At 32.9% G+C, this 72,089-nt stretch overlaps 2 protein-coding genes across 2 annotated transcripts; both read right to left on the bottom strand.

The window, feature by feature from the left end:
• Positions 1-31,726: 31,726 nt before the first annotated feature.
• LOC107849862 lies at positions 31,727-34,181 on the bottom strand. The gene is made up of 2 exons (XM_047400967.1): positions 33,786-34,181; positions 31,727-32,328 (listed from the first exon to the last, which is right to left on the bottom strand). The coding sequence occupies exon 2, from the start codon at positions 32,320-32,322 to the stop codon at positions 31,873-31,875; it is 450 nt and encodes a 149-aa protein (XP_047256923.1). The 5' UTR covers positions 32,323-32,328; positions 33,786-34,181; the 3' UTR covers positions 31,727-31,872.
• Positions 34,182-49,400: 15,219 nt separating this feature from the next.
• On the bottom strand, positions 49,401-50,622 carry LOC107849816 (uncharacterized protein At5g65660). The gene is made up of 2 exons (XM_016694372.2): positions 50,161-50,622; positions 49,401-49,552 (listed from the first exon to the last, which is right to left on the bottom strand). The coding sequence occupies exons 1-2, from the start codon at positions 50,404-50,406 to the stop codon at positions 49,433-49,435; spliced, it is 366 nt and encodes a 121-aa protein (XP_016549858.2). The 5' UTR covers positions 50,407-50,622; the 3' UTR covers positions 49,401-49,432.
• Between the last annotated feature and the right edge of the window lie 21,467 nt (positions 50,623-72,089).

Here is a 72,089-nt window from a genome sequence, read left to right as displayed (position 1 = left end):
ATTTTCTAGAAGAAGTTCGATTACTATTTGAAAAGTGAAATTGCAAAAATAGGCAGGAGGCTTCATATACATTCACAACCCTCATTGAAAAATTTAATGACATACTCAAAGAGAATGAGGCTTTGTATACTCGTATGACGGTATGATCTTTTAGATTTATGGCATTTATACTTACGAAAATATAATTAACAGAATTTGTTGCATTCAGTTCTAAATTAATGAAAACCTATACAACATAAAATAAAATAACATTAAAAAATAAATTATGTATACTGCATATGTATTTTCTTATTGAAAAATCTTAACACTGCATATGTATTTAGAATCTCAATAAATATGATGTATTCTGCATATGTATTTTTAGTTCAGAATCAGTACATTTACATATTTTTTCTTATTGAAAAATCTTAACACTACATATCTATTTAGAATCTCAATAAATATGATGTATTCTGCATATGTATTTTTAATGCAGAATCAGTACATTTACATATTTCTTTTTGTTCTTTTTGATTTTAGGTTGTACCAGCCACAAAATATGTGTACACGGTTCATGACAAACAAAAGCACTTCATCGTTTGCCTCAAGAAAAGAATGTGTTCATGTAATGCATTTCAACTCAATGAAATACCGCGTGCACATGCTTGTGTGGTGTTGGACAACAAGAATTTTCAGAAGGGGTCATATTATTGTGATTTGTATAAGCCAAAAACTATGTTGAAGACATATGATGTTTCAATCTATCCTTTACCACACAAAGATGAATGGATAATTCCAGTTAGTATACTTGGTGAAATAGTACTGCCTCCGAAGTACAAACGTCCTCCAGGAAGACCTGCAAAAAAGAATCGTGAAAAATTAGATCGGGATATGTTTGGAAAGAAGAACATCAACTCATGCAGTGGTTGTGGGGCTAAGGGTCACAATAGATGCTTTTGTAGAAAATATTAAAAATGATACATTTGTTCTTCTGTATTATTTCTTAAAACTTTCTTTTATTTTTTTATAAGAATGAACACATTTTTTGGGGTTAAGACATTTATGCATCAGTTGATTTCTGAACTCTGTTAAATCTGAATACTGTATTTGTATATGTTACAAAATCTGAACACTATATATGTGTTTTGAAGCTACAATTCATATGTATTTTTAACACTGTATATATATTTTTATATATGTACTTTTAACACTCATATGTATTTTTTACCCATTACAATTCAAAATCATATCTGATTTTTATTAAATCTGAATACTATAATTGTATATATTACAAAATCTGAACACTATACATATGATGTACACTTTATCTGTATTTTTAATTCAATGTATGAACTCTGCATATGTATTTTTTAGTTAAATACATATGTTTTATATTGTATTTATATTTTTTATTGAAAAATCTGAACAACTCAAATTTACTTTGATAGTAAATGAGCAAGGATTAGATACATATTACATTTATTGCACGTTATATAAATTGCATTTGAATTAAATATCTTAATGTTTGTTTTTTGAATGTTAATAAATAAGCATTAAAATACATATATGTATGTATGTTGCATAATGTTAACACTGCATATTTATTTTTAAGCTAAATATATATGATATATACTACATATATATTTTTATAGCAAAATCTGAACACTGCATATGTATTTTTGAGTTAAACACATATGATTGTAACTGTATATGTATTTTTAAGCTAAACACATATGATTGTAACTGCATATATATATTTTAATGCAAAATATCAACACTGAATTGCTCAATATATATTGCATATGAATTATATATTTTAGTGTTTGTTTTTAGAAGGTAAATAAATAAACATTAAAATACATATGATGTATGTATTTTGCAAAATGTTAACACTGCGTATGTATTCTTGCATGCACGTATAATAAGGAACAAGACCTTGCTGGCTATTCCTTATTCTTGAACATATGAAGTATATTGCATATGTATTTTTATAGCAAAATCTAAGCACTGCATATGTATTTTAAAACTAAATCCCACATTAAAATTTGAACACTGCATATGTATTTTTAATGCAAAATGTCAAAAATGCATAATATTTTGCAGGTAAATCTCAATGCAACAAATAAAACTGAACACTATAATAAAAGATTTAGTACAAAATTATTGAAAACAAATTAAAAATAAACAAGTAAATGAATTACTTTCATGCAGTTCAAAAATATGTATGTCTGAAACACTTCAAAATAGAAAGTTAGTTTTTACAATTTGAACCTACATCCATACACCACTTTGTCAACTATCCAATGTTATAAATCCATCAACCATCATACATCAAAAACTTCAGTTACACTAGTTATTCTGTTTTGCCTAAGAAGCCTCAAGGGTGCTTCGAAGTCATTATGAGCATTTGCTTCTTGTTTTCGCATACCATAGTCCCACAAAAGTGCAACATATCTTGTACAGAGAGTGTTGGGGTTGAACTCAATCGAAGAAACTCTTTGACCATATGAAAGGCACTCTGCGTATGTAACTATGTACAACCCACAGTCCCTAAAAAAATATTGATTAATAACTAAAATATATTCTGTACAAACTTACATTTTTGATATATGTATATTAAAATACTTACAAGCTTCCACTTGGTTGTTGAGGCAAATTATTTTCAAATATCACATCAAAAAGATCTGAGGAATCTTTATCTTTGTATCTCGGGTGCTTTCAAAGATCAATATCTTTTTTTTCATAGAAATTATAAGCTTGGAGACACAAAGGGATAATCTCAGCTATTGTTTTGATCTCAGCAAGAACAGTCGCATAATGACAACTTGATTCATATGAATCATATAAGAATATGCGCATTTCTGAGAAGGACAAAACTGCGAGAACCCAATGATATTTTTTTCTTTATATTCACTGAAATATAAATGTCTTCTACTTTATGTCATGGCACTGCAGCATGCATACGGAGCCCATTGATGTATTTGTTAAAATGGGCCTCCTGTCCTCCCGTATTCAGGTTTGGATCATCCACAGAGTAAACATCCATCACAGACCTAATTATATTCATAAAGTTGCAATCTACTGTGCTATATTTGTAAGAGCTGCTGGGCTCATACTTCGACTTCTTCCTCAAGTAGTAGAAGCAAACATCAATTGCTACAGTAATTAACACCACAAATTTTAAAACATTCAAATAATTTGTATACGAAATTAGCATGTGTATGTAATATAAAATGCATATGCAATTTTTAGTTTAATGTCTAAGATTTGCATATGTATAATTTCATTTGTAAACTACACTTATATACAAATAATGTAAGAAAAAAGTATATTCAATAGTATGTGATTAAATAAAACTTTCATATGTATATTAATAAGTTATATATGTATTTTTAACACAATATTTTTAAATTAGTAAAAACATATGTATTTACAGATAACATGATATGTATTTTAAATAGTGTTACAACTATAAATAAAAAATTATCAAAATAATATACTAACCGAATTTGTCCATGACTGATCAGAGAACCCCACAGTGTAGCACCAATTTTTATCTTCAACAATCTCAACTCCGAAATGCATAATTTGAATGGATGATTTGCCCTTTTTGTAATGATCCACTTTATTCTTCCTGTTTTTTTTCATTACATGGTAAATCATGAAAACATAATGAAAATTACAAAAAATAAGTTGAAACAATTCAAAAGAAATACCTTTTAGCATGACCTTTTAGAAGGACGACAGAAATTCAATCCATGAACTTCTTGACAATCTTCGTATCCACTATCCCATTAATTGGGTGATAAACAAATGAATGTTTCTGTGAGAATATGCGTATGTTCCCTGCTGAGCTCCCTATATATTTATAGAATACAAAAATATAATTAATAAAAATGTATTTGCAAACATATTACGTTAAAAAATATATATCTTAGTGTATTTACCGGTTGCTGAACCAAACTTACTCATGAATGGCAACTCCTTGAATTTGGATGACCGCTTAATCCTTAACTTTTGTATGGGAGTTTGAAATTCACGATTAGCAGAGGAATGGACAATGATGCTTTTACTACTATAGACATTCAGACTAGAAAGCAGCTCATCGGGGATTGTGTTTTGTGAATCAGGCCAATCTGGTTCATTCCTTTGTTCATCAGTGGTTAGTTCTTGTATTTGAGGAGTTGTCATAATTTGCTTCTCTATACCAAGATCAACCTCTCCTTGCAGCTCTGATTTTGAACTCAATCCAACATTCTCTTTGTTGTCTTAAAAAAATGAAAAAAAAAGTTAGTTTGTTCTGTTCAAAATAACCCGCATAACCTCAAAAATATGTTCATTATACATACTTGACAATCATCTTAAACAACAAACTCAGACTTTTTATCATTCAAATTTTCATCAGTAGGTTCTTCTGCATGGATTTTCGATGAATGTGTGGTGATGCTTTCTCTCCGGAAGGCATGTAGACTCGATAACATCTCATCTGGAATCGTAAATTGCGAATCAGATAAATTTGTTTCATCCATTTTCTCATCACTGATCTGCATAAAAATGAAAGAAAAAAGATAATTGTCCTCTGGATTATTAAATCACATAAAGTCAAAGTTGAATTCATTATACATACTCGACCGTCATGTTGAACAACTTTCTCAGAATGTATATAATTCAAATTTATACTTCGAAGAAGCTCATCAGGGATTAAATATTGAGAATCAGTTTCAACGTTTATTTTATCTGGTTGCAAATCAGTGCACCCCTTGAAAACAAGTAAAAGAAATTAAAACAATATCAAACCAAAATTCAATTGTATATATTTATATAGATATATATAAAATAACATATAACTGCTAAATACAAAATTACATATGTGCACTCAAATGAATAAACATATATTAGTTAATTATTTACCTTTGTACCATCCAAATTTTCACCTAAATTCTGATCAACATTCAGACTAAATCATTGTGGTGATGTTTTAGCACCAACATAATCAATATGTAAGAGATCAGAATCTTTATCTTCATATTGTTGCTACAAATATAAATACAAGTTTAATAAATGATTAATACTTGAGTTCACTGGATATTTATATAATTTTTTTCAAATTGAATATGTATATACAACCCACTAAAAATACATATTGCTATAAACAACATTCTCAAAATACATACTAATATACAATACTAAAAATAAACTATTTTACATATTATAATGTTTGCAATCAGCCTAAAAATACAAATTCTTATAATAGAATTCTCAAAAATACATATGTGCTATACATATGAAGTATAAAGCATTTGTATTTTTTATTGTAAAATGAAAACACTGCATATGTATTTTTCAACTAAATATAACACAAAAAATAAAAAAATGCATAAAATATAAAATGAATCTTTTATTCTATTCAAAATTTGAAAGTTTGATTTACCTCATATGTATTTTGATAGTAAATGAACATAGATTATGAAGTTTAACTACATGATTTTTTTCAAGTAAATGTTCAACTAACACTGTATATACTCATATATATATATATATATATATATATATACATACATATTAACATGAAAAGCAAAACAATCATAATGAAACAACATTAAAAAGTGCTTGTAAATACATATTTGAAAGTTTAATATTTACCTTTGTACCGTCAAACATATTATTCAAAGTCTAAACAACATTAGGACTGAAGTGTTGTCTAGATTTGTCTAAACCAACATCATCAACATATTGTTGTTCAGCTTCTTTATCTGTAAACTGTTCCTACAAGTATATAACGAACTATTTGGCAAATGTGCTTTATTTATATAATTCAATCCACTAAGAATACATATTAAAAATTAGATAAATTTTTTAAAAAATATTATAATAATAAAATTTTTACCTTGCTTTATTCAATTGCTTTGAGCACCAGATTGAACTTTTTTTTCACTAGTCTACGAATTTCTTCAAATTCTTGACGAACCTGTTTTAATACAAAATCAATAAATAATTTTTTTAATGTAAAATAAGTATTTGACTAAAAACTTACCTGATCACGGCATGCATCAAAAATTTTCTTAAAAATAAAGGCTTCTTCCTCTACAGGACTCTCTGACTTTGACACTGCTTCTTCCTCTATAGGACTCTCTAGCTTTGACTATTCTGGAGGAAAAATAACCCTAGTTATTTGCTTCACTTTCTTCTTTTTTTGAAGGAGTTGCCTTTTGTGTTTGAATTGGTTTGAAAACTGATGTCTTGACTCCAGCAACCTTTGCAGCACGAGGAACTGGTGTCATCTTTTGGGTATGCTTGTTAATAATGTTATGTGACTTTTTCCTTAACGATTTCTTCACTGCTGGGGTTGATGAATCAACCTTTTGTTTCTTTTTTGAATGTTCATTGATCTGTTTTGGTGGTGGATCCTGAAAGTCATCATCCGAATCAACTGAACGTTCATCTTCAAGTACATCCTTCTCTAGTATTTGAAACTTTGCCAATTCCTTTTGAGTTGACTCTATGTTCTTTAATACAACCTGGGAATATAGATAAACGATGCTAAAGTATCTGTTAAACAATCATAAATCAAATGTATATATGTAGACTATAAAATACATATTAATACATATGTATTTATTAATGAAAAATCTTGCCATTGTCACTAAACATAGCATCCATCAAATACTCAAAACGTGATCGAGGTGTATTTGTATTTCAATTTAATAATCAAAAAATTTGATTATCAACCTTCATTGCAATCTTTCGTGGGGCATTTGAACAACACTCGTAAAGCCACACGTGAATAGCCAGTGACATTTTCTGTATCAAATAAATTTTTTCACCTACTTTCAACCTGTTATTCAAACTTCTCGCTAGATCCTCAAATCATAAAGTACCCCATGGAAAATTCTTATATCTTCCACTGTCCATCAAATCAAAATAAAGTCGGGGAATAACCACAGTATCAACATTAGATAACACAAAAGAATGTAAGAAATACAGAATTGCAAACTTCTTAGCATCCTCATCATTCTCCCCCCAAACTTTCTCCGTGAATGCTAGAAATAGTTGTCTTTTCTGTATAAATTCTGCACCATTGAAATACTTCTCTACAATCCTATTTGGTATATCCTCGTCCAAAACAAAGTCACACCTATTAGAGACACAATTCAATCCAGTAAAGATAGCAAATTCCCTATGAGTAAAATTAAGAATGGTGCCATTAGCCCGAATGACTATCGCAGAGGAAGAACTACCCTTTATCTCGAGCGACATAACACATCTGCACAACTGTGCTTGAACTACACAGTGCTTTTTTTTCATGAAATAACCAAAAATGATATTGTCGCAAAACTTTTTATACTGTTCCCCTTTTGCGGAGAAATTTTGACTTTTTGAGAAGAGTCGCCACTTAATTTTAAAAAGGAATTAAGAAACCTTTATAAAGTAATTCAAACAATTCAAAATAGCAAAATCGTTTGAGTTAAGAAATTCTATGTAAGCGATTACTATTAACGTTTTAGGAAGGTGTTAGGCACCTAAAACGTCCGCTAACTTGCGATTCTCCGGACTGTTTGAAAACGTCTTTGATTAACATTCTAAAATTTGATTTATCGAAAAATGGTTGACTTTCAGAAATACTTTGAAATTTTGCAAAAGTTAATTTTTAGCGAATTCGTTAGGGGATTTGACTAGGTTCATAAAAAAGGCATGCAAAACAAATAATCAAAAGAAAGGGGAAGGGAGGAGAATTAGTGATTTAGGCTTTGAAGCCCAAATCGCTAAACCTGTCCTAATCTAGTTGGTTTTTCAACCTATTTCTCCTTTCACCTGCCCTATTTCTATATTTTCGGGCCCTTTGGCTCGAGTTTTTGCTTCACCTGTATTAAGTATAACTTTGGCTTCATGGCCCGAATAAATGAAAAAATAAATAAAATAAGCAATAAATAATAAAAAGACACTAATTAAACAAAACAAAATAGTAAATGAGACTTTTGTCTCTTAGCCGCTCCAAACGTAGGCCTTTAATCGCCTCTTAACCGCTCCAAACACAGGCCTTTAATCTATTGTCATTCCCTAACTCCACGTGTTCATGTGCCAAGGGATCACTTTTGAGCTTAGAACCTCGGGCTTGGCCCTGAGATGGGCCTCACTGGCCCCATTAAGGAATGCAAAGGAAGAGGGTCCGTTTGAACTCCAGGCGAATTCATGCGGAGGAAAGAAAAATATATATGAGTTAATAGCGTTCAAATATTTAGATAACAAAGAAAATTAAGAAAATTTAAAGATATCCAGAGTCACTACTTCTATCATCAAGTATGAAGGAGAAACTGGCTACAAGATTAATGAACTTACAACATGTAACTAATTTTGGACCTTTAATATAGGAATCAAAGAGAGCACAATATATCACACCCTAGTAATTTTGCATAGAAATGTGCATATACGTGAAACAATTCCAGTGAAGGGCTTCAGTTTTCCTAACCTAATGTAATGATCATTAAGTGAAAACGTTGGATATATAAAAAAAAAAGTTTCACTTGTCACAGTATAAAGATGTTACAACATTTGTTTAGGGACCGTGCATTAATAGTAAGTCGCAATCGATGCTTTTTGTGACTAACTAATAGGTTCAGGTTCTTACTAATGATAAGGAATACACAGAAAACTAAGAAAATTTTAACAACTGGCAATCAAAACACTCACCTGAAATACAAAACTGAAGGGCAGAAGGTAATTCCTCAAAATAGATACTTAAATTTATGCAACAGATGAATCAAAGTACGTTCGTTTCAACTCTTTCCCTATATGTTGGACAATATACAAGCCAATCCAACTAACGAAAACAAGGAAGGTCTCACTCAAATCAAGAACACTATCCATTTTCGATACGAAAAATCAAAATGCAGTGAAGCGCTTCGAATAAACCAATTTATACCAAACTATATGATACTCTTATCTTATTAGGGGCAGGAAAACATGGTTTGCGATCTGTTTTGGGAACTTTGTACCTAAAACGTAAGCACGCGATTTAAGAAATTGATTGAAACGCATAAAAGAAACAAAATTGACCTATGAATCTAATTTCCACTGTCAATAGATATTCACAGGGATATACGATAGTGACGCTCTATTTCCATAAGGAAAAAACAAAATTAGATCATTCCTTTAAATAGGCATACTAAGATACCCCAACTATTGCATTCATCTCCCTAACCCAACCACACACCGATAACAAACTCAAAAGACAAGGAAGGATAAAAAGAATTCAAATCCACACACGGAACACACAATAGATAAAGTTAAAAGGGAGGGTGGCAGGGTGCTACTATCAACCTCACTCTCTTTTGACAAACCCAAACGAGTTTTAACAGTCAAAATAGCTATCGAGGAAACATAGGATTTTTTAGCCTATTGTAGGATGTTTCTTCATTCTTCTTTTGGAATTTGAGAAGCCGAAGGATCTCAAGAGCTGATCCTATCGAGATCGATGGTTATGACGGCATCCCAACAATAACAATAGATAAGAAAAAATGTCTTACATCAACTTCGAACGAGACAAAACATCATGATGCGCTATTAAACAAGAATCAAGACATGAATTTTGACCATGAAACCAGAGATTCAAGACACAAAGAGTACACAATATAAGGATCCATATCAAAAAGTACTTGATAATGTTGAGATTATTAGACAGACTACAAAATCGAGACGAGAACGACAGAAACCACACATAAAAGATTCAAACAGGAAACAACCTAACATAACAACTCCACTAAACATTCTTCCTTACTAAAGAGGAACCTATGCCCCATTGCAGCCTCTACAGCAAACAACCCAGCCTCATTCATCGACTAACAGATAACTAGCTACGAAGAAAGAGGGATGGAGCAGGAAATACTAAAAATGAAGCAGAAAAAAGGACGAGGGTGCGTTTACGTTTTTGGAGCATCAAAGTGAGACTCGAGCTCAGAATCTACCACCACTAAAAGAAATATTATTTGGGGCAGCAAACGGGACGATGAACTATTAGTAAAATCGTCGCTACCGGAGTCTCGCAACGTCGACCACCAACGGAGCTTAGTGTTATCAACTCGATATCATCTAATCAGCTAACTCTCAGTGGAAGATAGAAAAGAAAATTCGTTTTCTAAAAAGAAACGTTAATGTTGATTCTCTTCTCGAATTCTCGAACCTAATTCTCGAACCTTAAATTTTCACCTCCCGATTTTGAATCCCCTTCAAATGTTAATAAAGATTTCTTCTTTAGTTTCTCAAAACCCTAGAACCTAAAACAAATCCCCGTCTTCAGCCTCCTAAAATATCCTTTTATAGAGAATAGGCTAGGGTTCGTTTATGGGGGTAAGTTAGGAAAAAAACAAAAAGGAAATTTTTCCAAAATTTTGATAGGGTATGTTGTCTATCCGCTTGTACAACCCGGTGAATTTTGAAATAAGGCCAACCAATCCAAATTGGAGAAAGGGGAATCATCTTCAAGAACCAATTAGAAATTTCCACCAATGTACGGATTCGTACAAGTTATCCCGAAAATCACAAAATTTGGACGTTAGGGCGAGCCAACTCACCCATTTCTAGAAGCTTCGAGGTCCTTCCTCGTCGTACTATCACGTGGAATGCGTGGAGAATACCACAAATAGGTTGAGGTCGGGTTTTTTTGTTGGACGCGGGTTGAAGATGGGTTTGGGTTATCGGGGCTGGTGGATTCGCGTGATGTTGCTGTTGGTGTTTAAGACTGAGGTTGGAGTGTTCTTGTTTTAGAGAAGAAGGGGAATGTAAGGGGTATGATGGGTCGAAACCCGGCTGGGCTGGTTACTAAAGGGATATTGGGCTAGTTGGGCCAACTTTAAATGTTGTTGTTGCTGAATGTTAATGGGTCCAATTTAAAATAAAAAGGTGTAGAAATTTGGTAATTTAAAAATGGCCAAACAAAATTAATTTTTAGCCAATTTTACTTAAATCTTAACCAAATCGGATATCAATTTGATCAATTTCATTACAATTTTGATCAACTTGATTTCAATTATGGTCTAATTTAATAAATTGACTAAATTTAATCGAGATTCGATACGAATTAATACCTTGTTTAATCTTGAGCTTCTAGATTTGATAAAATTAAACAAATATTTGTCCAAATAAATTATTTTCGAGAGCAAATCATATTTAAAATAAAGACTTTATCCATTTGTATTTATCTTCAAAATAATCCTTGATTAAAATCCGATATTCCGTAAAATAGTTATTTAGGTAAAAAAATTACATAATTTTGTATAATTGAATACGATAATGTATAATCGTCACTTAAGATGACAAACTTGCCTAGATGCATATTTTTTTTTTTGAGAAATTTCTATTCATACAAAATAAATATTTCGATTTTATCAAAAACCGAGGAAGCTCAAAATTAAACTAGGTTATAGAGGGCAAAAATTAGGTGTCAACAACTGCCCCCGCCCTTTGTGTAGGATGGATTCAAGTAATCCTGGGCAAAGGGAGGTTGACGTTCCTAATTTTTGTCCGACCACAAATTCATATCTAAGAGAGGTCGGTTTTCCGCACGAGTTTCGTGGAGTCATGGCCAAATTTCGGTATCAGGTTTCCTACATATCTCAGGTTTCATGAGAATTCAGGCCACTTGTAGTTCGTAAAGCTTGATTTTAAGCACGATTTTCAAGAAAACTTACCAACTATCACGGTTTTAGAGTGCTTCGGTTAAATCGAGAAGCTGAGGAATAAAGGGATTTGGGGGGAAGGCTGGAATGCAGTTGAGTTTTCTACATAGATCTCAGCCTACATATCCCCAAGATTTTAGGGAATTAGACTACTTGTAGTTTGACTCAATCGGTAGAAAAGATAGTTTTTTATTTTAGACGATCTTTAGCTCGGGATAAGTGACAAGTTAATCGAGTTGCAGAAAAGAGGCTTGTAACCTCTTAACCATGAAGTAGAGCTCTTCATATCCATAGGTAAGAACTTACCCGGATATAATTTCCAAAACTCGAAGTGTGTTGCCACCCGAATTTGAAAGAAAAAGAAAGTTTCCCTCAGTATGAGTTAACAAACATCCTAGAGGTAAAGGTGAGACCAGAATATTCAAAAAAATACCCACATGCCTTCTAATAGAGGTGTGGTTAAATGGTGGTGGTGATCATCATTTAGCTCGCGTCTAGAGAGTTTGACATCTCTCTCCAGACTATGTCCCGTTTTGCTGCTGAGAAAGAGTTCCACATTGTGTTGCATCCTTTTTGGAGTCGTCCGCACCTGTGGTTTTGATTTGAGATTTTCATCCTCTCGGATGCTCTCGACAATGCTTCAGGCAAAAAGTGTTAGTATTAAACATAATTCATGAAAGAGGTAAGTAATCTTTTACCATATCTCCACGTGAGTTGTGACCTGAAAAGCGAAGTCATCCTTTATTATACCTGTTTGATGGGAAATAACTCGCAATAACAGACACAAAAACCTCCTTGGTTGTTGTATAATTAGCTCATCTGTCGAGCGAATATGTTTTCAAAGTGGGGTAGCCCTTTTGGTTACTTATATCACTTGTTGTATGTGGCATGATGACCTCGCCGGTTGTAGCCGATGATCGATTTATAAATTTTCCTTAAATTATCAATCTTCAGATAATCTTGCACATTATTTAATGTTGGATACGAGGCGACTTACAGATATCCTTTGAATTTCTAGCTTTTAGGTAATCCTGTACATTATCCGACTTTGGATAAGAGATGACTGACAGATATCCCTCCAATCGCAAGCTTTCAGGTGTTCCTGCACATCATCCGACCTTGGATACAATATGACTTATAGATAATCCCTCAAATTGATCGTCTTTGGGTAATCCTGCACATAATCGATCTTGAATATGACGCGGCTTATAAAGAACACTTAGACGTATCAATTTGATAATCTTGCATATCCTCCGGTAAGGATTTAGTTGCGACTTATGGATAACCTTTGAACTATCAACTTTTGGGCGATCTTGAACACTATTCGATTAGGATGTTATTGTGGCTTACGGATGACCTACAGGCTATCAACTCATAGGTGATCTTGCACACTATCCATGACTTATAGGTGACCTTCAAATTGTCAATTGCTAGGAAATCTTATGTATCATTCATCCTTAGATAGCGACCTGAATGCATCCCTCAGAATCATGTGCTCCTAATGTATTCAGATGCTGATTCATGAAAAGATGATGATATCCTCGACGCCAGCATTGTGTCTTGCGTGTCAACAGATATATTAAATGCTGATGATATCCTCGATACCAACGTTATGTCTAGCGTGTCGACAGATATATTGAATGCTGATGATATCCTTGATGCCAGCGTTGTGTCTAGCGCATCAACAAATATTGAATGCTGATGATATCCTCGACGCCAATGTTGTGTATAGCGTGTCGACAGATATATTGGATGCTGATGATATCCTCTATGCCAGCATTGTGTCTAGCGTGTCGACAGATATTGAATGATGATGATATCCTTGATTCCAGTGTTGTGTCTAGCGCGTCAACAGATATTGAATGTTGATGATATCCTCGATGCCAGCATTGTGTCTAGCGCGTCAACAAATATGTAATGGACTTTGCGGCAATGATATGTGATGGCCTTTGCGGCAATGATATGCAATGGCCATTGTGGCAGTGATAAAATGATTTTACCTGGCTTCATTAGTCAGTGTCCTGCTTTCTACATTTACCTGTACTCAAGGTAGATGATTAGTAGACACAAACTCACTTTTACTAGCGACTATTTTTAGGAAACTTCTAAATACGATACGTGTAAAGAAGACAACGTGCTTTTGTTTGTCGCCTACGATCTTAAGAAATGAGATGAACAAATCAAAAGGTCCTCAATAAATGGGCATTAAACCTATTTTTAGGGCTGCCCTAAAATACCGTTCTTGGGCATTAATGATCTGTTGTGGCTCCCAATTTGCTCGGGGATTTTTGAAAGAGACTCTCATTTTGCGTATTGATCCCTGCATCCATAGAAAAATGATTAGTTGAATGAAATTACTCCGTGTTGACCTTCTTCGATCTTTGATTTGCTCCTTGCCATCTCTTGGGCATTCCACCATATTAAGACTTCCACCCTGACACTCTATCCCAAATGATGTCCAGGCAAGTACTAAGTAAGTGAGTCGTAAGATTTTTGAAAATAGTCTTAAATTTTTTAAAATAATTTTGAAAACTTCTATAAAATTTTAGAAAATTTTTGCCAGTCATGTCATGTACTAGCTCAATGAACGTCTTCCTCGCGGTTCTGACTATATCCGATGGATGATTTCCAAAACTCATGATTATTGTTGGAGGGTTTCTTCAAGTAGTTCTATCATAGCCAAAAATTGAGTCTACCCAGACTTTGTTACAGTTGGTGGTTTCCAAAGCTTTAACATCTGGTGCTGGGGAATTTGGAATATGTTCCAGCATTTGGTGGAAATTTTGAGGTCTTCCTCAAAATTTCTGCCTCAGTTTAAACTTGTTTGAGATAATACCAATCTGAGTGGATCTGAAGTCTTTGCTGATCTTCATTCTCTTTGTTGGATGTCGATCTTCTCTTATGAATTTTTGAGATTCCTTCTCGAAAATTCTACCCCAGTTTTCATTTCCTAGGATTATATGACCGAGCCGTTGGGGCGCTTACGCATCCCATTGAAGTAGGAATCAGGTCAAACGTAGTTTCGGCCTACACTAGGAATATATATAGAAAAATCTAATGCGTTGACTGAAGCCGACATAGGCTGCCTACGTATCCTTTTTGTTGGGAAATCAGGTCATCATGTAGTTCATACATAAAGAGAAACGATAAATTATCCTAAGGGGTTAACCGAAGCCGACATAGGCCGCCTACATATCCCTTTCTTGGGAATTCAGGTCAAACGTAGTTCGTACATAAAGGGAAAGGATTCTAGGCAGTTACATACCAGCAAACAACATTATTACAAAGGTGATTACAAATAAACTAAGAAAACACAAAAACTAGAACATCATTCAAACATAATATCTCTTTATCACATCAGAATTGATTGGTTTGGTCCACTCTATGCCATCCATCTCAGACAAAATCAGAGCTCCTCCAGATAGCACCTTACGAACTATGTATGGCCCTTGCCAGTTTGGAGCGAACTTGCCCTTGTACTCTTCTGTGTGAGGGAATATTCGTTTGAGAACTAGTTTCCCCACTTCAAATGCTTGAGTTCTTACCTTCTTCTTAAAGGCACGAACCATCCTGTGTTGATATAGCTGACCATGGCATACATCGGCCATTCTCTTTTCATCAATTAACAAGAATTTTTCATAGCGAGCACGGATCCATTCTTCGTTACTCAGTCCAGCTTCCTGAATAATCCTTAGGGAAGGTATTTTGACCTCAGCAGGTATCACAGCTTCATTCCCGTAAACTAGTAAATAGGGAGTTGCTCCTGTGGAGGTTCGAACTGTTGTTTGATACCCTATCAAGGCATAAGGTAACATATCGTGCCATGATCTATCATTTTCAACCATCTTTCTCAAGATCTTCTTGATATTCTTGTTAGCAGCTTCTACGGCTCCATTCATTTGGGGACGGTACGCTGTCGAATTGTGATGCACAATCTTGAACTGATCACAAATTTCTTTCATCAAGTGACTGTTCAGGTTTGCCCCATTATCAGTAATAATTGATTCTGGCACTCCAAATCGGTAAATCAAGTTATTCCTGACGAAATCTGCAACCACTTTCTTAGTGACGGCTCTGTACGAAGCAGCTTCGACCCACTTAGTGAAATAATCAATGGCAACCAAAATAAATCTATGCCCATTCGATGCTAGTGGCTCTATTGGTTCGATGACATCCATGCCCCAAGCTACAAAAGGCCTAGAAGAATTCATTGCGTGAAGCTCGTGTGGAGGCATTCGAATCAGATCTCTGTGTATTTGACATTTTGGACATCTCTACACAAACTTACTACAATCATTTTCCATAGTCATCCAGAAGTAACCGGTTCTCAGGATCTCTCTGGAAAGGACAAACCTATTCGTGTGGGGCCCACAAACTCCAACGTGTACCTCGTTTATCAACTTATTGGCTTCCGCCGCATCGACACATCTTAGGAATCCCAAATCAGGAGTCTTCCTAAAAAGAATTTCTCCACTTGGAAAGTAATTCTTTGCCAAACGCCGGATTGTCTTCTTTTGGTTGTTACTATCCTCTTCAAGATATATACCAGATTCCAAATACCTCTTAATGTCATAGTACCAAGGCCTTCTATCAGGCTCTTCTTCTACGTGTATGCAATGCGCGAGTTGCTCCTTCAGGATTATTTCCAAAGGATCGATGTAACTCTGATCTGGGTGCTGAATCATGGAAGATATCATGGCCAAAGCGTCAGCAAACTCGTTTTGTGTTCATGGGATATGTCTGAAATCAACATCCTTGAATCTTCCGCATAATTCTTGCACCAGCTCCACATAAGGAGTAATCTTGGAGTTTTTTACCACTCATTTTTCCCGTACCTGGTGAATCAGAAAATCTAAATCTCTGATGGCTAGCAATTCACGAACACTCATATCAAATGCCAATTTGATCCCCAGGATGCAAACTTCATATTCAGCCATGTTGTTGGTGCATGAAAAACATAACTTAGCAGTTATCGGATAATGTTGGCCCGTTTCTAACACCAAAACTGCTCCAATTCCTAAACCTTTGAAGTTGACCACCCCATCAAATAATAGTCTCCATCCGGGGTAGATTTTTGTGATATCTTCTCCTACGAACAAAACTTCCTCGTCTGGAAAGTATGTCTGAAGTGGCTCGTATTCCTCATCAACTGGGTTTTCAGCCAAATGATCTGCTAAGTCTTTCCCCTTGATTTCTTTTTGGGTTGCATACACAATGTCAAACTCACTCAGCAACATTTGCCACTTGGCCATCTTTCCTGTAGGCATGGCCTTCTGGAATATATACTTGAATGGATCCATTCTCGAGATGAGGTAAGTTGTGTAGGACGACAGATAAAGCCTCAACTTTTGTGCCATCTAAGTCAAAGTACAACATGTCCTTTCTATAAGAGTGTAACGGCTTCATATAGTGTGAACTTTTTACTCAAGTAGTAATTGGCTTTCTCTTTCCTGTCGGTCTCATCATGTTGCCTGAGGACGCATCCAAAAGCATTTTCTGAGACTAACAGGTAAAGCAATAATGGAATTTCTTCTCTCGGTGGGACCCAAACCGGTGGTGCAGACAAGTATTCCTTGATGCGATCAAAACCTCTCTGCCATTCTTCTGTCCACTCATTCAGTGCATTTTTCTTCAACATCTTGAGAATTGGCTTGCATATGACTGTTGATTGAGCGATGAATCTGCGAATGTAATTTAGACGACCCAGGAAACTCATAACTTCTTTCTTGGTCCTCGGTGATGGCAAGTCTTGAATTGTCTTGATTTTGGATGGGTCTAGCTCGATCCCCCTTCTGCTGACTATGAACCCCAGCAACTTCCCTGATGGCACACCAAAAGCACACTTAGCAGGATTTAACTTCAAACTGTACCTTCTTAATCTGTTGAAGAATTTCTCTAGATGAGTTAGATGATTCGAACTCTCATGGGATTTGATAATTACATCATCCACGTACACCTCAATCTCCTTATGGATCATATCATGGAAAATCGTCGTCATGGCCCTCATATATCTCGCACCTACGTTCTTGAGACCAAACGGCACTACCCTATAATGATAAACACCCCAGGGCGTAATAAAAGCCATTTTTCTGTATCTTCCTCATCCATCAGTATCTGATGATAGCCGGAGAAACAATCAACGAATGACTGCATTTCATATTTTGCACAGCTATCGATGAGAATGTGGATGTTGGGCAACAGAAAATTATCTTTAGGACTGTTTCTATTCAAGTCTCTATAGTCAACACAAATTTGAATCTTTCCGTCCTTCTTTGGCACAGGGACGATGTTGGCCAACCATGTCGGATATTTTGTGACCTCGACAACCTTAGACTGGATTTGTTTTGTCACTTCTTTCTTGATCTTTAGGCTTAAATTGGGCTTGAATTTTCTCATATTCTGCTTGACTGGATCGAACTCAGAATTTGTCGGCGATTTATGTGACACAATGCTGGTGCTCAACCCAGGCATATCATCATAGGACCAAAAAAACACGCAATGTATTCCCGCAATAGGTGGATGAGCTCTTCCCTTTGTGGCGCCTCCAGGTGGACACTGATACTGGTTTCTTTGAATTCATCGTGATCTCCCAAGTTGACTGTTTCAGTTTCTTCCAGGTTGGGTTTTTCGCGATTCTCAAATTCCTCCATATCTTTAACTAACTGTTCCTCATCATCGCCCTTCCAATCATCATCGTTCCCTTCATTTTGTTCATTCACGCTTTGACATGACACAACATTGGCAGGTTTTAAGCTACTATTACTGTAATGGACAAATAAACTAAGTTAAATGATAAGAAAATAATAACAAAACATATGACTAGGAACGTTTTAGGAATAATATAGTTTTCCAAATAAATGAAGGCCTTTTCATTGAAATTTGAGAAATAATTACAAAACAATGGCTTGTGACTTACACAAATACAAGCCCCCGCCTTTTTTGAAAGCAGTAAGATACGAAAATAAAGTTTTAAGATATAAAAGGTGGATCGCGGGGCCTTCTCCGGATCATCACCGATTTCAAAACTATTAGTAATTGCCCTTTCATCTACCACGATGGGCGATGGGTTATGAGTGGAGTGGAGGTCCAATTTTGCAAAGCCTCCCCTGGCGCAATCTGCTTCACCCCGCTGGACTCTAGGAGATCTTCTGGTACAGCATTGCATCCTTTAAACAAATCTCCTATCCCATCCCCAAGACCATCATCATCTGACATCTCTCGTACGGGAAATGACTGGAACAGGAGTGGCAAGGGCCTAAATAGACTCTTTTCTGGCTCATCCTTAACCCTATCTTTTTTGGTAGGTTGATACCCTAACCCATGCTTAGAGCTTCTCTCTGGGATCACAATAGGCTCGATAATTCTTTGTAAATTCTTGCCCAAGCCTCGACTAGGTTCGAACCTATTTCTTAACATCACAGTTGCAATTATTTTGTAGATATAAGGCATAGATATTTTGGGTGTCGAATCTCTTTCCGCAGTGTTTACAATTTCCACTGTATAAAAACTGCTACCTTTTGGAACATCTTTAATCACCGGCACATAACCATTGGGACGGTCCACTCGACTTCCTTCTCCTTGGATGAACAGTTCATGATCTTTCCAAATGAACTTCAATAATTGATGAAGGGGTGATGAAATTGCCTTCTCCTCGTGTATCCATGGTCTTTCCAAAAGCAGGTTGTAGCTAGAACAGATATCCATAACATAAAACTTAGTCTTAAACTCAGCAGGCCCCATTTGGATATGCAAATCAATCTCTCCTATGGTATCTCTCTGCCCTCCATCGAATGCTCTCACATTTATGTGGCTTTGATGAATTTTCCTCAGATCATAGCCTATTTTTACCAACGTGGAGAGGGGACAAATATTCACACCAGATCTGTCGTCTATTAATACCTGATTAATTGCATAATCTCGACAAATGACGGTGACATGCATGGATTTATTGTACATTGCTCCTTCAAATGGTAACTCTTCGTCACTGAATGATATACGATGGTTCCCCACAACGTTCCCTATTATCGCAGCCAAATTCTCAACGCTCGTTCCTGCGGGAACATACGCTTCCTCCAAGACCTTCGACTGAGCCTGTCGGTGGTATTGCGAGCTCAATAATAGTGCTAAGATAGAGATTTACGCTGGCGTTTTCTCCAAGTATTTGACAATTGACTAATCCTTTGGTTGCATACGCCTCCAAAATTCCTCAGCCTCTCCTTCAGTGATTAGCCTTTTCTGTAAATCTTTCTTGTTGGTCAATTCCTTGGGGATGTAACATAGTCCTGATCGCATTACCCCCTGGGCAGCGGCAGTTTGCACAATAATTCCTTCTTTGGAGGAGGAGCGTACACTTGAGTCGGTGCAGTCATCACTATAAATAGGGATTTCTCGCTGATACTTAAGGCATTCACAGCTTTCTCTATCTTTTCTACCTCTTCTGCCCTTTTGTGCTTTTCGAAGTTCACCTGGATAATGGTCTTTCCAGATGCCTGTTTGCCTTCTATTTTAATCATATTAACTGTAGATCCCCCATGGTTGGGCAGTGGATTACTGCTAATATTTGGAGTAGGTGCCTAGAGCGTGGTGACCTTTTGATTAATCAGATCTTAGATTCTGCGTTTCAAGATAAGGCAGTCCTCGATAATATGCCCTGCTGCCCCTGAATGATAGGTACAATTTTGATCAAGGTGATAAAATCGGGAGCTAGGATTAACAGGCTTTGGTTGTACTGGTTGCAAATGACCAGCCTTCTTCAATCTTTCAAATAATTGGCTACGACTTTCAGCTAGTGGGGTGAAGTTTCGGGGAGGTTTTCTTTCGTGATATGGACGCTGGGGGTTATTCGGGCTTAGGTTTGTAGGAGGGCATTCTTGGTGGTAATTTGGAGGTGTTTGGAAATTTGTTCGGCTATTTGGGGGAGTAGTTTGAAAATGAGACTGATAATTTGGAGGTGGAACTGGGTATTGGGGAAAGATATTTGGCTGTGGAGCTTGGTATGATGGTGGGATGTTTGGGAGTGAAGTTTGGTATTGGGGGTGGACGTAGAATACGTACAGAAGGTTAGGTGATGGCGGGGAAGATAAAACGTTTCTAGAGTTGAACCGCTGTTTCAATTTTGCAACAGAAATGGCAGAAATCCCATCTATCTCTTTCTTCTTCTTCTTAGAAAACATGGCAGTTCCAGATGATGTCGGGGTTTTGGCAATTTTTCCTGTTTGAATACCTTCCTTTAATGATTTTCCTGTTTTTACCAAATCTGCAAAGGTCGCTCTGACAGCGGACACTATCCTGGTATAATATTCTCTTTCTTGAGCGCTAGAGAACACGGATACCATTTCCTCCTTGGACATGGGGCTGCACTTTGGCAGCTTCTTTCCTCCAATGAAAAGCATAATCTCAAAAACTCTCAACGCTCTTTTGTTTAATCCAATCTAGTGAATACCGATCAGGGACTATTTCAATGTTGAATGCGAATCGGTCAAGGAAACTCTTGGCCAATGTCTTCCAACCAGTCCACCTTTTCGGGTCCTGAGACATGAAACACTCCAAGGCTTCACCATTCAAACTTCAACTAAATAGGCGTATTAATAATGCCTCGTTTTTCCCTATCCCTACTAGTTGCTTGCAGTACCTTCTTAGATAGGCCATTGGATTTCTGGTACCGTCAAACATCTCAAACTTAGGGACCTTGTATCCTTCTGGTAGGTCTACTCCTGGGTGAACACACAAATTATCATACCCCAAACCGTCGTGGTCCTTGGCCCCGTGAAACTCTTTGATCCTCATGATCTCTTCTTGCATGGATAGTAAATTCCTTTCATGATGGGCCCTCCATTTCTTCTCCTTCTCCTTGTAATGGTCTATCTCAGGGTTAGGAAGGGGTTCATAAATATCAGGGGATATGACGACTTGAGGGGGATTTGGAAGGAAGGCTTGATTTTGTAGATGAAGGGAATTTGGTTGGTAAGTGGGGAGAACATTTTGGAAATTGGGAAGGTTATGTGGGCCTTGTAAGTAGTTTGGCGAAATATGAGAGGGATTTTGTGGATTTGGAAATGAATTTGGTGGATTCAAAGGTAGGTTTGCTGTATTTTGTGGATTTGGGAGTAAATCTTGCAAATTTAGGAATGTATTTTGTTGATTTGAGAATGTGTTTTGAGGATTTGGGAATAGATTCGAAGATGGGTTCTGTGGGGTTGCGGATGGATTTTATGGATGGTAGGCGTCTGGATTATTTTCATGATTAGTGTTTTGGACAAATGGAGGAGCGGAGTCGGATGATATGTTAGTTGGTTGGTCCCCGAGAATAGGGGTACTGAGGGGAGGGATTTGGAGTGGAGTCCCGTGTCCCCCCAAAGCAGGGGCATTGACGGTGATGACCAAGTTAGCCAATTCTCAAGTGCGATTTATTTCCTCCTGAAGCAATTCTAATTTTCTTGCAAGTTCCGAGATCATCTTATTCTGTTCCGCTATCACATTATCCCAGATAGCCAGTACGTTTTCTTCGTCATTTCCTGTCATTTTTGAATGATGGTCCGAGGATGGGATTTTCTGTGCTTTCGATCCGGTGAAGTAGGGATGTTCTGCCAGTTTATCAACACGGAGTAATTTCTGTTATCTGCAAAGTAAAACAACTCAAAGGCAAATGTGTTAGTTTTCGTATGTGATAAGTAATGCAAAATATTTGACAAGAAATAATCACACAGAGTTGTTCGAGTCATAGACAATTTCATCCATAGATCATAGTGGATAAACTTGCCTTTGATCTCAACCAAAGCATATAAGCACATAAAATAGTTATATCACACAAGACATTAAAATAACGCGTATCCTAATTGGGGTGACCCTTTTTGAGCCAAGGGTTCAGGCCTAACGATTTTTTGAAGAAAATATATGCTTCCTTAAAGTCAATCCATTAACCCCCAACTCATATAGACACAAAAGGGTATAAATTTCTACAAAAGATAACGAAATAGGGATACAATTTTTAGGGAAAAGGGGAAATAACATGAAAGAAGATAAGTTCCCGTGCAGGGGAGAATAGAAAGCTAGCTACTGGAGACTTCTTCGTCTGTTTTCGCCTTCTTTGCCTTATTTACCTCATGTGATATTTGATACCTATTGATGATAAGGTGACTCCCACATAATTGTGCCTTGCAGTCATAAGTCATTTCTCCTATGCTGTCGAGTTGGGAGGCCATGCTATCATCCAAATCGATTAGGCATTTCCTAGCATCATCAGCGTCTTTCCTAGCTCTTTTAAATCCTTCCCTCAATGTATGTATGGTCAAAGCATCTTCCATGTGCATCTGCCGGTGAGCAATTTCACTTTTCTGGAACTCATTTTGTATCCTGTGAAGCCAAATTTGATGCTCGGATTCTACATCCACAATCCGAGTGGGCACATTTGGTCCCGGATTCAATGCTTCGGCGAGGCTCTTTTTCAACCACTCCTTGTAAGTGTCGCTGACTTCAGGTTCATACCCTATACGAAAAGAGACTTCTACCCACTTTTTCCTTCTCCATCCATTTATCATGTAATCTTTGAGCGAGGGCTTACTTTTATCATATTCGGTGAAGAATCTGAGCATAGAATCGATTTGAGGCGTTTCCTGCTTGATCTCGAATTGCCTAAGAACTCTGCCAGGATTGTAGGGGAGGGTTCCCCTGAGACCCGGGAGCACTAAAAAAGGCCATTCGCCCCCTCGAATGATGTATTTCCCTGAACGAAGATAGTTAAGGGACTATTGGACATTGCCATCTCTTAATTCTCCAAGAGTCTTAAACCAAAATTCGTGGGATGCTTCCCTTTTGAACTTGTGTAAAAATAACCATATGTCATGCGATTCTAGCAAATTTCTCCTTGTTTTATGATCAGGTTGTGCCGTTCTAGGATTTTTCACCAAATGCATCATCTTCCACCATTTTAATATAGGTTGCAGCCTTGAAAGAAATGATTCTCGACTTAACATCTTCCCAAAGCGCGATATATGTCGGAGACAATCATGGGGGCTAAGATGTGGAATACTTTTTTGGAATTCATTCCAAAGAAGAGTGCATGGGTCACTGTGACAACCCTCGGATGAATTGTGCCATTTTCCCCCTGCGGGAACACCATGGTTCCAAGTAAGCCTACCGCGAATGCAAAAGCTCTCGTTTTCTTTCATTTTGCTTCCAACTCCAATTTATGCCCAAATTTGTGAAAAGAGTTGAATCTTCCAAACCGACGGTACAACTCACAAAAGTGATATTTGCTCCATCCCATTCTCCAAGCCAGGTATCGTCATCAGTTAAAAATGCTTCCTTGATCTTTTGACGATCCCGTACATCCGGGACTAAAATATTCTTATCCGGTGTCTTCTTTCTCTTAAAACACATTTGCGTACTCTCGTAGCAAATCAATACCTCTTCAATGGTGGGGGTTAATTCAACATCCCCGAAGCGAAATACCATGTTCTGATCATCCCAAAAAGTTGTTAGTACATGGATCATTTCGGGCCAAGCATCCATCTCAATCAAAGAAGAAAGATGCCCAATGTGTGTTCTAACGATCTTTCTCTCTTCTGTACCTATTTAATCCCACCACAGTTTTAGGTAATTGTCGAGTTTGGTGACCATCATGAACTTTTCACGAGAATGCAATTGAGCCATATCTACATAAAAGAAGACAAAATAAGCCTTTCCCCGACCCCAAAGGATAATGGATTGAATTTAGACAAGCATATATTTCTTCAACACATAAGCATGGTTCGTCTGTCATTGACTTGGGGTCAAATAGACATAGGGCAGGTTTTCTAATGGGCCCAATACCACGCTTGGATATTGGGTCATCCTAGGCACATGCCTAAAATAGGGTTTTGGTTTCGTTCTATCCTCGGTGTCCAGAGTGGGCTTGGACACTGGTTCTCAAGCGGACAACTTGAGTTTGAAAATACGAACAGCATCAGATGACTCACGTGCTGATAAGCTGTTCGTATTTCCAACATATTTTGGAATTGAACAACAAGGGCCGAGACATCCACGAACCCCAAAACAGTTTATAAGATGCAAGAAATGCTATGAGATGCGATAATAAAACTTTACATAATCGAAACATATAAACACATAAACAGTTAATCAAAGACGAAATAAAACATTCGTTAGAACTTAGTTAGATCCCCAGCAGAGTTGTCATTTCTGTTTTGCGGAGAAATCTTGACTATTTGAGAAAAGTCGCCACTTAATTTTACAAAGGAATTAAGAAACCTTTATAAAGTACTTCAAACAATTCAAAACAGGGAAATCGTTTGAGTTAAGAAATTCTGAGTAAGCGGTTCCTATTAACGTTTTAGGAAGGTGTTAGGCACCTAAAACGTCCGCTAACTTGCGATTATCCGGACTGTTTGAAAACGTCTTTGATTAACTTTCTAAAATTTGATTTATCGAAAAATGGTTGACTTTTAGAAATACTTTGAAAGTTTGCAAAAGTTAATTTTTAGCTAATTCGTTAGGGGATTTGACTAGGTTCGCAAAAAAGGCATGCAAAACAAATAATCAAAAGAAAGGGGAAGGAAGGAGAATTAGTGATTTAGGCTTTGAAGCCCAAATCGCTAAACCTGTCCTAATCTAGTTGGTTTTTCAACCCATTTCTCCTTTCACCTGCCCTATTTCTATATTTTCGAGCCCTTTGGCTCGAGTTTTCGCTTCACTTGTATTAAGTACAACTTTGGCTTCATAGCCCGAATAAATGAATAAACAAATAAATAAGCAATAAATAATTTTAAAAAACACTAATTAAACAAAACAAAATAGTAAATGAGACTTTTGTCTCTTAGCTGCTCCAAATGTAGGCCTTTAATCGCCTCTTAACCGCTCCAAACGTAGGCCTTTAATCTATTGTCCTTCCCTAACTCCATGTGTTCATGTGCCAAGGGATCACTTTTGAGCTTCGAACCTCGAGCTTGGCCCTTAGATGGGCCTCACTGGTCCCATTAAGGAATGCAAAGGAAGAGGGTCTGTTTGGACTCTAGGCGAATTCATGCGGAGGAAAGAAAAAATATATATGAGTTAATAAGCGTTCAAATATTTAGATAACAAAGAAAATTAAGAAAATTTAAAGCTTTCCAGAGTCACTACTTCTATCATCAAGTATGAAGGAGAAACTGGCTACAAGATTAATGAACTTACGACATGTAACTAATTTTGGACCTTTAATATGGGAATCAAAGAGAGCACAATATATCACACCCTAGTAATTTTGCATGGAAATGTGCATATACATGAAACAATTCCATTGAAGGGCTTCAGTTTTCCTAACTTAATGTAATGATCATTAAGTGAAAGCGTTGGATATATAAAAAAAAAGTTTCACTTGTCACAGTATAAAGATGTTACAGCATTTGTTAAGGGACCGTGCATTAATAGTAAGTCGCAATCGATGCCTTTTGTGACTAACTAATAGGTTCAGGTGCTTACTAATGATAAAGAATACACAGAAAACTAAGAAAATTTTAACAACTGGCAATCAAAACACTCACCTAAAGTACAAAACTGAAGGGCAGAAGGTAATTCCCCAAGATGGATACTTTAATTTATGCAAAAGATGAATCAAAGTACGTTCGTTTCAACTCTTTCCCTATATGTTGGACAATATACAAGCCAATCCGACTAACGAAAACAAGGAAGGTCTCACTCAGATCAAGAACACTATCTATTTCCGATACTAAAAATCGAAATGCAATGAAGCAATTCGAATAAACCAATTTATACCAAACTATATGATACTCTTATGTTATTAGGGACAAGAGAACACGGGTTGCGATCTGTTTTGGGAACTTTGTACCTAAAACGTAAGCACGCGGTTTAAGAAATTGATTGAAATGCATAAAAGAAACAAAATTGACGTATAAATCCAATTTCCACTGTCAATAGGTATTCACAGGGACATACGACAATGACGCACCATTTCCATAAGGATAAAACAAAGTTAGATCATTCCCTTTAAATAGGCATACTAAGATATCCCAACTATTGCATTCATCTCCCTAACCCAACCATGCACCGGTAACAAACTCAAAAGAAAAGGAAGGATAAAAAGAATTCAAATATACACACGAAAGACACAACAGATAAAGCTAAAATGAAGGGTGGCAGGGTGCTACTATCAACCTCATTCTCTTTTGACAAACCCAAACGGTTTTAATAGTCAAAATGGCTATTGCGGAAACATAGGATTTTCTAGCCTATTATAGGACGTTTCTTCATCCTTCTTTTGGAATTTGAGAAGCCGAAGGATCTCAAGAGGTGGTCCTATCGAGATCGACAGTTATGACGGCATCCCAACAATAACAATAGACAAGAAAAAACGTCTTACATCAACTTCGAATGAGACAAAACATCACGATGCAATATTAAACAAGAATCAAGACATGAATTTTGACCATAAAAATGGAGATTCAAGACACAGAGAGTACACAAGATAAGGATCCATATTGAAAAGTACTTGATAATGTCGAGATTATTAGACAGACTATAAAATCAAGACGAGAACGGCAGAAACCACACATCAAAAAATTCAAACAGGAAACAACCTAACATAACAACTCCACTAAACATTCTTCCTTACTAAAGAGGAAGCCATGGCCCATTGCAGCCTCTACAGCAAACAACCCAGCCTCATTCAACGACAAACAGATAACTAACTACGAAAAAAAAGGGATGGAGCAGGAAACATTAATATGAAGTAGAAAGAAGGACAAGGGTGCATTTACCTTTCTGGAGAAGCAAAGTGAGACTCGAGCTCAGAATCTACCACCACTGAAAGAAATCTTGTTTGGGGCAGCAAACGGGATGACAAACTATCAGTAAAATCATCGCTATCGGAGTCTCGCGATGTCGACCACCAACGGAGCTTAGTGTTATCAACTCGATACCCTCTAACTAATCAGCTAAATCTCAGAGGAAGATAGAAAAGGAAATTCGTTTGCTAAAAAAATGTTAATGTTGATTCTCTTCTCGAATTCTCGAACCTAATTCTTGAACCTTAAATTTTCACCTCCCAATTTTGAATCCCCTTCAATTCTTCATAATGATTTCTTATTTAGTTTTTTGAAACCCTAGAACCTAAAAAATATCCCCGTCTTTAGCCTCCTAAAATAGCCTTTTATAGAGAATAGACTAGGGTTCGTTTATGGGGGTAAGTTAGGAAAAAAAACAAAAAGGAAATTTAAATTCCAAAATTTTGATAGGTATGTTGTCTAACCGCTTGTACAACCCGGTGAATTTCGAAATAAGGCCAACCAATCCAAATTGGAGAAAGGGGAATCATCTTCAAAAACCAATTAGAAATTTCCACCAATGTACGGATTCGTACAAGTTATCCTGAAAATCACGGAATTTGGACGTTGCTTCGAGGTCCTTCCTCGTCGTACTATCGCATGGAACGCGTGGAGAATACCACAAAAAGGTTGAGGTCGGATTTTTTCATTGGTCGCGGGTTGAAGACGGGTTTGGGTTATTAGGGCTGGTGGATTCGCGTGATGTTGCTGTTGGTGTTTAAGACTGAGGTTGGAGTGTTCTTGTTTTAGAGAAGAAGGGGAATGCAAGGGGTGGGCTGGGTCAAAACCCGGCTGGGCTGGTTACTAAAGGGATATTGGGCTGGTTGGGCCAACTTTAAATGTTGTTGTTGCTGAATGTTAATGGGTCCAATTTAAAATAAAAAGGGGTAGAAATTTGGTAATTTAAAAATTGCCAAACAAAATTAATTTTTAGCCAATTTTACTTAAATCTTAACCAAATTGGATATCAATTTGATCAATTTCATTATAATTTTGATCAACTTGATTTCAATTATGGTCTAATTTAATAAATTGACTAAATTTAATCGAGATTCTATACGAATTGATACCTTGTTTAATCTTGAGCTTCTTGATTTGATAAAATTAAACAAATATTTGTCTAAATAAATTATTTTTGAGAGCAAATCATATTTAAAATCAAGACTTTATCCATTTGGATTTATCCTCAAAATAATCCTTGATTAAAATCCGATATTCCGTAACATAGTTATTTAAGTAACAAAATTACGTAATTTCGTATAAATGAATACGATAATGTATAATCGTCACTTAAGATGACAAACTTGCCCAAATGCATTTTTTTTTTGAAAAATTTCTATTCATACAAAATAAATATTTCGATTTTATCAAAAACCGAGGAAGCTCAAAATTAAACTAGGTTATAGAGGGCAAAAATTAGGTGTCAACAGTTCCTTGTTTAATATGGCACGTATACTTTCATCAATATCATTATCACTTTACGAGCACATATGTGGTGCAAATCTAAGAACTTTTCTTACAATGAATATTTCGTCACGCAGTACCTATACAAAGTAAAACTACAACTTCTTAAACTGTAAACAAAAATTCAAAAAAAATTACCTATGTATTTAACCTAAATAATACATATAACACTCATATGTATTTTGAACAAAAAAATACAAATTCATCACTAAAATAAAATACATATGATATTTGATATGTAAATATAAAAATACAAATGCTACCCTATACCTTGAAATATATATTAAACCTATCAAAAATACAAATGTTAAAAACAAATCAGCTCACTACAATTCCTAAATACATATCAGCAGAAAATAAAGTACATATTAAAACTAGACCTTATTAAACTGTAAAGAACAACAAAACACAATCGAATCAGCAAAAAAATACATATAACATGCATATGTATTTTGATTAGAACAAAAATACAAAAAATACATATCAATTATACTAAAAAACATATAGCCAAATAACTCTTCATGAGTAGTTCATAGAAAAATATATTTTTCATACATGCAACTTATCCAAGTTAAACTATCATCTTCACAAAACAACTTGCTTCAATCCCTAAAAATAAATATCAGCAAAATATAAATACATATTAACTACTTGAAAAAATACATATAATTCTCAACTTTGATAACATCTTTACTTAGAACTGAAAATACTTAACCGTAAATAGTAAAAAAAATATTTACAACAAAGAAATACCTCTTCCTCACTATCTTCTTCAGATTCATCAGCAGAAGAGTTTTGAACATCGCCATCAACCTTACTTAATTCTTTAATTTCTTTAGCTTTTCTTTTTTTCTCGTATTTTTTTATTTTTTTGATCTTTTGGAGAAGGAGTTTTCTTCAACCATTTTTTTTCAAAATTTCAGTCATCTTCACCGGATCATTGCGAAACTTGGACCTAATCTCCTTCGAACTCACAGATTTCTTCGACTGTATAGGATTTGAAACAACTTTAACTACATCTACTTGAGTTAACCCAATACTAAAAGATGGTGCATAATCAAACACCAAATTAATATTTTGTATACCACTATTTGTTTGTGATTTTGATGTGTGTTCACCATTAAAGCATAAAAACCTTAAAATTAGATTTTAAGATGTATTACAGTAAAAAAAAAAAAAGAACCGCTAACATGCAATAACTGAATTAAATAGTTACCTGAAATAGAGAAAGATAATCCTTATCAGATCATGCAAAAGGAAAAAAAAATTAGAAGCAGAAACTGAGTGTTAATGGCGTTAAAAAAGGAAAATATATTTTAAATTAAGGAAAGAGAAGAAGAAAAGTGTGAAAAGGGGGAAATATTCACGTTAACTTCTCTTAGGTGGCAAAAGTAGGGGACCACTATTAAAATAATGCTACTGTTGCTACACAATGTAATTTGATATAACTGTTGTTACTTCTTCGGAGGTAGCGGTACGGACTGCGTATATCTTACCCTCCCCAGACTCCATTTTATGGAGACTACACTGGATTTGTTGTTGTTGTTATTGTTGTTGTAAAGTCAAATAATATTTTAAATAAAATGAAATAATTTTTCCAAATAAAGTGAAAAATATACATGACCAAATTGCTTAAAATTTGGGAAATCACCTAAAATCTTGATGATTGATCCTCTATTGTCCATATTCACCTCTCACACTTGAGATAAATCCACCAAATGTCCTTTTACCTTTTGACGCGTATCATCTTTCTTTTTAGCCCTTTGTGTGAAAAACGTTTTGCCAATAAGTCTATTTTATTCCAACCATTAATTATGAATACTGAAAAGATTTAACAAAAGAGTATGAAGATTGCTGACTTCTGAGTTTTGAGTTGATCTATCTAAAAAGTTAGGAAAAACCCACACTATATAATATCTACTCTAAAGTTATATTATATTGGGGATCGCCAATAATATGTGAATTCATACTTATTATTCAAGCAGTTGGAAATTTTATCAATATCACTAAAATGTAAGTGTTAATATTGAAAATAATTAGCAGTGCATATAATGTGGTTAATCAGTTACTAAGTGTATATTAGCAGTCTACTGATTCAGTTAGTTAGTTAGTTAGAGGTCTTAGCTGTTTGATATCTGTTAGGGCAGTTACTGCATGTGACTAGCACATGCAACAGAAGTGCAGAGTCTATAAATAGATGGTACAACTTGTAATTTGCTGATAAGATCAATAAGAAAATGGCAAAATTGTGACAGAGATTTTAGTCACAAATCTGTCACAAATCATTGATTGTGATGGATTTGTGACGAAAAAATGTGCATCTCAGAACCTTTGGTCATAAAATCATTGTGACAAATTTAATTTTCGTCACAAAATTATTGTGACGAAACTGAGACAGATCTTTCGTCACAATAAAAATTCTTAAATTTGACTTAAATTCCGTCAAAAATTTATAACAGATTTTTGACAAAATATTCCGTTATAAAATAGTGACAGAATAATTTCCTTAACAAATTTTTAAACCTAATCACCACAATTGTGACAATATATTTCGTTACAAATAATTTATGACAGATTAATTTAGTCACAATATGACTCTCTTACCTATATTAGTAACAAATTTAGGATAGATTGTGACAAATTAAATCTGTCACAAATTTTATTTGAATTTTTAATTTTAATAAATAATAATTACAAATACTATGCTCTCTCTCTCTCTCACACACACACACACACACTATATATATATATATATAAAATATACTACGAGATTTATAATACAAAACGTCTGAAGTTAATTAAAACATGCAAAATCAGAACTTCAATAAGCAAAAGTCTACCAATATTTAAAATTTAAAGCATATAACTATCCAAAAAAGTGTGACAATGTTCAAGTCGACACTTCAAGTAACTAAAGTCTCAAAATATTAAACAGCTAAGGGCTAAGCATTAGACGAGTCCCTATTAGGGAGAGTAAGATTACTAAATGAGCGAGAAGATAATGCCATGTCGCTTATCATGCGAGACCATTGCTCCTCCATAGATTTGAATCGATCATCACTTTGTTGCCTTAAACAGAAAACCTCTTGCTCTACTCGTTGTTGCACCTCCAACTCTACACGTTCTTGATGAACTCTCTCTTGACTTTCTCTCATATACGACACCTCTTTCTCAAGTATTTTGATGCGCTCTTCAGCAACGTGATCGGACACTACAGACAAATTGCATGTCATATCTTTATACAAGGTTGAAACTTGAGAGCCCAATCCATACACACATTGTGTTTTTGCTCCACCCACAATATCAAAGTACATGCAATTTATATCGAGTTCTTGATCTTCTGATGAATCATGTGTTGACCCCGAAAGAGCAGTAGCTATGACAATCTCCATTTTATCCTAAAAAATACAAATAATTAGCCAACAAAAATAGTATGAAAATAAAAAAAAATCATGATTTAGTAATATGAACTCTAAATTCAAATATGGCACGCATATATTGACTTGATGTATACATCAAATGCTTCTAAGTTTTAACCTAGCTAGAAAATTATAGATAAAAAATTTTAAAAAAAAATAAAAGCACTTTTCTATATTTCTATACGTGCCCATAACCAAAAGTCACTTCCGGAACTTCTCCAAAATCCTGCTACCAAACTTGATGTGGAATTCTATATACCAATTCACATGGATTTTTTATCTTCTGGATCACATGAAATCAATTACTTAAAACCAAAAAATATAAGAGAAAATTATAGCTCAATTTTCTTGGACCATCTCGCTTATGAAATATACAGTGTGTATAAGTAGAGTATATTTTACACTAAATATACATATACTACATATATATGATACACATACACTATACATATGATATCTTGATAAACTAGATGACCGAAAAGTACATATAAATAAATAAAAACCACCCTCGAAAACCCGAGCAGTACAAGAATATTTTATTTACAAAAACTATTGACCCCTTCTTATAATTACATCCAAAATTTAATTTAAGTAAAGAAATTGCAATTGAAAGCCTTAAGAAACACGAGCTTAAAGGCTTTGGATGTGTCAGTATAGACAGTACTGAGGAAATTTTTAAAGATATATGATTTTGGCTTAGCAAAACTCGGTCCCTCGGCTAGTCAATCACATGTAACTACACGGGTAATGGGAACTTATGGTAATGATGCTCCTAAGTTTGTTCAAACACGTAAACTTGGAGTCTGTTTGGTATAGTAACTCTGCAATTCTACTTCTCTGGAATCACATGTGTCTACATGTCAAAATTTTTAGTTTCCATCAATTAATCCAAGAACAAAGTGCATGGAGTTAGATGAATATTAACTTCAGCCTTCTTATTTCACTTGTACACTAATCTTCTCTTTTCTTCTTCACCCCTTTACATGCTGCAGATTATACTACATTTCAAGTACCGAAATAACCCCATAAAGGAATTAGAACCAGAGAAATGGCCAGATTTGGAGTTTAACGATGACAAACTCAAGCAAATATTCCAATTAGATGAGAAAAAAGATCAATCGACACTAGTTTTCGCTGAGGTATTGATACAAGATCAAGTTCAAACACAAGAACCAAACCACAACAAGAACAACAAGATGTCAACAACAATGCTAGTGAATCGAAATAGGCCACACACGGCTTCACTAAACTTCAAGATTTCAACAAAAACCAGATTTTTAAGAGTACAAGATTACAACAAGTGTAGAGAATCGAAATTGGCCCACACGGCTTCACTACTTCAAAATACAAACAACAATGTCTCAAGATTACAAAAGAGCTATATTGATCTCATGCTTTCAAGATCTAAAGAATGAGAAACTTATTAGCAAACTTACATTAATGCTCTTCGACTTTGCATCAACAAAACTGCCATCCCTTTTTTGGTGCAACTTCTTAAGTATCTCCTATGAATTTGGTTCGCGGCCCATTGGTTTATCCATATTGCTTCAATTCACTGTTCAAATCTGGATTATCACAAAGAAAAGGAGCCCAAAAATGTATTCAGTAAGATAGAGAGAGAAGAAAGAAAAAGTGAACTCAAATGGAAGGGCCCAAGTTGTTCAACGTACTAAGGTATTAATTACTTTCAACATGCTTCCAACATCTTATTAAGTCAAAATATGTAGCTTAATAGTCAAATTCCAATGCATTTGTAATTTTCACAACTATTCTGTCTGTTTTCCAGTCTATATCACTATTGGATACTCATCGATGTACCTTTTAACAAAGGACCAATAAATATCTTGATATGTCCAGGTCAAAATTGTTGCAAATTTTCTTTTATTTTTGGTTCTCAATATTCCTAATGAAGCAAACAAGTGAAGATAGACGTCGCTATAATTCGTTGATATTCAAAATACAACTCCATATCTTCAAGATAAGTAGAGAAATTACACTTCTCAGTTAAGGGTGTTAAGTGGACTGGGTCGGGTCAACTTAGAATCGGCCCATTAAATTTAGTCGGGTTGTGGGACGGGCCGAGTTCGGATTGTGGTTAAGTGGGCCGAGCCGGGTCCGGGTTCAACCGTAAAATTTTTAAAAATAACCCTAACCCGGCCCACTTAACCCAACCCGGTCAAACCCACCTAAACCCAGTCAAAAATAAAAAAAGTTTTTTTCAATATAACCTATATATACCCACCTATATACATTTTAAATACATTAAAAAATATATATACACTATATATATAGTATATACTTCATTAGAATTTAAAAAATATATACAAATATACACAATTACACATATATACGTAACATTCAATATATACGACTATACATACTACTTTAAATTAAACATATACTACAACATATATCTACTACAATACATAATTATATATATAGTTATATACTAATTACTAATTTATAAAACATATACACCTGTATACGTTAAATATACACGTCTATAGAAAATATATACATATATATACTCACCATTCAATATATATATGTACTACTTTAAATAAAACATATACTACAATATATATATATATATATAGTTATATACTAATTTATAAAACAGATACACCTGTATACGTTAAATATACACGTCTATAGAAGATATCTACACATATATACGCACCATTCAATATATATGTACTACTTTAAATAAAATATACTACAATATATATACATTAATATATAGTTATATATAGTTATATACTAATTTATAAAACATATACACATGTATATGTTAAATATACACATCTATAGAAGATACATACACATATATACGCACCATTCAATACAAATGTACTACTTTAAATAAAATATACTACCAATATATATATTACAATATATATAGCTATATACTAATTTATAAAACATATACACATGTACACGTTAAATATACACGTCTATAGAAAATATATACACATATATATGAACCATTCAATATATATGTATTACTTTAAATAATACATATACTACAATATATATATATATATATATATAAATTATAAAACATATACACATGTATACATTAAATATACACATCTATAGAAGATATATACACAAATATACAAAACATATGCTACTTAATATAATAAATTAATAATTCTTAATAGTAAATTAATAATATATTACAAGTAAGTTTTTAATTTAAACTAGAGATTCAATTTGAATCATTAAATGAAAAAAATTACAAAGTAAGGACTAAGGAGTGAATGAATGTTGAATTTTATTGATTGCGAAATGATCCAAAATTTATAATTTACATGAATGAAAAATCTACAAATTATGCATCATTTTTTCCAACTCATTCATGTTAATATTAACGGGAACTTGCATAGGATAGTCAAAGTCAACGGGGGCAAAACCATGCATTGGACTTGATTCTGCTGAGTTCTCCCGTGAAGACATAATTTCTTCAAGTTTCTGCTCGTCGCTCGGCTCCGATTCCATTCCTCGATTTCTTCTTTCCGCTCTTATCCAATCTCTGAGGAAAACTAGAATATTCATTGCATTGTTTCCCAATGAGTGTCGATTGTCTCCAAGTTGCTGTCGTCCCTGACTAAAAGCGCTCTCTAATGCAACGGTTGACATTGGAACATTCAAGATATCTCTAGCTAATCTTGAAAGCACAGGATATTGTGTTTCATTACTCCTCGACCAATCCAACGTGTTGATCTGTTGTTTGCGATCCTCTGGCGATGACCAAAGATAATATTTAAGCTCTTCTCGATAAGTTGATGTGTAAGCTCTCTCATCAACACTGTTCCAACAAGTTAAATCATAAAAAGAATCAGGAAAACCACTATGTGCCGATCTTTTAGAAGATGATGGCTCCTCGGGAGAATGAGGAACGACAGTTAGAGTGATATTTGTAGGTATGGCTAAATCAACTAAATCAGCATAGTGATTATATAATTTTTCTATGTATTCATTCATATCACACATAGCCGTCCACAAATTAGGTTGTACTTGTTCAGAATCATTGTTAGTATTTATTTCTAAGTTAGCAAAAATAAGAGTACTAAAGTGGCACATAGTATTATATTTCATGCACGGATTTAGCATAGCACCAACCAAGTAAATAGGGGGAATTGGGAAAAATTATTTTTTAAATCTAGTAAAAATGGCACCAACAACTTCTTTATAACCTTCTTTATTTTTATATTCTTTGATCAAACCATAAATATCGGCTATATATGCCAAAATATTACAAACAGTAGGATAATAAGCACCGAAAAATTCAACCGTAGCTATATAATTTTTTTAAAAAAGCTTAACAAGATCATTAATTACAACCAATCGGAATCATGTAGCATACAATCAGCAGAATCAGCAAATGAACCACAATATTGGTTAAAGCTAGTGTAATAGGAACTCTATATTTATAACAAGTCTTTAAAAAATCATACGTAGAATTCCATCTAATATAAATTTTGCTCAGGCATCAACATCGGTGGAAGTCCATTTTCTTGGCATTTAACTTTAAATTCTCTAATTCTTTTTCTTCGATTATTTCCTTGAATAAAACCAACAGCAAGACAGATTTTTTCAATATAAAGTTCAAAATCTCAAGACCATCTTTTACAATTAAATTATATATATGACATGCACACTTAATATGAAAAATTTCAGGTAACGACGGAGATAACTTAGATTTTAACTTTGTTATAGCAGTTTTGTTGTTAGAAGCATTATCAAAAGCAACACATAAAATTTTATTTTCGATACCATAAAATTCTGCAACTTTAACAATCGAATCAGCAATAAAATCTCTATTATGTTTACGATCTTCATCATATAAAAAAGCAAGAATAAGTTTTTGCATCAAGAAATTACTATCCATCCAGTGACAAGTAACGGTTAAATCAGCACGGCCAAGATCAGACGTTAGGGACAATCTACATTGAATATTTTTTAACAATGTTGATAAATAAAAATAATATTGTGAATGAAGTCTAAAAATATCAGACCAACAAGTACTTCTAGGAATACCATTAAACATAGGATTATAAATTGCTTGAATATAATGAATAAAGGCATCAGAAGAAAGAAAACTAAAAGGTAAACAACCCACAACTACCATTTTAGCTATTTCTTTTCGGTCCCTCAATTTATTATACTTCTTCATTACCTGACCGGTTGCTGGGTCCATTCTAGTTTGCGTTGGCCCACCAATATCCCCACCACCTCGTGCAATATTTAACTCTCTTTCGTGAGCATCACCTGTATGTTTCATTAACGTACCTATATCCCCTTGCTTGCCTCCACTTTTATGCTTATATATTTATTGACAAATATTCCATTGCACCTCAGTGTCTGATATACGTTCAAAAAATTATCATGCAATACTAGTTGCTTTACGATCTCTTGGGGTACGGGAGGACGGGGAGGGAGATTAATCGATTCAGATCTAACGTTAGCATTTTCTACTGTGGGTCTCCTACCAATATTTTCATCATCTTCATCTAAATTAACCGCATCTACTTTATTTTCTTCTTCTATACCGTAATTTTACTGAGCTTTTACATAATCCATATCGTGAGCACCTACACCTATTTCTTCCTCAAAAGGTGTACCAAGCGGTATCGGAGGCGAAGGCACACGGGTATATCTACTACTTGAAGTACCTCTACTACTAGTAATTTATTTTTTGCTACCACTACCATTTCCAGGACAAAAAAATTTAACACCTTTAGTGGTGAGGTTTCTTAATTTATCCATAATATAAATTCAACTAAAAAATTCAAAACATAAATATAATAAAATGAAATATTCAACAATTAATACACTCATTAAAAATTAAACGTAAGAGATGGAATGATAATACCAAATTTTAAAAGTATCCGAAGATTGTGACTTAAGAAACTTCCACTCGTACTTTGTAATCGCAAAATTAAAAAATTAAAGTGAGCACTTTAGGAATTTAAATATATAGAATATTTGAGAATTGAGAGAGAATTAGATTTAAGAGAATGAAAATTTGTATGAAAAATAATTTGAGAGTGTAGGGTATTTATAGAATTTTTTTGGGATTAAAAAAATATTTAAAATAATTTTTTTTCTTTTATTAAAAAATATCATATGAGCCGTTTTAAGGGCCCAAACGGTAATATAGCCGTTGGGCCCAACGGTCAAGTGGCCCAACAGTTCAATTTTGTACTAAATCTATTTTTTTAAAAAAAAATATATATATCCGGGTCGGTTAACTGCGGGCCCGGACCGAATTTGGTCCGTGCCGGGTTAACCAGACCCAAGCAAAAAAATAACCCGATTCGAGACCCGGTACCCTACAGTCCGTGGGTTGACCTGGCCGGGTTTGCTTAGTGGGCCGGACTGGGCTGGGTTGGGTCGGATCAGCCTGACCCGTTTGACAGGCTTACCCTCAGTAGTTGATGAAAGCCATCCAGTTAACATAGATAATACAACAGCTGTGAAGATATTAAAAGACAAACTTGTCTACTCCAAACTACATAAGCATTTTCACATCAACGTCAAAGACATTCATACATCAAGGATATATTCTAGCATCAACTACCAAAATAAAACAAAAATTGAAAAGCTTTCTCGAGAAACATAACGCATACGAATTGCACAAACAACTCAGCAAGACCTCTCATGGCCTTCTAATCACTGTTCAGTTCATATTATCATTGAGTTAACTGAGGTACAACAAGGGTCTTTTGACCATGTTTAATTTCAACATGGCAAAAAGCTCATAGGTAGCTATGGAGGGTTAGTGATTGGAGCGACCCGGAGAAAATGGGCTTGCAACACATGAGATGAAATTGGTCATTGTACGCACCCAACCATATCCATCTTGAGTAGGCAAGCTTGACAATTCTAAAAAAAAAATTCACCATGAAGCATTTTATAGTGTCGTTCTGCTACTCATAAACAAACTATCAACACAAAAAAACTAACAAGCAAATCAAAACTGAAAATGCATAAAAATTGAAAGATCCACAACCAGATCAAAAATGGAACAAACAGTTCAAAAATAACCATTTTAAGACATATCCAACTACTGCAACAACATAAGACAAAAGTTCAAAAATCACAAAAATAATTCATTGACAAATGCTCTTCAATGCACAAAAATCACAAATCCTTTCTTCAGACTAGCTCAACACATAGAAACATGAAACTTCTTGGATCATAAATTTTACACAAAATAAAATGATTCTTCAAAGTCATAGCAAAAACAATCAAACTGAAGCAAAGGGTTATTTATCTCAAAACCCTTTGAGGGTTATTGTTCTCATAAGTGAATCTTATGCAAAGGGTTATTGCTCTTCTAAACAAGAAGAAGAATAGATTTTTTTATCAAAAAAAGAGAGGAATCGAGAATTGAAAAAAAGAGTTCTTGCTTTCCAATACCTTTCTGCCTCAAAGGGTTTTCATTTCTTCTCAAAGCTTGTTTGTTGTGCATAGAATGAAGGATTTGTTGTGCAGAGAGTGAAGGGTTTATTGTGAGGGAAAAGAAAAGTTGTAAAAAAAATTGAGGGAAAATGAAAAGATGATAAAAAAAAATTTTAGAGGGAAATGAAAATGTTGCCAAATTTGCTTTTGTTACGGAAATTAATCCATCAAAAATATTTTTAATTTTTTTTTAAAATAAATTATTGGGACGGAACAATCCGTCACAAATTTTAATTATATTAGTTACTTTTTTTTTTAATTTTATTGTGATGGAATGTTCAATCTGTCACAAATTTAGTAATGAATTTGTGACAAAAAGTTATTGTTTTTTTTTATTATCTTTATCTTGTGACAAAAATGTGTCCGTCACAAAAATTATTTTTAAAATTAGTCATAAATTTGTCACAATTCTGTTACTCTTTTAATTTTTATGTGAAAATAATTTTTTTTAAAATTTTATATTTATGCAACAATGATCCATCACAGATGCATCAAAATTCTGCCACAAATTGTGACAGAAGTGTTCCATCTCAAATATTCCATCACAATTTTATCATTTTATTATAGTGAATGAGGGTTTATTGCATCACTCTCTAAATTCTCATATGGTATCAAAGCAGGCTAGATCAGGGATAACTCAATTATCTTTTGCGTAATTTCACTCTTTGCACCAATTTGAGGTACAGCCATGGCAGAGCTAACTGTAGCAACACTTGAGCATAACTATCCCATTTATTTGCAGTCAACAGAGACACCCAGAGTAGCTTTGATCGCGATTAAGCTTACAGGACCTGAAAATTATGAGTTGTGGAGCAGATTAATGAGGTTGGCACTATTGGCGAAGAACAAAAAGGGTTTCTAGATGGAACTTGCGTGAAAAACACATACAAAGGGGAATTAGCAGCTCAATGGGAGAGGTGTAACGCTGTAGTTCTATCATGGATCAATAGCACAGTAATTGGTAATTTGCTAACCACAATAGTTTATGCATCAAATGCCAAACAAGTTTGGGATGACTTTAAGGAACAATTTGATAAATCAAACCTTACTAGAGTCTATCAACTCATGACAGAGGTAGCTACTTTAAAATAAGGAACAAATTCTGTTACAAATTACTACTCTAAAATAAGAGATCTATGGGATGAATTTGATGTGTTAGTGTCTTCTCCTTCATGTGAATGTGCTGAAGCTAAATCATATGTTGAACACCTTCATCAACAGAGGTTACTGATGTTTTTAATGGGCTTAAATGAATCTTATAGTTATGTAAGGAGTGATATATTACTTAAATGAAAGGTTCCTAGTGTAAATTAGGTGTATGCAAAGTGATTCAGGAAGAGAGCCAAAGGCAATTAGGTGTGATGGATTCAAATAGGGAGCCATTAACCATGATGATTGGCAAGGGGAAAACTTTCAAAGGGAAGAAAGTATTCCCTGCACCATGTGGAGTTTGTGGCTATAGGAATCATGTGACAGAAAAATGCTATAAAGTAGTAAGATATCCTCCTGATTTCAAAAGCAAGAAGAAAGTGCAAGGAAAAAATGCATTTTACTTTAATAACATTGACAGTCCTAGATCAGTACCAGGATCTTCTACTCAAATAGGTAACTTTAGGCCACATGCCAATAATGCTATTGCTGAAAGAAGGAAGGAAGAGCATGAGCTTACAGAAGAGAAACATAGTCAAGTAAGGAATTTACTACACAACAGAGAGTCAGATGATTGTAAGGAAAACTTGGTAGGTAATTTCTCATTAATGACTAGTCCTTTTGCATGTGACTGGATTATAGATTCAGGAGCAACTCATCATGTAACCTCATATAAGGAGTTATTAGATAAGTTAAAACATATAAGAGATGAAAAGTATGATGCAGTTCATCTTCCAACAGGAAACACAGCTCAAGTAAAGGCACAGAAAAATTAGTCATGTTTGGAAATTTAACATTAAAGAATATTCTACATGTACCTGATTTTAAATTTAATTTGCTCTCAGTTGCAAAACTCACCAAAGACTTATAATGCAGTGTGAGTTTTTTCCCTCACTTCTGTGTGTTGCAGGCACTCTACCGTGGCAAGGTGATTGGGATTGGTAGAGAAAGTAATGGATTGTACTTGCTAAAGAATAAAGTTAAAGCAGTAACAAGCTTAGCTCCCGTGAAAGTTATAAATTTTACAGAGTTGTGGCATCTCAGACTTGGACATCCATCAATAAAAGCAATGCAACATATTGATTACATCAAAAATCAATTAGGAGATAAGCTTCATCATAACTATCAAGTATGTCCAGTAGCAAAACAAAGTAGGTTGGCATTTCCTGATAGAATAAATAAGTCAGATCACATTTTCCAACTTATTCATGTTGATGTCTGGGTCCGTATAGAACTCTTACTATTAATAAGAAACAATATTTTGTGACAATAGTAGACGACTATAGTAGGTTTACATGACTTTGTTTGATTCAAAGTAAGACTGATGTATATCTTGTATTGAAAGATTTCCTGGCACTTGTCGATACATAGAGTCAATACACAGTTTGGCCTTAAGGTACAAATTCTGAGATCTGATAATGGTTCAGATTTTTCAATTCAAAATGCAATACTTTATTTTCCTTCCTTGGTATAGTGCATCAAAGTTCATGTGCATATACTCCTCAACAAAATGGAATTGTTGAAAGGAAGCAAAAATATATCCTAGATACATCTAGAGCTCTTAGATTCCAAAATGGTATTTCTGTTAAGTACTAAGGTAACTGTGTCAAGACAACAGCTTATTTGATCTACAAAGCACTTACAACAGTTTTACAAAGCAAATCTCCATATGAAATATTGTATGTAAAGGAACCAAGACTTGAACATTTGTGAGTCTTTGGATGTTTATGTTTTGTCTCAGTCTTGCCTAAACTAGATAAATTTGGTTATAGAGTAAAGAGATCTATTTTCATTGGATATTCAGAGACTCAAAAGGGGTATAAAGTGATGGATGTAGAAACCCTATGTTGTTCTGTGAGCAGAGATGTAATCTTTATGGAGCATGTTTTTCCCTTTAAGGATAATTCAACAATTTTCTCCAACTTGACTCATACACTCTGTGATCCCAGCATACAAGATGACATATTTTTCCCCTCCTTATTGTGATACTTATATTCCAGTACACTCTGTAGAGACAGTGACAAAAGAAGTAGAAGAAGTGGTTGCGCCTATTTCTGAAGAAGAAGTTATTTTGCCCATACCTGCAGAACAGGTTGAGAGTGTTGATATTGCAACCACATCTACCAGTGCAACACAAAATGAACTGGTACCAAATATTTCTATTGAAGTAGAAGATCACATACCTCTCTCAATTACTAGAAGAATTGAGAGGTCTTCTAGACCTCCATTATGGAACAAGGATTATGTTGTTCTTAAAAGAACAAACACAACCTGTCTATATCCCCTTGTTGAGTACATAACTTATGATCACCTCAGTCCCCTTTGTTAAGATTATATTACAGCCTTTAAAGCTATTATATCTGAACCTACAAGCTACAATGAAGCTTATAAACATAAGTAGTGGATTGATGCCATGCAGGCAAAAGTAGATGCACTTGAATAGAATAACACATGAATGGTAGTTGACTTACCTCTTGAGAAATAAGCTATTAGTTCAAAGTGGGTGTATAAGGTGAAACATAAAGCCAATGGAGAGGTGGAGAGATATAAGGCTAGGTTAGTAGCTAAAGGCTATAACCAATAAGAAGGATTGGACTATCATGAAACATTTTCTCCAGTAGCCAAAATGGTTACTATAAGAACTGTAATTGGTGTTGTAGCAGCTTATAAATGGCCTCTTTTTCAGATGGATGTGCATAATGCATTTCTTCAGGGTGATCTTATTGAGGAGGTATATATGGAGTTGCCTCAGGGTTTTCAGAGGCAGGGAGAGAACAAAGTGTGTTGATTACTTAAGTCCCTTTATGGACTAAAGCAGGCCTCTAGACAGTGGAATCTTAAGCTCACTGAGGCTCTAACTATAACGGGCTATTCTCAGAGTTCATATGATCACTCATTTTTCACAAAGAAGGTTGATGATAATATTGTCGTGGTACTGATTTATGTTGATGACTTACTCATAACAGGCAATAGTGAGACACTGATCCAAACTCTAAAAGACACACTTCATAGTAGTTTTAAAATGAAGGATCTTGGTGACCTAAAATATTTCCTTGGAATTGAAGTATTGAGATCCAAGAGTGGGATTTTACTCAATCAAGGAAACATGCATTGGAACTAATTTCAAACTGTGGAATGGGAGGTTCTAAAGCAGTAAGTACACTTCTAGAAGCAAATATAAAGCTCACTATCACTGACTATGATGAGGCAGTTGGGAAAACAGAAGATCCTCTGATATCAGATGTTACTGCATACCAAAGACTTATTGGTAGATTGTTGTATCTAACTACTACCAGACCAGACATAAGCTTTGCTGTACAAGTACTATCACACTTCATGCAGAGACCTAAGTTGTCGCATTGGAAAGCAGCTATGAGGTTGGTAAGGTATATTAAAGGTTGTCCAGGACATGGATTGTTGTTGAGCAGTAATCTGAGTATATAAATGGAGGCTTATTGTGACTCAGACTGGGCGTCTTGTCCAAACACTAGAAGATAGGTGACTGGGTATGTGGTCAAGCTAGGAAACTCGATTATATATTGGAAATCCAAGAAAAAACATACAGTAAGTAGAAGCTCAGCTGAAGCTGAGTACCGAAGCATGGCAACAACAGTATCAGAAGTTATTTGGCTTCTGGGAGTATTAAAGGAGTTAGGTGTTGAAGTATTTACTCCTGTAAAGTTGTATTGTGATAGCAAGGCAGCAATTCAGATTGGTGCTAATCCCATATTTCATGATAGAACGAAGCACATAAAAATTGATTGTCATTTTGTAAGGAAAATGATTAAAAGTGGACTGATTCAAACAAAGTATATACACACAATGGAGCAACTCGTAGATCTTTTGATGGAAGGACTAAGAGCATCCCAGCACCACACATTGCTGGACAAGCTAGAAGTTTTTAATGTCTAAGCAAAATCCAACTTGAGAGGGAGTATTGGAAATAATTAGCAGTGCATATAATGTGGTTAATCAGTTACTAAATGTATATTAGCAGTCTACTGATTCAGTTAGTTAGTTAGAGGGTCTTAGTTGTTTGATATTTGTCAGGGCAGTTACTGCATGTGACTAGCACATGCAACAGAAGTGCAGAGTCTATAAATAGATGGTACAACTTGTAATTTGTTGATAAGATCAATAAAAAAATATCTCTTTTCTCTCTTCTCTCTTCTCTCTTAGCTTAACAGTTAAGCTAGAACACTGCAATGGTGGTTCATTGCATCACTCTCTAAATTCTCATAGTCTCACATCGGTGGAATGATGAAAAAATAATCTTCTTAGCAGGACTTGGATAATCCCCCTCATGAACTAACTTTAGGGGTTGAGTTAGACTTAAGTTTCATTTCTTTATGGTAAGTTTTGATGGTTTAGAATTGAATATGTACCCTATTAAAGTAATTCTTTTTTGTTTTTTTTGGTGAACATTTTAAAGTAAGTTTGAGGCCGTTTGACCATGGAAAATATTTTTCTTTTTCCAAAAAAAATTTTCACTTTATAAAAGTTAAAGGTGTTTGGCCATGAAAATTTCAAAATAATTCCAAATTTGTTTTCTGAAAGTGAAAACAACTTTTTGTTGTTTTCACTTTTTTTCCAATTCTAATTCCAACTTCGATTATTATTATATATACCCTCAATCTTTTAAATTTTTACACAATGCCCTCCTTATAACTTCAGCCAACCACCAACAAACAAATAAACAAATGGTGCGCTTGTTGCAGTAATCTTGTGTTGGTGTGATCGGAGTTTGTCAGTTTGGATCGGAGTTTGTCAATTTGATCATTTCTGATTAAGGTCGGTTTTCTCTGTTTGTTTAGTTATCTTTTAAGTTTCGATCATTTCTTTACATGGCTTTAAGTACATGTTTTCTTATGTTTGGATTCAATATTCGAGTAAGATATCAAGTAAATGATTTGGCATGTCTCTTTGCTCAACTGTTGTTTAACACCTCGTTATTCATCTTGTAGTGTTAAGAAATAGAGAATTTTTTTTAGGTGTTGAAATTCATTTGAATCTAACCAGGACCAGCAACAGTTCATGTCAATTCCTTTTGTTTATAAATTCTTATTCCTTCTACTTCATGCTGCAAGAACTTTCAAGTTTTTGGTCCGATCAACTTCACATTTTGCCTGCAACGTTTTGGGTGCTATGCAGAAGTTATATATATAAAATCTTGATGATTTGATATATACCATATATCAAGTACCCCATCACACTATAATAGCTTTAAAGGCTTTAAACTAACTTTAAGTAGGCACATTTGACTGTATGTTAGTAGCTAAATTAGTTAGTTGGGTGATTTTGATAGTTTTTAAAAGTTGGGGGCATAAAATTATATTTTAAATTTTTTTTTCAAAAATCTAAAAAAAAAAAATTCAAAAAGATATGGCCATAAATAATTCCAACTCCAACTTTAATTTCAACTTAATTTTTTTTCAATTTTCATAACCAAACGCCTAGTTAATGTAGGTGAAAGTGCCATTCTGAATTGAACCGAACCTTATAATGGTCGACAGAGAAAAACAGGCATTGCTTTCAAATCCAACAATTATCAACCACTTCACCCATTAGTTTCTCCTATCCCCATTCATTAATTTAATAAATACCTCAAATAATCTAATGAAAAAGATTCCTTCATCATTAATTAGTAATTTTAGATTTGAGCTTCTTAAATGAAAAAGATTTGATTGTGACCGCTATTTCAGAAATATAATAATCTTTGCAATGTGAGTATTGAACACCAAAAAAAAAAATTCATCTTGAATCACATGCCAAATGTTGTACGGTCCCACCAGTTTGTAATCTCACATATGAAGGGTATAAAGGAAATATATTAGTCCCACAAAGGTGGGAACAAGAATTTTAGCAACTTCTCCAAATATCAATTAGAACATCATTACATTATGTCCTTTTTTTGGTGGGGGTAGGGGAAGGGGGTGTGGGGTTGTTGTTGTTGAATATTATCCTTGATTGCATATTTGCAAGTTGAATCACTTTAACGTCCTTTAATTTGTATGATGTATCATGCAAGTATGACATTATGTACAAGTTATGATGTAGAAACTGTGTATTCGGTTAATAATAATGAAACGATAATTTTATATGGTGAATAACTATTCAGCAATTGCAATGCAAGAAACAAAAATATTAAGAAGTATTTTTATATTATATATAATCTTTCACATAGCTTAATACGTGTATATTTTGTTATGGTCAAATAAATGTAGCATTAGTACTGGACAATAACTAATTGCAAAATTTTGAAAAGATAGCTATTTTTGTAATAAGACCTTGGGGCCTAGAGAATGATTTGTTCAAAAGTGCAGTTATTTTGGGATATTGCCAAGGCATTGTGTTCCATAAGGTCATATTCCTAGACAAATAATAGTGTTACTTCTATTCTAAACAAAATGACATTTTTATTGTTTTGAAGGGTTAATTCTCTTTTTTCTTCCGTCCTCAACGTTCTCGAATATTTTTAAAATTTTTGAGTTACACTACTCTTATATAAAGCAAATTAAATTTTTTACTAAAGATTATCATTCTCACTAAGCAATACACTGTCCTCTTATGCTCTTAAGCTTTTATGTTACATCATTTGTTGTTCAAAGTTTTCATATTAATAAGATCAAGCTTTACTATGTGACGTTGTCCACCGTCAACATTAGACCCCAGGCTCATTCTACTGAGCTTTCACTTCACTATATTTTGATTCAGTTCCATATTCATTGCTTTGTCTATCTTGTTCGTGTTAATTAAACATGTTACAATATACTAGTAACTCTATATTGCATGTTCTGATAATTTCAATCAACACGTTCTTAAGCTATGTCTATAAATTTAATTGTATCATTTTAAGGGTGAACACTTTCATTTCTTAAATACTTACAAACGAAGCATAACATATGAATTTATACTAAATTATACTGAAAATATATATGAGGTAATTCTAGAATTTGAATCACTTCATTTATACAAATATTTCACGAAGAGTATGATTCTCCATATTCTTCTTTATGAGGGATAAACCAAACTTGTCTACCTATATATAGTGATAGTTGAAACTTGAAATCTCCATTTAGGAAATTAGTCATGCCCCAAGATGAATATTTTTAGGACTTGGTAATTGGGCCAGCCTTTCAGATCATCGACCCCTTCAATTCCATTATCACAAAAGTATGTCCTCTTGGGATTTCATTTCTCCATTATATTAATGAACATGTGATTCTTGCCCTTAATATATTATATAATAGGTTAAAAGAGAAACAAATAATTGACTTGAATCAATAATGCTATGGCATACTACCAAAGTGACGTGGTTTTTTCTTAATTATATTTGTTAGTGACCCCATCATAATGCAAAATAATAATCACCTATTAGGAGTGTGAATGTGTGTTGTCGTCTATAAGGCTTAATTTGTGTATTAGCTAGCTAGCACATGTGAGAAATGCACACTTATTTGGAGCTATAACTGGAATCTAGTGGAAATCAATTGATATGCTTTTGAGTCCGTTTAGATAGGATTTACATGTGGTCAAATTAACTTCTAATTTTTTTAATTTTTTTTTTTTTGATGTTTGGTAAAATAAAAGAGTATTTAAAAAAAGTTAAAAATTGATTAAAAAAAGCAAAAAGTGAGAAGCTTAACTTTTTATTGTCAAGACATTTATCTTTTTATTCTTTGTATTTTCCTCCAATTCCAACAATACCCAATTTTATAGGCCTTAAATATATTGTTTTTCTTTCTTTTTCACTTTGCCGTTTCTCTCTGTCTCTTCCCTCTAGTTTCGTCTTCATCTTTCGCCTGTGTTTTTGAATTATTAGAATTAAAAATTATATTTAATTCAACTTATCTATGGAGTTAACAATTTTAAAGACATTTAAGTCATTTTAACTACAAAAAAGTGTTTAACAACACTTATTTATCAAACACATCAAGAACTTTTTTCATTTTCAGCACTGCTATTCAAATACTTATCTGTTTAATTTATAAGCACTTATTTTCAACTTTTAAATACATAAGCTAATTTTATTAATTCTATCAAAACGGGCTCTTTATCATTCTCAAATATTTTATGTAAAAGGGTCAAAATGATCCTCGAACTATTTAAATTGGAGTAAATATATTCTTTTTTATTTTCCGTCTATAAAATACTCCTCTCGTCCAACTATTGACTCACTTCTATCTTTCACTTTAATGAAATGTCACCAGACAGACCACGTGAAAAAACACCACCTGACCTGTCCACATAAACATCCAACGTAGAAAAGCAATCCACTTGGCCATACAGCTAGGACTCCTCATTAGCCCCCCCATGGAAACTGTTAAGTTTTGAAATTTTATGACTGTAAATTCAAATATAGAAGCTTTCAGTTTTTTGAAATAAAATTTATATATTTAAAAATTACATAAAAAATACTATAAATCACAATATTTACAAACTTAAAATATTAAAAAGACATAGTCTATACAAGCGTTTCGAGTTGGAGAATAGAGCGACGTGGAGTAGGCAAAGCCACAAACTTTGGAATATCATCTCCTGGCATCAATATTGTCAAGCTCTCATTTTTTTTCTGCTCCATCACCTAAAAAAAGTACACAATCCATACATGAGAAAATGTTGTAGTTGTAATATTGACGGATTCAGAATTTAAATATCATGAATTCTAATGAAAATACGAAGTATATATTTCGCTCTAGCTTACTAGCCATATATACAGTTCGAGTCAAAAGTTGTGCTAGGTGAATCGTCTTTAGCTCTTTAACAACGCCAGTAAATTAACTTCCTTGTTGGGATAATAAGTCGACTGTCCTAAAAGATATTTTTAATATGACATGAGGATTTTTTGCTAAGTTGCATGATTCTATATATCCAGAAAGTCTGACACCATCTCCATATCCGACTCGCCAAATCATTAGCTCTGATACAAATTATTAAGCTAAGTCAACCCCATTAGATACTCTTAACATGACACGTTATTAGTCTTTTTGAACCAAGCTCTCAACACAATTTTTCTCAAAAAGTCGAACAACATTTAGAGTCTTCTTCTTACATTATATACATGTTTTTCCTTTTTAGCTACTAACGTGAGCCTTTGTTCCCCTATCCAACATCCCAATTTTTTTCTTTTAATTTTAAAAAGGAAGAAACAAGAAAATGAAGAAGAATTAAGTAGTATAATCATCAATATACCTGTATAGACTTAGAATAATTAGCTGAAACTGTTGATTGCTCATCTAATGAGGATTGATCATCATCATCATGAGCAGAAGTTGAATAACAAAGAAGGGATCGAAGCTTATCCCAATGGTAGCAACAACAAAATAATCCACTTAGACAAACAAGAACTAGGACAAGAAGAGCTAGACCTAGGGGAAAAGCTATCGACGGCCGCGAAGAAGAGGAGGAAGAAGAAAAAGATTCTGAATTATTCAACATGCAGCTAGCTAGCTTAGCAACTAATAAATATTCTATAAAGATAGACAAATCTTATTTGCAGAATTTTGGGGATTATTAAAGGAATCCAGTTGAAGAAACATAAAATTGTAGACTTGTTTCCACTACCATATGGATAGTGGGAAAGCCTGAAGGAAATGGAAATTAAAGTACATGAGACCGTACCATTATATATTATCGTTAAGCACTACCTTTTTGTTAAAAATAATATATATATATATAGTTTAGAGTACGTGCTCAGCGCGTGTACCTCGCTTCAATAAGTTCAATTTTATAATATGATAAAAGAAAATATGTCTTGATTAAAAATAAATTGATGATTTTATTAAATATGAAAAATACTTAAATAGAAAATTAATATATACATACAAAATCATATAAAAGCACTTTAAACTAAATTAAGAAAAACTACAATGGCTATAGGACGACAAAAAATGCTTAAAATTTTTTTTCTATATGACATATGGGGCAATTCATATGTCGTTAGAAGTGTTAGAGGGCAACAAATTAATATCTTTAGTATTAGAAGAAAAACTAATATGCTAAGGAAAGAATTTTATCAAAGAAACACTAAAGTCTATCAACAAAATATTTCAACATGAATTATGTGATACAACAAACAAACAGTGCATAAAAAACCTGTTGAAAAGGAGAAAAATAATAACTGAATCAATTGAAAGCACTATAATAATAGTGCTATATAATGTTGTTTTGAAAAATTTAGCACTACACATTATCGCAATATATAACAAATATATTTATAAACTGTCAAATACATATGAAAGGAATAAAACTTGCATTAGTTGGAAGGAGAAATACAACTTCCGTAAAAAGTAGTTGAAAAGGGAAAGAGAGAAACCTTCGATTTTTTCTGCTACTTCATTCGGCAGCAACATACTTGTTTAATAGGATTTTTCAACTGAAAGAGAAACATGAGAAATTATTAAAAGGGAAAACCCCTTGTCAATTATGTATAATACATATATAATATTTAAATTTTACTAACAAAAAGGATGAAAAAGAAAAAATGAATGATAATAAGGGATGTAAGAAGAAAACTTTAATAAATCATCAATCAAAATATCAAATATCAAAATAAAAAGAAAATGTAGGAGCACAACAATTTATAGACATATAAAAATAAGAAGAAAACGTAGAAGCATAATAATTTATAGACATTCTTTTTTTATATAAGGTAAAATTTTAATTAATTTAGAAATATTTAATTTTTATAATTTCTTACCTACCTCATTTTAATTAATTTGAAAGTCCTAAATATTAGAATTATTATTATTATACTTTCTTATATTTGCTTCTTAATTTTTTTTCCTTCCATTTAAAACTTTCTTATTATTTTGGTTATTAAATTTATTCCTTTCCATGTATAGCTTTTTACGTAAATACCTGTTAGGACTCTTTTTTCCAACTAAAAATTTTAGCAAATTTAATTCTCTTAGGTACATGAGCACTCCCCTCCTCCCCCAGACCCCCCAACCTACGGATTCCTCTAATTTTGTTACTTTTAGTTTCTTCTTTGTTCTATAAATATTATTTTAATAAAATTATAGGAACCCTTTATTATATAAGGTAAATTTTAACTAATTTAAAAATATTAAATAATGTAATTTCTTACTATGATAAAAAAGAACTCTAATTAATTTTAAAATACTAAATATTAGAACAATAATTTAATATTATAATAATTTAAGAAAAAAGGTGAAAAGACGATTTTGTTTAAAGTGAGGACATTTAATGAAGGACAAAAAATTCAAATCACTTTTCTAAAGATTTTCACACTTTTAATATTATATATATATATATACACACACATCTATGGCTTGTCGTTCTAGCAATAAAATAAAATAATAAAATAAAAATCCAACAGTTTACTTTGGGGTTAGGTAAAAACCCTGACCAATATATAGTAAAAATGAACTTGTATGTTGTTATAGAGCAAATAAGAGAACCTAACTCCAAAGACTAGCCTATAGGTGGAAGAACTCATTTAGTTTATAAATTCATCAGGCTTTCTCTATTTATCCTATGAATGATAATTGATACATAACAATTGTCCCCCTCTTAAGAACCAATGCCCCATTGGTCATAGTTGGGCTCAGTTGATCATGAATGACACCTCTCTTGGGTCCAGACCACCAGACCACCATTCCTGACATACATACATGCCACCACTATGAGTAATTGTAGTGCACGGGTCAGTCGATTATGATATCAATTTTATAGATCAAACAAGAAAGCCTAATCTAAAAGAAAGAATGGTAGATCATGAGAGAATCAAATTAGCCTATAACTCCATTAGCATTTCTCTATTTATCCAATACGAAATAATTGACAAAACATCTACTAAGGAGGTCAGAGGACATAAATTTAAGCCTCCAAAACATGGTGAAAAATGATTAGATTCATTTTATGTAAATTTGACCACAAGATGCTTGCCTACCAAGGGGATCTTTGTTGGGTTTTTGGTGAAAATGTTAATCAACTTTACTATCAATATGCAATTATATTCAACTATCACACGAAAAAAAAATATCTCCTGGTGATAATACACGAAGAATATAAAACACTAGATGATTTATAAGTTATTGTACATCCGTAAATTTATTCTGCGCACACAGAATAACAACTGCATTTTCGGGATTCCCAAGGAAAATAAAAATAGACTATACTTTTTTTCACTACCACATGGAGTAGTGGGAAATTAAAAGAATAGAGGGAGGAAAATGAAAAGTACATGAAACCGTACCATTATCTTTCATTTGAGATGATATGCTGGCGCACCAACTTTGGTTACGTTTATTGGAAAGAATAATTATATATTGGTGGAAAGGATTAATCATCACAAAATAAAACCTTAGTTGGCTCTTAAAAAAATGCCAATTAATTATTAGCCACTCAACCAATAAATAATGTAATTCAAGTGAAACATGAGAAAATTTATTTGTACCGAATATTTATAACTAAATAATAGACACATGACATGACATGTTGTTGTACATGAAATTCTCTCAGTTACTTAATTACTGTTAATTAATTAATATACTTTGTTCACTTCGTTAAAGAAAAATCTACCTTCTGGTTTTGCATGGGTATATATATGCCCGGTACTTATTGGGGTCAATCTTCACTAGGGGTGTCAAGTGGGTCGGGCCCTAACTAAGGCCGGGTTTAACCTGTCCTAAGGCTTTAGGATTCCGGGTCTCGAGCCGGTTATTTTGTTAAAATGGACCCGGCTAATCCGGTCCGGACCAAGCCTGATCCAGGCCCGCCAGAGAACCGACTCGGCCCGACCCAAAAAAATTAAAAAAAAAAAAGATATTTTAGATTTTGGGCCAAACTAGCCGTTGGCCCAACGGCTATATAGCCGTTTTTGGGTCCAAACGGCTAGTTTGGGCCCATTTATTAAAAAAAAAAAAAAAACTTTAAAAAATATTTTTTAATCCAAAAAAAAAAAATCTATAAATACCCTACAATTTCAAATCATTTTTCACACAATTTTTCACTCTCTCAAATCTAATTCTCTCTCAAATCTCAATTCTCAATTCTCAAATATTCAATATATTTAATTTCTTAAAGTGTTCACTTTAATTTTTTAATTTTTCGTCTACAAAGTACGAGCGGAAGTTTTTAAAGTTGCAATCTTCGGATACTTCCAAAATTTGGTATTGTCGTTCCATCTCTTACGTTTAATTTTTATTTATTGTATTAATTGTTTAATATTTAATTTTATTATATTTGTGTATTTTGAATATTTTTAGTTTAATTTAATTTATATTATGGATAAATTAAGAAACCTCGCTACTAAAGGTGTTAAAAAATTTTGTCCCGGAAGCGGTAGTGGTAGTAAAAAGCGAATTACTAGCGGTAGAGGTAGTTCAAGTAGTAGATATACCCGTGTGCCTTCGCCTCCGGTACCGCTTGGTACACCTTTTGAGGAAGAAATAGGTGTAGGTGCTCACGATATGGATTATGTAGAAGCTCAGAAAAATTATGGTATAGAAGAAGAAAATGAAGTAGATGCGGTTAATTTAGACGAAGATAATGAAAATATTGCTGAGACACCCATAGTAGGAGATGCTAACGTCAGATCTGAATCAGTTAATCTCCCTTTCCGTCCTCCCAGTGCCCCAAAACCTCGTAAAAGAACTAGTATTGCATGGCAATTTTTTGAACGTATATCAGATATTGAGGTGCAATGCAATATTTGTCAACAAATATATAAGTATAGAAGTAGAGGCAAGTAAGGGGGTACGGGTACGTTAATGGAACATGTAGCTGAAGATCACAAAAGAGAGTTAAATATTGCAAAAGGTGGTGGGGATGTTGGTGGGTCAACGCAAACTAGAATGGACCCAGCAACCGATCACGTAGAGAAGAAGTATAATAAATTGAGGGACAGGGAAAAAATAGCTAAAATGATAGCTGTGGGTTGTTTGCCTTTTAGTTTTCCTTCTACTGATGCCTTTATTCGTTATATACAAGCAATTTATAATCCTATGTTTAATGGTATTCCTAGAAATACTTGTCAGTCTGATATTTTTAGACTCCATTCACAATATTGTTTTTATTTATCAACATTGTTAAAAAATATTCAATGTAGATTGTCCCTAACTTTTGATCTTGATCGTGCTGTAAATAAAAATGATTATTTAACCGTTACTTGTCATTGGATGGATAGTAATTTCGTGATGCAAAAACGTATTCTTGCTCTTTTATATGATGAAGATCGTAAACATACTGGACAATTTATTGCTGATTCTATTATTAAAATTGCCGGATATTATGGTATCGAAAATAAAATTTTATGTATTGCTTTTGATAATGCTTCTAACAACAAGACTGTTATAACAAAAATAAAATCTACGCTATCTCCGCCCTTGCCTGAAATTTTTTATATTAAGTGTGCATGTCATATATATAATTTAATTGTAAAAGATGGTCTTGACTTTTTTGAGCTTTATATTGAAAAAATTCGTCTTGCCGTTGGTTTTATTCAAGAGAATAATCGTAGATCAAGAATTAGAGAATTTAAAGTTAAATGTCAAGAAAATGGACTTACACCTATTTTGATGCCTGAGGAAATTGTTACTAGATGGAATTCTACGTATGAATTTTTAAAAACTTGTTATAAATATAGAATTCCTATTACACTAGCTTTTAACCAACATTGCGATTCATTTGCTGATTCTGCTGATTGCATGCTACATAATTCTGATTGGGTTGTAATTAATGATCTTGTTAAGTTTTTAGAAAAATTTTATGTAGCTACGGTTGAATTTTTCGGTGCTTATTATCCTACTGTTTGTAATATTTTGGCATATATAGCTGATATTTCTGGTTTGCTCAAAGAATATAAAAATAAAGAAGGTTATAAAGAAGCTGTTCACGCCATGTTTACGAAATTTAAAAAATATTTTTTCCCGATCCCCCTATTTACTTGGTTGGTGCTATGTTAAATCCGTGCATGAAATATAATCATATGTGTCACTTTAGTACTCTTATTTATACTAACTTAGAAATAAATACTAATCATGATTCTGAACAAGTACAACCTGATTTGTGGACGGCTACGGATGATGCAAAGGATTACATAGAAAAATTATATAATCACTATGCTGATTTATTTGATTTAGCCGTACCTACAAATATCACTCCAACTGTCGCTCCTCATCCTCCCGAGGAGCCATCATCTTCTAAAAGGCCGGCACATAGTGATTTTTCTGATTCGTTTTATGATTTAAATAGTTGGAACAGTGTTGATGAGAGAACTTACACATCAACTTATCGGGAAGAGCTGAAATATTATCTTCGGACGGCACCAGAGGATCGCAGACGACGGATCAACACGTTGGATTGGTCGAGGAGTAATGAAACACAATATCCTGTGCTTTCAAGATTAGCTAGAGATATCTTGAATGTTCCAATGTCAACCGTTGCATCAGAGAGCGCCTTTAGTCAGGGACGACAGCAGCTCGGAGACAACCGACACTCATTGGGAAGCAATGCAATGAATGTTCTAGTTTGCCTCAGAGATTGGATTAGAGCGGAAAGAAGAAACCAAGGAATGGAACCGGAGCCGAGCGACGAGCTGAAACTTGAAGAAATTATGACTTCACGGGAGAACTCAGCAGAATCAAGTCCAATGCATGGTTTTGCCCCCGTTGACTTCGACTATCCTATGCAAGTTCCCATTAATATTAACATGAATGAGTTGGAAAAAATGATGCATAATTTATAGATTTTTCATTCATGTAAATTATAAATTTTGGATCATTTTGCAATTAATAAAATTCCCCAAATTCATTCACTCCTTAGTCCTTATTTTTTATTTTTTTTTCATTTAACGATTTAAAATTTTAAATTGAATTTCTAGTTTTCTACTTTAAATTAAAAACTTACTTCTAATATATTATTAATTTACTACCAAATATTATTAATTTATTATATTAAGTAGCATATGTTTTGTATATTTGTGCATATATCTTTTATAGAAGTGTATATTTAACGTATACATGTGTATATGTTTTATAAATTAGTATATAAGTATATCTATATATATTGTAATGTATATATAATGTATTATATTTTATAAGTAGTAGTATATATACATTGAATGGTGCGTATACATAGAATAGAGTGTATATATGTGAATAGATCTTCTATAGACGTGTATATTTAACGTATACATGTGTATATGTTTTATAAATTAGTATATAACTATACAAATATATATTGTAATGTATATATATTATAGTATATTTCATTTAAAATATTACATATACATAGAATAGAGTGTATATATGTGAATGGATCTTCTATAGACGTGTATATTTAACGTATACATGTGTATATATTTTATAAATTAGTATATAACTATACAAATATATATTGTAATGTATATATATTGTAGTATATCTCATTTAAAGTATTACATATACATAGAATAGAGTGTATATATGGGAATAGATCTTCTATAGACGTGTATATTTAACGTATATATGTGTATATGTTTCATAAATTAGTATATAACTATACAAATATATATTGTAATGTATATATATTATAGTATATTTGATTTAAAGTATTACATATACATAGAATAGAGTGTATATATGTGAATAGATCTTCTATAAACATGTATATTTAACATATACATTACTTTAAATTTTATAAAATAGTATATATATTGTAGTATATACTTTTTTTAAAGTAGTACATATATATTGAATGGTGTGTATATATGTGTATATATCTTCTATAGACGCATGTCTTTAAAGTATACAAGTGTATATATTTTATAAATTAGTATGTAACTATATATATATATATATACATATTGTTGTATATATATATATGTATATTGTAGTATATATTTTATTTAAAGTAGTACATATATATTGAATGGTGTATATATATGTGTATATATCTTCTAAAGTAGTATATATTTAACGTATACATGTGTATATGTTTTATAAATTAGTGTATATATATATATATATATATATATATATATTGTAGTGTGTATATATATATATATTATACTATTATAGCATATGTTTTATTTAAAGTAGTACGTATAGTCATATATAATTATATATTGAATGGTACGTATATATGTGTAATTGTTTATATATTTTTTTTAAAATATATATTGTATATTGGAATGTATATAGTGTATATTGAATTATTTATTTATTTTTTAAACGGGTTTGACCGTTTTTTAATCGGGTTTGACCGAGTTTTGGTGGATTTGATCGGGTTGGGTTAAGTGGGCCGGGTTAGGGTGGGTTTTAATTTTTTTATTGTTTGGCCCGGCCCGACCCGGCCCGGTTAACGTCAAAACCGGCCCTTAATCGGCCCTCAACCCGGTTAAAATGGAAGGACCGGTTCCGGATTGGCCCGGACCAGCCCGGCCCGTTTGACACCTCTAATCTTCACATGTATTTAAAAAAATATCATTTTATTCCGTTCGTTTATTGTAACCTCCATTGTTTGTTTGTGTTTAGTCTCTTTTTTATCTTGTCAATAGTTTTTTTTACGTGTTTAATTATGTAAAATCAGTGAAGGGGCGCCTTGAAGTAATTAGTAAAGTTATTGACATGTGATCAGGAGGTCATGAGGTAAAGTTGTGTACTAAGACCCTTATTGACAGATTCTTCTCAGGACCCCACACACAGAGGAGTAGCTAGAATTTCTGCATAGGGAGTTCAAAATTTGAAGAAAACTAATCGAAGGGGGTTCAACTTCAACATCTATAATATATAAAAAAAATATTTTAATCATGTATTAATAGTATAATTTTCCGTCGAATGAGATTCAGATGAACCCTCCAAAAAGGCTGGCTCCGCCCCTGTCCTCGCATAGCATCAACTTTAATGCACCTGACTTGCCTTTTTTTTTTTTTTCAATTGATTCGAAACTGATTTCTGAATCTCTCTAGAGTCCATGCACCAAATTAGAGGTATTTCGTATTTAAGAATTCATATTGTTCCAAATGAAAATACACTTTCTTTCATGAAATTGTTTAAACCTTATCTCAACATCATCAGAATATGCCTAAAAAGTAAAAAGGTCGAATCAGCAAACCATGAATTTAGTGGATATAGCAGTATAGGTTGTCTCCTAATTAATCTTAGCTACAAAATGAATAAATAAACAAAGTACCAATTATGTGTCGAAGTCAGAGTTTGAAGTTTATGAATTAGACATTTTAGTTATTTAGATTTATTGAGTTTTAATTTCCAGATGAATAGCTTAAATATATTGAATAAATTTTTTAAAACAAATATAAAATTCATATCAAAATTACTCTATCGAACCGTAAACATAAAGGTGTCAATTATTAGTGAGATGCCTTCTTGTTAGTGTACTTTTGAATCTATAGGTAACTTGAAGCTTTTCATTAATTAGGTAATTGTCTTTTCACGATACATCAATTATTCTACCCTCCTAGCTAATCCATTTCTGAATTACTCCCTATTTTATTTCTTTTCTCATTTTCCAATCTAAAGTAAGAATTAATATGAATGACATGACCAATGCTACCACGTAATACTCCTTCAACATCTATGGCTCGCAAAGAAAGGACCCATAGAGATTTGCGATATACGTATACCTTGTCGGAAATTGAACTACGGCTTTTATAAGAATCAAACATAATATATATCGTATTTAAATTTGTGAACTAACTAAATATAACCCAAAAGAAACTAAATAACACCCTGAGTGTTATTTAATAATTTGCTTCTTCTTTTTTTCTCATATTGTTCACATAAGATATACAACAGTATAGTAATTGCATCATTGTACATATGAATGTTCACATAAAGTATACAACGTATGTGCATACTGATATTTATGAACATTTTAAAAAAATAGATATGAGATATAACATTTAAAAAAGGGTAAAATTCAGAAATGACATACTTGAGGCCCTAATTATTAATTTTATAGCAACAGTTTCATAATTGCATTTTGTAGCAACTTGTATTATGTATTTTTAAAAACTGTTGCTATAAAAATACATATACAACTAATTTTACCTCCCTTAAATAACTGAAATTGGTTGAGATGAGTATGGTATAATTACCAATTAATTAATTTTGTAGATTCTTTTCTGTTAAAACAACTTCAATCACGTGATTTTCGTTTTAGCTTAACAGCATTGATCAAATTTCAAATTTCAGTTTTCTCCATTAACGAGTTCATCTGAGAAAGGAAAAATCAAAATCTGCTTTTCGTTTTTATGAGCAATTTCGTCTAATTCAACCGTGTTTTTATGTTCAACCATTGCTGTTGTTCATATGAAATTCTACAGTATCTTCTTCGAATTCAACATCAGTTTCAAAACGAAGTATTAATTTCTTTGAATCAAATTCAATTATAGATTCTTCAGTTCAAATTGTTCGAATTCAACTATCAGTTGAAAATTCACCTGTTACTGTTGTTTAAGGTACGTAATCATTAAGTTTTTCCGGTTAGATTTTTTGTTTCAGCCATTACTGATGCTTCTATTTAGTTTTGATTTATAATCAAAGCAGGAGGAAATTCAACATATGTAACAAAAACCTTCAGAATTGAACTTTTTCGTTGCAAAATTTCAGTTTAGAAGTTGTTTCAGTTATTTAGATTTCATTGTTCAACTATTTATTTCAGTATCGGTTGTTGTTATTTTGACCGATTTAACAATTGATCAAATTGTGAAGCTCCCCGATTATGAAAATAATTTAAACAAATTTCGAGTTGAATTTGATTCAATTATTTTCTGAAAATCCTTGATCAATGGATAATTGAATTGAGCTGCTGAATGTGATGAAATTCTATTCACACATATCAAAATACAAATTAGGCATGCTCCATATGTATATTTTGATATGTTTAATGTTAACACTGCATATGTATTTTTGAACTGCTTAATGTTAACAGTACATATGTATTTTTGATTTGCTTGTCGGAATTTGAGAGTATAACTGTTTTTGCTGAAAATATATTTTATATAAGTTTTTCTTCGGTTCGATTCAGTAATTTCTGTATTTGGTATAAAACTTTTTTTGTGTTTGTATTTTACGTTAAACAAATTTTGTTTAAATTTATTTATTGAATGGAGATGTTGGCTGTGTAAGTTTATTTGCAGTTAAAGCTGAAAAGTGTTTGTTTTAACAAGTTACAATTTGACAAAATGTTTATATTTATTTATTTTTTTGTTAAATTAAGTAGAAATTGGAAGCATACCAGTGCTTGTGAAGCACTCTGGTCGGTGGACGTATGAAAAAAACTACGAAGAATATGTCACTGATGCTATACTGTTGAGTATATCAACAACATTCATTGAGCTGCACGATGAATTGGCAACTCACTTAAGTGTGAATTTAACGAGGAAACGTATGGGTTTAAAGGTGTTTATATTTTATTACTGCTAATGCAGGGTAGATATAAATACATAATGATATGGGTTTAAAGGTGTTTATATTTTAGAAAAAGAAGATACAAGACATGAATTGTCTTCCTTTATATGTAAGCATTTTGGAGAAAGTTGTAGCGAGCAATGTGGCAAGTTCATCTATATGTGTTGCTGAAAGAATAACCAACTGTGACAACATTCAAGCACTGATAAATACAACAAATGAAGGAGCTTTGGTGGTTTATGAAGATACACAAGCATTAGATGTTTTTGAAATGGATACTGTTGAGTTGATTATCTCAGATCTACATCACAAGCATGTTGAGGAAGACTAGGTTTACTTGAGAAAAAAAAATTGAAGTCAGTCATGACGGACTGTTCAATTAAGGAGAAGTTTCAAACGCGAAGTAAAAGGTCAAGTAAGAAAACGTACGTACATTCTATATCACTCTGTTCTTGTTTAATATTAGTTTGAATATATATTTTGAAAATACTAAATTATGTTGGATGTAGGTGTACGCTGTTTTTTAAATTAAAAAACTGCGAGTTTTTAATGCATGCATTAGGAATGGGAGAAACTAGAATGTTTAGAATAAGACCATTCAAACCTTAACATATATGCCCGGTGAAGGACAAAATCTATCCAAAGGTGCATGCTACTAGTATATTGATAGGTGGTATGGTTAAACAAAAAATCAAGAACCACAAAAGAAAATACAGTGCAACAGAAATTAAAAATGACATGAAGGAAGATTTTGGTATGGATTTGACATACACTTTATGTTGGAGGGCGAAAGAAAGAACGTTAGAAGAGTTAAGGGGTAAGCCATCAGCATCTTATGGAAAACTGTCATCATACTTATATGTACTGAATACTACCTATCCAGAGTCACATATAAGAATGAAGAAAACAGATGAGAATGAGTTCTTGTATGTATTTATGGCTCTAAATGCATTCATTAAGGGATTTGATCATTGTAGACCAGGCGTAATTGTTGATGCTAGTCATCTGAGAGGATTGTATACTGGGGCATTTGTAACAGCATGTACAATGGATGGAGTAGGTTAGTATGATTTTATAATAATTATATTGTAAAATTTGTTGTATTTTTTTGTATTTCTGCGTATCACCTGAAAATACATATCTCCACTAGATATATACGTATCTGTATAAAATTACCTATATTTTCAAAATTTCATTAATGAAAATATGTAAAATTGATTATGTTTTATAGTTATGTGTGTCTAAATTTTATTATATGTAATTGATACCATTTATTTGATAAAATATACAGTTTTAATTAACTGTATATTTAATAAATACATATGCAGTTCCAATATGTATTTTAATTTTACTGCGCATAATTATTTTTTATATACAGGTTATATATTCCCTCTGGCATATGATGTGATTGATTCTGAAAATGATGCATCATGGACGTGATTTTTTCAAAATCTAAAGGAAGCGTACTGGGAAAGACAAAACATGTGTGTTGTTTCTGATAGGAATCCAAACATCATAAAGGCTGTTAGCGATGTGTACAACAATATTCCACATTATGCATGTATGTGACATCTATGGGGGAATGTTAAAAACCTTTACAGAAAGTCACATGACACATTGTCGGAGATCTTTTAAATAATGGCCAAATCATATTCAAAGTCAGAATTTCACATGTTAATGAAAAAAGTTGAGGGAGTTGATATTATGATGAAGAATTATTTGAAATTGAATGGTTACGAAAAGTGGGCTAGGTCCTACGCAACAATTCACCGAGGCTAGACTTTGACTTCAAATATTGTGGAGTCAATAAATGGAGTACTTGTATCAGCTAGAGAACTGCCAATTTATGATTTTCTTGAGGAGGTTCGATTATTGTTTACAAAATGAAACTGCGAAAATAGGCAGCAAGCTTCATATACCTTCACATCACTCATTGAAAAGTTTAATGACATACTCAAAGAGAACGAGGCTTTGTGTACCCGTATGACGGTATGACCTTTTACATTTTTGGAATTTATACTTTTGAAAAACATAATTAATAGAATAACTTCCATTAAGTTCTAAATGACTGGAAACATATAAAAATAAACTAAAAAGTTCAGTAAAAAAAATATTATATATTCTGCATATGTATTTTTTTAATTGAAAATAATTAACACTGCATATGTATTTGGATGCTCTGTAAAAATGTACTCTGCATATGTATTTTTACTCTGCATATGTATTTTTTTCTGCAAAAATACTGGTGTGCTTACAACATATCATATAATATGAATTTCATTTTTTTGTAGCATTTCATTAAACATTTTATTTTTATATCAGGTTGTACCAGCCACAGAATATGTGTATATGGTACACGACAAACAAAAATACTTCATTGTTTGCCTCAAGAAAAAAAATGCTCATGTAATGCATTTCAACTAGATAAGATACCATGTGCACATACTTGTGCGGTGTTGGAGAAGAAGAATTTTGAGAAGGGGCCATACTGTTGTGATTTGTTTAAATCAAAAATAATTTTGAAGACATATGATGTTCCCATCTACCTGTTGCCACACAAAGATGACTGGCTAATTTCAGAGAGCGTACTTGGTGAAATAGTACTGCCTCCACAATACAAAAGACCTACAGGAAACCTGCAAAGAAGGATCATGGAAAATCAGGTCGGGATATATTTGAAAAGAAGAACATCAACTCATGTGGTGCTTGTGGGGCTAAGGGTCACAATATGCGTTCTTGTAGGAAATATCGAAAATGATACATTTCTCCTTCCGTATTATTACTTAAAATTTTATTTTCATTTTTTATAAACTTGAACTATTTTTTTTTAGTTAATACATTTAATCATCATTTGACAAGTGAACATAGTAAAATCTGAATTTTGCATATGTATATGTTGTAAGATCTGAACATTGCATATGTATTTTGAATTTCATATGTATTTTTAACATTGAATATACTTTTTAGGTTAAAATTGGTAACTTTGATTAACCAAACACTTATTTAGTTCGTAATTGTTCATTGATTTAGCCACATATGACATATTTTACAAATCTATGTTTGAATTTCAAAATCTTAGCACTGCATATGTATTTATATGCTAAACATACATTTAACTGTATAATACATATGTATTTATAATAAAAATATTAATACTGCATATGTATTTTTGTAAAATAAAATCTCACCATAAATCACAGAACTGTATTAAAAGTTCAAATTTATCTTTAATTTGTGTTTTGACTTATAATCATATTAAATGAACACATATCAAAATACATATTAGTTATGAACACTATGTATTTTAGCAAAGCTTACTATTAACACTGCATATGTATTTTTAGGCTAAATTTTATTTATAATGCTTACATATTTTTTAGTAATATATGAACACTGCATATGTATTTTCTAACATTGCTTATGTATTTTTAACATAACATTGACATTTTAAAACTAAAAATTTCAAATATATTTTTGGAATGCTTGGACATAACATTGCATATGTATTTTTCTCAGCTAAAAATAATAGATATGAGTTTTTTAGGCATAAAATTTTCTGCATATGTATTTTTACCATAATATGAACAATACATATGAATATTTTAACTAAATCACACAGTAAAAGGAAGAACACCATAAAAGACTCAGATTAAACTTCAAAACTGAATTAATTTCATTCTGTTAAAATAAGTACTATTATAACCTACAATTAGAACCACTTCAAAACATCAAAATTAGTTTGTATAATCAGTACCTACATCCATAAACCAGCGTCTAAACTATATAAAGCAATCAATCCATCATCCATCATACATCAAAAACTTCAGTTACACTAGTTATTCTACTTTTCCTTGCAGGCCTCAAAGGTGCTTCGACATCACTATGAACATTTACGTCTTGCTTTCTGGTCTCATATTTCCACAAAAGTGCAACATATCTTGTATGGAGTGCATTGAGGTCGAACTCATTCGCAAGAACTTTGAGACCATAAGAAAGACACTCCGCATATGTAACCATATAGACACCACAATCCCTACAAAAATAATAAAAAGGAACACATATGTGCTTTAATATATATTTTACAAACATACAATTTTGTTATATGTAAATTAAATAACTTACAAGCTTCTGCCCAGTTGTTGAGGCAAACTCTCTTGAAATAACACATCAAACATATCTGAGGAGTCTTTGTCTTTGTATCTTGAATGGTTTTCAACATCAATTTCTTTTTTAACGTAGAAACCACAATGTTGGAGACACAATGGAATAATCGCAGCTAATTTCTCAGTGACATCAAGAACAGTCGAATAATGATCAGATGATGTATATGAATCATATAGAAAAATGCACCTCTCTAAGAAAGATAAAATAGCTAGCACCCAATGATGTTTTTCCTTTATATTTACTGGAATACTAATGTCTTCCACTGTATGCCATGGCACAACAACATGTATACAGAACCCATTTATGTATTCATTAAGATGTGCCACCTGTCCTCCCACCGTAAGGTTTGCAGCATTCGCAGAATAAACATCATGAATAGACCTAATTATGTTCATAAAGTTGCAATCTACAATGCTAAATTTGTAAGACCTATTGTGATCATACTTCGACTTCTTCGTCAAGTAGTAGAAGCAAACATCAATATGCTGCAGTAAGTAACAACACAAATTTTAGATCATTCAAACTATTTGTATACTAAATTTAGCATGTGTATGTAATATAAAAATACATATATAATTTAAAGTGTAACACATCCTTTCTTATATAATAAAAAAATACATAGTAAAAATGCATATGTGCACCTGCATATGTATTTACAAGTACCATAATATATATTTTAATTAGTGCTATAAATGTAAAAAAAATATTGTCAAAAAAAATATACTAACCGAGTCTGTCCATGACTGATCAGGAAACCCCATTGTGTAGAACCAGTTTTTATCTTCAACACTCTCAATTTCGAAATGCATCATTAGAATGATTGATTTTCCTCTTTTGTAATGATCCGCATTTTCCTTCCTGTTTTTTTTTGTTAATCAGTATATGTTAAATCATGAGAACATAATGTAATTAAAAAAAAAAAAACTTAAAACAGTTCAATAGAAATACCTTTTAGCATGAACTTTGAGAAGGTCTTCAGAAATTCAATCCATGAACTTGTTGACAATCTTTGTATCCACAATCCCATTAATCGGATGATAAACAAATGGATGTTTTTGTGGGAATATACGTATGTACCCTTCCGAGCTCTCTATATAGTTACGTAACACAAAAAGGTAATTATTAAAAAGTGTTTGCATAACATGTTACATTATAAACTAAATATATAACTAATTGTATTTACCGGCAGCTGAACCAAATTTAATCGTGTAAGGTGACTCGTTGAATTTTGATGGTCGCCTAATCCTTAACTTTGGAATAGGAGTTTGAAGTTCACGATTAACAGAGGAATGAACAATAATGCTTTTTCTACTGTATACATTCAAACTAGGAAACAAGTCATCAGGGATTGTGTCTTGTGAATCAGGCTAAACTGTTTCATCCCTTTGTTCATCAGTGGTTAATTCTTGTATTTTAGGAGTTGTCATAATCTGTTCCTCCGTATCAAGATCAACCTCTCCGTGTATGTCTGGTTTAGAGCTCGATCCAACATTCTCTTTGTTTTTCTTCAAACTGGAAAACTATTTATTTTTTTATGTCCAAAATAACCCACATAACCTCAGATATGTTCATAATACATACCTGACAATGATCTTGAACAACAGATTCAGACTTTTTATCATTAAAATGTTCATCGCTTTGTTCTTCTTCACAAGTTGCCAATAGATGTCTCGTGATGCTTTCTCTTCGGTATGCATTAAGGCTTGATAACAACTCATCTGGGATTGTAAACTGCAAATCAGACAAATTTGTATCATCTAATTTCTCATCAGTGATCTGCAATAGAAATACAAGAAAATATATAATTGTCTTATGGATTGTTATGATTTTTACATCACATAAACTGAAGTTCAATTCATTATACATACTTGATCATCATGATGAACAATCTTCTCAGAAAGATTATAATCCAAATTTATACTTTGGAGAAGCTCATCAGGGATTAAATGTTGAGAATCAATTTCAATATTTGTTTTATCTGGATGCAAATCAGTGCACCCCTTGCAAACAAGCAAAAAAAAATAAAACAACTTCAAATAAAAATTCAGTTGTATATGTTTATACATGTCTATATATAAAATAACATATAACTGCTAAAAAAAGCAATTACATTTGTGCACTCAAAAGAATAATTATATTTTAGTTATTTTTTACCTTTGTACCATCCTGATTCTCATCCAAATTCTGATCAACAGTAGGACTGAATTGTTGTGGTGATGTTTCGACACCAACATAATCCATTTGTTATGCTTCAACCTCTGTATCTTCATGTTGTTGCTACAAGTATAATTTGAATAAACTATTATTATTTGATTTCACTTAATATGTATATACCAACCCACTAAAAATACATAGCGTTGAAAAATACATTTCTTGACACACTGCATATGTATTTTGTATTACATTTCATATGTATTTTTGAAAAGCAAAGCATATGTACTTTTTGTATAAACTGCATATGTATTTTTAGCAATATGCTGCATATGTATTTTTTGACATACTCTGCATATGTATTTTCATATACTCTGTATATATATTAGCAAAATGTATTTCTTGACACACTGCATATGTATTTTGTATTACATTTCATATGTATTTTTAAAAATCAAAACATATGTATTTTTTGTATAAACTGCATATGTATTTTTAGCAATATACTGTACATATATATTTTCACATACTCTGCATATGTATTTTTTTAATACTGTGGATATTATATAATAATAAAACTTTTACCTTGGTATGTTCAATTGCTTTGACCATTTTTTTGAACTTTTTCTTCACTAATTGAAGAATTCGAGTAAACTCTTCACGAACTCCTTTAAAGTCTTGAAGAACCTGTATTCACAAATTCAGTAAACACAAATTTTTAAATGTAAAACAAATATTTGAAAAAAAAAATTACCTCTTCGTGGAAAGTATCAAAAACTTTCTTAGAAATACATGCTCCTTTCTCAACATGACTCTCACCCTTTGACACGACTACTTCCTCTACATGACTATCTGCCTTTGACTGTACCTAAGAAAAAATAACCCTAGCTGTTTGCTTTCCTTTCTTCGTTTTTGAAGAAGAAGCCTATCGTATTGGAATTGGCTTGAATACTGGTGTCTTCATTACAACAGCCTCTGTAGCATGAGGAGATGGAGTCCTCGTTTAGATATGCTTGTCAATAATATTGACTTGCTTTTTCCCTGAGGTTTCTTCGCTACTGGGGTTGATGAATCCACCTTCTGTTTCTTCTTTGAACGATCATTGATCTTTTTTGGTGGTGGATCCTTGAAGTCATCATCAGAATCATTTGAACATTCATCTTTAGTTACATCCTTCTGTGGTATTTCAAGTTTTGCTAATTCCATTTCAATTGACTCTATGTTCTTAAATATAACCTACGAATATGTTAAACAATATGTTAAACAATTATAAATGAAAAAGAATAAATGTATACAATACATAGCAATACATATATATTTATTCACAACAAACCTTGCCATTGTCCTTGAACATAGCATTCATAAAAAACTCATAGCGTGGACGGGGTGCAATCGTCTTCCAATTTAATAATCAGGGAATCCGATTCTCAACCTTCAATGCAATCTTTGGTGGGAAATTTGAACAACACTCATATAGCCACACTTGAATAGCCAGTGACATTTTCTGAATTAAATAAAATTTGCCCCCAGCTTTCAACCAGTTGTTCAAACTTCTGGCCAGATCTTCAAAAGATAAAGAACCCCATGGAAAATCCTTATATATCTACTATTATCTACCAAATTGAAATGAAGACGGGGTATAACAACAGTGTCAATGTTAGACAATACAAATGAATGCAGAAAATACAGAATTGCGAATTTCTCAGCATCCTTATCATTGTTCTCTCTCATACTTTCTCCGTGAATGCTAGAAATAGTTGTCTTTTCTGTATAATTTCTGCCCCATTAAAATACTTTTCAATCATCCTATTTGGTACACTCTTATAAAAAATAAAGTCATACCTATTAGACACACAATTCAATCCAGTTATGAGAGCAAATTCCCTGGGAGTAAAACTAAGAGAGGTGCCATTAACATAGATCAGAATCCCAGAAGAAGAACTACCCTTCACCTCAAGCGTCATAACGCATATGCACAACTGTGTTTGCACTACACAATGCTTCTTCTTCATAAAATAACCAAAAATGTTATTGTCGCAAAAGTTTTTAAACTGTTCCTTGTTTAAAATTGCGCGTATTCTTCCATAAATATCATTGTCACTGTATGAGCACATGTGCGGTGCAAATCTTGAAAGTTTTCTAATTAAAAATATTTCGTCCCTCATCACCTCTACAAAGTAAAACTACCACTTCTTAATCTGTAAACAAAATTCCATCAAACAAAAAAACATATAACATGCATATATTTCAGATGATTAAAATGCATATGTATTTTGATCAAATCATAACTGCAACCAACATTGAAAAATACATATCAAATGTACTAAAAATACATATAGATAATACACTGTTATGGTAGTTAAACTAAAATAACATGCATATGTATTTTGACCATATCAAAAATACAACAAACACTGAAAAATACAAATACTCAAAAATGCATATCAACTATACTAAAAATACATATAGGTCAAAATTATTCAGCTGTACTAAAAATACATATCAACTATAATAAAAATACATATCAACTATACTAGAAATATATATATCCAAATACTATTCATGAGTAGTTAATTCAACAATATATTTTCACATAATCCCTAAATATCATCATAACAGAAAATACATAATTACTTGAATACAAATAAAAAAAAAAATACATTTACAATAAAAAAAATACCTCTTCCTCACTTTCTTCTTCAGATTCATCATAAGATTTGTCAACATCATCTTCAATTTCTTTAGATTTCCTTTTCTTCTCGTACCGTTTTTTAGTTTTTTGCTCCTTTGGAGAAGAAATTTTCTTCAACCCTTTTTTTTTTTTTAAATTTCCGTCATCTTCACTTCGTCGTTGCGAAACTTCGACCTAATCTCTTTCGATCTCTCAGATTTCCTCAACTATAAAGGATTTGAAACAACAGTAACTAAATCTTCTTTAGTTAACCCAAGACTAAAGGATGGTGCATCAGACACTAATTTCATATTCCTTATACCACTATTTGTAGGTGTTTTTGCAGTGTGTTCATCCATTAAAATACAAAATCCTTAAAAATTAAATTTTCGATGAATTAAAGTAGGAAAAAAAATAAAACGCTCACATGCAAAATGCGATTAATAATTATCTGAAATATGGGAGGCAAATTCTTATCACAGATCGTGTAAGAATCGTGCAAAAGGCAATAAAATTAAGGAGAAAGTGATGGTTAATGGCGGAAAACTAGAAAAAAGAAATTTAAATTAAGGAAAGATAAAGAAGGAGGAGTGAGAAGGGGGATTTTAGTACAGTAAAAAATTTAGGCGACAAAAATATAGGGACCACTTAAAATAATACTACATATGTTATAAAATGTAATTAGAAAAAAGTGTTGCTATTTTTTGTAATTAAGTACTTAAGTATGTTAACATAGGTATTTTTTCCTTTAAAAAATAGGTATTCTCAGAGTCTTTTGAGAACCTGAGCACAAATCTCTTAGAAGTTGGGCTTGTTCATTGGACTAGTCTAGTCCTAGGCCTTTAAAGGGATCGAACCAAAACTAAGGCGTTTGGACATTATATTTTGCAGATTTTGAAGTATTATTTTCAAGGATAACTTACATAAATTCCTAAATCTTTAAGTGATATTACATAAAATTTAGATTATTTTATTAATTATATTTTATTCTAATTTTTGAAATGGTGTTACATATGTTATACATAAAAAAAATTGATACATTTGAATTTGACAAAGATATTTATTTAAGGAAATAATAGATTCTATTTTATTCATTGTATTCTTTTATTTAAGGAAAGATATCTAATTTTTCTTTTTTTTTTTTATATTTAATTTAGGTTTTTTAATTATGTTTCTCTTTTTTCGTCTTTAATTATGAAAGATATATTTTTTTCGTCTTTTTCCCCCTTTTTTCGTCTTAATTTCATCTTTAATTTTGAAGTCTTTTACTTGTGAATGTGACCGTTCTTTGTGTATATTAATAGGATAAATTAATATGTTTCAATTTTGCTTCTAGTCTTTTTTTTTTTTTTTTAAAATATTATTACTTTTATTTCCTACACTGACTACATCATTATCATTCATTAATAACATATGAATCACCCAATAATTGAAATAAATAATTGTATCTACCATATTAATCATCATAATATCATATATGTCACCCATTAATATCATATGAATCACCTAATAATTGAAATAAATAATTATATATACCATATGAATCACCATAATACCATACATATGAATCACCCAATAATTGAAATAAATAATTGTATCTACCATATAAATCACCATAATACCATGTATATCACCCATTAATATCATATGAATCACCAAATAATTGAAATAAATAATTGAATCTACCATATGAATCACCATAATACAATATGTATCACCCATTAATATATATGTATCACCCGCTAAAATCATATAAA

The sequence above is a fragment of the Capsicum annuum genome, chromosome 12, assembly GCF_002878395.1.
Source record: "Capsicum annuum cultivar UCD-10X-F1 chromosome 12, UCD10Xv1.1, whole genome shotgun sequence".
NCBI classification, from domain to species: Eukaryota; Viridiplantae; Streptophyta; class Magnoliopsida; order Solanales; family Solanaceae; genus Capsicum; species Capsicum annuum.
This window is presented reverse-complemented; position numbering and strand designations above follow the sequence as displayed.

Excerpts from the sequence above, each read along its gene's own strand:
- LOC107849816 (XM_016694372.2), bottom strand. The coding sequence starts at position 50,406 with ATGTTGAATAATTCAGAATCTTTTTCTTCTTCCTCCTCTTCTTCGCGG. Across the intron at positions 49,553-50,160 it reads ATTATTCTAAGTCTATACAG|GTGATGGAGCAGAAAAAAAA; the intron begins GTATATTGATGA and ends TACTTTTTTTAG.
- LOC107849862 (XM_047400967.1), bottom strand. The coding sequence starts at position 32,322 with ATGGAGATTGTCATAGCTACTGCTCTTTCGGGGTCAACACATGATTCA.